The 70,841-nt window shown below is 43.1% G+C and overlaps 4 protein-coding genes, 1 non-coding gene and 1 pseudogene across 5 annotated transcripts in view; 2 read left to right on the forward strand and 4 right to left on the reverse strand.

Moving 5' to 3' along the window:
* Nucleotides 1-564, reverse strand: part of OLR1 (oxidized low density lipoprotein receptor 1) — a 12,840-nt gene extending 12,276 nt beyond the window's left edge. Inside the window, exon 1 of the mRNA XM_004621754.3 lies at nt 411-564. Within this exon, the coding sequence (XP_004621811.2) occupies nt 411-486 (76 nt within the window). The 5' untranslated portion in view covers nt 487-564. The remainder of the gene's footprint in view (nt 1-410) is intronic.
* An 8,890-nt stretch (nt 565-9,454) lies between these two features.
* Nucleotides 9,455-15,311, forward strand: TMEM52B (transmembrane protein 52B). The gene is made up of 5 exons (XM_004621744.2): nt 9,455-9,508; nt 11,911-11,954; nt 12,487-12,525; nt 13,090-13,256; nt 15,067-15,311. The coding sequence occupies exons 1-5, from the start codon at nt 9,455-9,457 to the stop codon at nt 15,309-15,311; spliced, it is 549 nt and encodes a 182-aa protein (XP_004621801.2).
* Nucleotides 15,312-27,384: 12,073 nt separating this feature from the next.
* LOC129399235 (small Cajal body-specific RNA 1) lies at nt 27,385-27,550 on the reverse strand. Its single transcript, XR_008627009.1, has one exon. It is a non-coding gene; the product is annotated as a small Cajal body-specific RNA 1 (non-coding RNA).
* Nucleotides 27,551-34,019: 6,469 nt separating this feature from the next.
* Nucleotides 34,020-44,210, forward strand: GABARAPL1 (GABA type A receptor associated protein like 1). The gene is made up of 4 exons (XM_004621753.2): nt 34,020-34,409; nt 40,304-40,382; nt 41,657-41,775; nt 42,798-44,210. The coding sequence occupies exons 1-4, from the start codon at nt 34,320-34,322 to the stop codon at nt 42,861-42,863; spliced, it is 354 nt and encodes a 117-aa protein (XP_004621810.1). The 5' UTR covers nt 34,020-34,319; the 3' UTR covers nt 42,864-44,210.
* Nucleotides 44,211-59,307: 15,097 nt separating this feature from the next.
* On the reverse strand, nt 59,308-70,475 carry LOC129399157 (uncharacterized). The gene is made up of 5 exons (XM_055118450.1): nt 70,394-70,475; nt 69,468-69,563; nt 68,568-68,651; nt 64,931-65,012; nt 59,308-60,728 (listed from the first exon to the last, which is right to left on the reverse strand). Exons 1-4 carry the CDS (start codon nt 70,473-70,475, stop codon nt 64,939-64,941), a joined length of 336 nt encoding a protein of 111 aa, XP_054974425.1. The 3' UTR covers nt 59,308-60,728; nt 64,931-64,938.
* On the reverse strand, nt 66,780-66,860 carry LOC129399259 (U2 spliceosomal RNA; annotated as a pseudogene).
* Nucleotides 70,476-70,841: the final 366 nt, after the last annotated feature.

A 70,841-nucleotide genomic window follows, 5' to 3' on the forward strand; every position in this document is an offset into this window, starting at 1 on the left:
GGGCTTTGTGATACAATTCTAGCACTGACACTTATTATGGCATAAAACTGGGTAACCATTTTCCTGATTCTTAGCAATTCCTCTATGACACAGAGATAATAGTAGTCCATATTGTAAGGTGCAAAGACCCAAAGATATAATGCAAGTAAAGTGAATATCATAAAACATGGCCTCTAATAAATACTTAATGAAAATTATTACCGCTGTCTTCTACATCATCATTCATGACAAGTTCATTCATTCACCATCATTTCCATTGTGACTTGTTTTTCTTTAAGTAAGTGCTATTAATTCCATAATATTTCCCATGCTCAGGTGTTGGGCTTCCTAGTTCTACATTGTTAAATTATAATTTTAGGCTAATGAGGAGAACTCTATTCTTATATATGAGGACCCACTGCTCCTATTACCTTTAGCTTTTTCTTCATGTGATTCCTGATCAGGCTGACTCCTCATAGTCTTACTCTGGAGGTCATCAGAGGTCATTTCCAAGTTTGTTCCAACTTGAGAGAGTGAAGCAGTCACTGACTTCAGCAAAGCGGGAATATGTGAGCTCTCGCTGGAGAGTCTAAATAGCTACTGCTATCAAATAGAAGAATGACTCAACCAGGGGAGGAGGAAGGTGGGGCTTTGCCTCATAATGGGAAGTTGGTTGACGCAAATCCTTCGGTTGTGTCTGTGGTGGGTGGGGAAAGTGGTGCTTCTGATTGTGTTTCAGGAAATTTCACTAATTTATGAAAGGGAAAGCTGTATTTCTCTTGAGCATTAGAGGAGAGGTATTTATGCACCCTTTTTAGATCATAATACTGAAATTCTAAATGGTAGTGTGTAGGATAATATAGCCTCAAGTATCTTAGGTTATTGGGTTACAGTGTTCACAGTGCTCCATTCCTCTGTGTTTATTTGTAACTTTTTTCTTTGTGTTCTGTTGACCTGTAACTATTGTTTTTCTCTTCTTCTTGAGTCTTTTGTATAGTTTATTCAGAGCCATGTCCTTTTGTATGGACACAGAAAGACTGTAGCAAATGCTATGCTCTCATAAACTGGGAGCCATTTGACTCTACACTATATTTTCCTCCTGGGCATCTTTTCTCTCAACCTAAGCCTCTGCTGCCCTTACTTCCTAGCATCCCCAAAAGCAGGATCCCGACGAGGGATGGGACGGACCCGGGGCAAGCGGTGAGTTGTGTGCTACTCTGGTATCGAGATGGGCCTGGCCAAAGTGCCTAATGCTTGACTATAAGTTAAGAGCTTGGTCATGGACAAATGCTGTCATGATCCAGGAAGTAATAACTAGATTTGGACCCTCCTAGGGTTAGGAATGATTAATCTGGCCTGAGTGGTGTAGTCTGAGTCTGTGGCAAGATATTGCCAGGAGAGCTGCCTTGCAAGCCTCAATGTATCTCTTGCTATGTCCATACAAAAATGACTAGTATTAAGATGTTAATGAGTGTTTGGACTAAGGAGAGGAGAAAAACCCCTTAAGAGGTATCTTGCCAACTCTAGTTAGGAAGGGCTTTGGAATGCCCCTAGGTTGTGTTCCCTTTGAACCTGGCAAGGGCTTTCTTATGTTGATTTTGCTACCTGGCTGTGTGTAGCCTAGGGGTAAGGGGGGGAGAGAGAAAAAGAGGGGAGAGAGAGGAGAGAAGGGGCTTCGGTAGATCCAGAGAGAGGACAGAGCTAGGAGTGCGGGAGACGAGAAAGATGGAAGATTGAATAAATGGTTACTGATCAGCAACCAGCTTGGTCCTCATTCTTCCTTCGCCTGTCCTTGTCCTTGGCCAACCACCGTCCCAATCAAGCCCATACACAGCAGTTCCAGAGCACCGAACACAGGCAGTGAGACAGAGTCGCCTGGAGAGCCCGCGAGTGCACACGCCTTTCAGCGTGCATAGTTTTTTACAGTAGTGCACACAAAATTTGAGGACGAAAGTACATTTAGACACATCAGTATTCATATTGGATTATCTATTTCACTCTAGAAGACTACACAACTTTCATAAGTCTCATATCTCCATTTTAATTTTAGTTGTTTTTATGGATAATTGACTTAATATTTGGAAGTTAATCATGTATGAATCTCCATCTATGATGCAATGGATAATTTTAGAACTTAGGAGTATTTTATCATAGAATGACAGAAAGTTATAGCTATCTAGAGCACTTTGAAGCTCTATTGCACTCGTTTCAAATCTTTCCTTTTAACATTTTCTCAGTTTATAATCTTGGTGAATTAGTTAATACTCTGAACCTGTGTTTTTAGCCCCAAATCAGGACATTATAGTACAGTCTTGATAATATTGCTATTGTTATTTAAAAGAAATGAGATATTGAACAAAGATGCTGCTGTGTACATTTAAAACTAATAGATGATATTTATTAAGATTAGCTACAATAGTATTCATCATGATTGATCAGCCGATCATGGAATACACTGTAAATATGACTGGCATAGTTACAAAAATGCTACACTCGGTTCCCTATAAGGCCCATGAACAGTCACTAGAATTCTCACTTATTTTCCTATTATCTCCTAACCAAAAAAGAAATGTCTTGTTTCATATGTGCAAGTTTAAAAATTTTCTCCCTGTTTTGGGAAGGGGGATAATTAGTACCATTTCCACTGATGCTTTGTGATTCTTCCTAACTCTGTGTTCAGAAAAGACTCCTGGCAATGCCCAGATTAAATGCAGGGTCTTTTGCATGCAAAGCAAACATCTTAACCCTCAGCAATCTCTCTGACTCTAAAACATTTCTTATTTGAGGTATCACTGGAAATATTTGAAGGAAAAATACTCTATTGTGATGTTCTTCAAATAACTGGGTGGGAAAACTAAAAATAAAAGATACATGAGAAAAAGAGTAGAAAAAAAATCCCAAACAGACTACCTAGACAATTATTTTAAAAATTATCAGTATCAACTGCCTAATAATGATTCCAATTCCCTCCTCTCCACCCAATTCTTCCAGGTTTTCTTTTAGTCTTCAGTGTATATTAAACCCATACAAGACATTTAAAGGTTTATTCTCTGAGGTAATTCTTCTTATTTTATTTTTGCATTTTGGGTCACACCTGGCGACTCACAGAGGTTACTCCTGGTTCTGCACACAGGAATCACCCCTGGCAGTGCTCAGACCATATGGGATGCTGGGAATCAAACCCAGGTCAGCCGCGTGCAAGGCAAATGCCCTACCCTCTGTGCTATTGCTCCAGCCCCTGAGGTAATTCTTAAAACAACACCACTTATGCATGTAGCAAACAAGCCTTAGTCAAATGATTAATGTCACTTATCCAAATAAAAATGTCATTTATTACCCAGGCTTCATCATACCTCCCTTGGCTGTTATTTAAAAACTGCATACATTTCTTCGGTTCTCCTAAATTGAAATCTGAAGAGCTATGCTTGGAGTATCACGTTTCACTCAAGTGAGAGGAGGAATCCAGAATTTGGAACTTTGTCGATGATTGAGAATTAGGGACGCTGTTTCGTTTGCCAAGTCATCGAAAATCAGATGGGCTGGACATGTAATGAGATTTGGAGATGACTGCTGGACTAGAGCTGTTACTGACTCGACTCCACGGGACATCAAAAGAATGCCTGGCCCCCTACAAGGAGATGGTCAGACTTCTTCATCAAGACCCTAAACGAACCGTTTGAGACTATTCGTATTCCTGGAGCGAGCAGAAACCGTTGGGCTACATGACAGGGATGAATGGAGACATTATTGGTGCCCACTCGAGCAAATTGATGAGCAATGGAATGACAAGTGATACAAGTGATACATTTCTGCATTTTCCATGGTGAATAAATATGAATAGAGTTTTCAAAGATCAATTTTAATAATAAATTAGTATCAGGATATACCTAAATTACAATAAAATTATGTGTTAAATGAATTAATGCTGTGAAATGATATCACAATGAGAAGGATGCTAACATTCCCCACAGTGATTTTATGTTGTATCTGATGCCACCAAAATTTTAGTACAGTAAGGTGAGACATAGATGTACACTTTGGGATGAAATGGATATGAAAATATGTGACTGCCTCATGGACTAGTTACCTTGCATGGATTCTGGCACAGAAGTATCTGTAGAGTTTCAAATTTTAAAATTTTCATGGGCATAATTTCCACAATATTAATATAACAAATATCAGGACAATCCTAACAGACTTCAACGGGCTCTCACTATGCCTGAGTCCTGATGACCACTGTCACTGTCACTGTCACTGTCACTGTCATCCTGTTGCTCATCAATTTGCTCGAGTGGGTACCAGTAATATCTCCATTGTGAGACTTGTTGTTACTGTTTTTGGCATATCAAATATGACACAGGTAGCTTGCCAGGCTCTGCCGTGGGGGCAAGATACTCTCGGTAGCTTGGATGACCACGATCTTCTTAGATCTCTTCTATTGAGCATTGGTGGAATCTGTACCTTAGAGTATGTGACGCACAGTACAGACAATGGGTTGTATGTGATAATATATATGTACATATATGTATATGTATATGTATATACATATATATATATATTGCTAGATCTTTCCTCTCTTCTACTCTCCTTAATTCTCCTTTCCTCTCCACCACTTTTATCTTTTTTCTCTCTCTTCCTCTCTATGTATCTGGATTTAAAGAAGCAATTTTACATGAATCCTACAACCACAAAGAAATTTATTCTTCCAGAAGGAATTTGGAAATCAGTCTTTCTTAGTTGAACCTTCAGATGAGAATACCACCCAGCAGATTATAAACTTATGAGACCCAAAGCAACCAACTAAACTGTGTTTATGCTTTTGCAATGTAAATTCTATAATAAATGTACTTGGTTTTACATTACTTTCCCCATAACTTGGAAATATATTTGATAATGTATTACATGACATTTAAAAATAACTGCCCACTGATATGTATTATATTGATTGCTAAATTTCCTTGAACTGAAGCCTACAGCTTAGAATGCCTTTATTACTTAAGCAGCAATTTTGACTCAAAGGCCAGAAACACTTTCTTGTGGAATTCCTAGCAGTTAAAATAGAGAAGTGATTTCTACCATATTTTCAATTTTTAAGCTATGACTGTGGTCCACACTAATTTTTTAGCCTATCTATTTATAACTTGCTCTTAATGTCTCAGGGGTATTAATAGTTCTGGTTCTGTTTCACTGAAGCATGAAATTTACAGTGGGTAACCTAATTTAGGTAAGGTCAAAGGGAAAAAAGTCAAAGGAACCTTAAGAAAAGTAATTCTTTTCCGTACGCAACAACAAAAATATTTTTTTTTACTTAGGAAATATGAGAAAGAGGATAGAGAAGAACTCCATGAGTGAATGAAAAGAATCACATACCTAAGAAGGAATATGGATGATTCCAAAATGGAATGCACCAGAAATAAGCAATTATTTCACCCACTTGTTCCAGTTATTGTATAACAACTCCCTGAAGCATAGGTGAAAAGACTGTGTCCATTTGCCTTCCATTGGTTCCACTCCAAGTCCTTAACAATTTAGGTAGAGCTAATGATTCACAAGTTTAATAGAACCACAAAATTGTGTAGGGTTGTAATGAGCTCGTTCCCCTCCACCTCAGCCACCTACCTTTCCCAGGTGTAACCTTTCAGCATTCCCATCCAAATCCTTTCTTCTTACACAGAGGCTTTGAAAAGGATTGAACTAAAAGTGAAAACTGCCATAAGTCATAGTCCCTTATTAGGAAAAGCAAGAAGTTGGATTTCTTCAGGAAATAGACCAGTGAGTAAAAACGGCAGGAGCAATTCAAAGAAACAAAAGTAACAAGGCGGTCAGGAACAAAATTAGTCTGATTAAGCCTGCTAGGAACCTGGAGGGCAAAAAGATGATGATGGTCACATGATAGAACAGCGCAACGGGGTAGAACAGAAGTCTAGCAAGTGCCAAACCTGTTCATGCGGGCGCAGGCCTGTAAGACTGGGAGAAACGATGGTCAGAATAGCAAGGGGGAATATTCAAGAGCTGGAATCCAGAAAAGCTAGAACCTGTTGCCAGAGGACATTTCTTATCCTGCTAGTCATTACAGGTGAAGGTCACTGATAAAAATGCCTGGAAATCAAGATAATCTTAGTTAACAGTTAACTTTGTTGTTGTATGACTAGTATATACATTTCATGCATATCAACTTATCTATTCAGTGTAAGTACATAAAAATTTAATTTTTATATTTATATGCCAAAAACAGTAACAATAAGTCTCTCAGTGAGAGACGTTACTGGTGCCCGCTCGAACAAATCGATGTGCAACGGGATGACAGTGACAGTGATAGTATATAAACCTATAAATAAATATAAAAATAAGTTATTATTACCACCTTTGTATTATAGGATTCAACTGAGGCAGCAAAAAGTTGCATTAACTTGGTTGACTATACACAGCAAGTTAAAATGCAAATATTTCATTCTAGATAACCTAGCGGGCTCCTTAGCCATGATGCTCAATTCTGACAAGTGAGAGAGAAGGGAAAAGGTAATGAAGATGTTCACTTGGTGGAATTGTGGATAGAAATACTCTAATCAAAATGCCTTCATATCATTGATTTCATTTCTCTCTGAAACAGCATCTAGGTTCAGACAAGTGGGCATTTGAGTCCAATTTTCTCAATGATGAAATAGGCCTGAAGAACCTATATGGTGATTTAATAATCATAATTAAATAACTGAATTTTGAGTAGTTTGATTTATTTAGTATATGTGCTGCCGAAGACTGGAGCAATAGCACAGCGGGTAGACTGGAGTGATAGCACAGTGGGTAAGGCATTTGCCTTGCATGCGGCTGACCTAGGTTTGATTCCTCCATCCCTCTCAGAGAGCTCGGCAAGCTACCAAGAGTATCCCACCCACATGGCAGAGCCTGGCAAGCTAACCGTGGCACATTCAATATGCCAAAAACAGTAACAACAAGTTTCACAATGGAGACGTTACTGGTGCCTGCTCGAGCAAATCGATGAATAACAGGACAACAGTGCTACTGTGCCTGATTTATTTAAAACGTATTAGATAGAAAACTGCATAATAACTTAACAATGTTAGAACTCTACTCTCCTTATCTTAAAAGATGCCCCCTCCTTTGCTAAATTTTCTGCTGACATTCAGAAAATATTCCTGCTCTAATTCCTTCCTTGTCTTTTAAAAAGTAGTGCAAGGCCAGAGTGCTAATACAGCCATTGAGCACTTGCCTTGCAAGAGATCCAATATGGTCCTCCAAGTCGTGCCAGAGTAACACTGTGTGCATATCCCTGAGCACGGCCGTGTGTGACCCAAAAGACAAACAGAAGAATAATGATACAGACCATCCAGCTACCTCAATCAGTAGAGCATGAGACCCTTAAACATATTGCAGTAACTGGAGAGATAACATAGGAGATGAGGACTTGCATATGGCCACTTCATCAGACCTGGTTCAGTGCTCAGTATCTCATTTGGTCCCCTAGCACTGCCAGGCGTCACTCCTGAGCAAAGAGGCAGGACTAGTTCCTGAGCACCATGGGGTGTGACCTGTTTCCCCCAAAGTAAAATTTCATTAAAAAATAATAATGCTGTGGTCATTCAGTTGAGGACTGGAATATTTAGAATCACAAGTGTCATGTCCGACAATTCCCTCACCATTTGATTTTCCTAACTAAAAACAGGTTAAGTTTATACTCCTTATTTCAAATGGCATCTTAATATTGTGTGAGGGTTCTTAGTGTCAGTGTCTCCCAAGACTTCACTGTATCACTGTCATCCCGTTGATTGTTGATTTGCTCGAACAGGACAGTAACGTCTCCATTCATCCTAGTCCTGAGATTTTAGCAGCCTCTCATTACTCATCTTTCCCAATGGTGCTGCATTAGAGGCTCTTTCACAGTCAGGGGAATGAGAACCATCATCGTTACTGTATTTGACATATGAATATGCCACGGAGCTTGCCAGGCTCTCCTGTGTGTGCAGGAAACTCTTGGTAGCTTGACAGGTTCTACCAAGAGTTACCCCTCAACAATCACTCATCAAAATCTCAGTCAGAAAGGTGTTTTGAATGAATTTTTCCATGGAGCCGGAGTGATGGTACAGCAGGGAGAGCATTTGCCTTACACTCTGTCTACCCAGGTTTGGTCCCCGGCATCCCAAATAGTCCACCAAGCACCACCAGCAGTAAGCCCTGAGCATCTCTTGGTGTGGCTCAAAAAGCCAAAAAAAAAAAAAAGAGCAATTAATTTCTTTGACATGCACTTGTGCATGTATACATATAAACAAATTACTTACTATTCTAATTTTCTTATTATTTTCTAGTTTTAAAAAGTTATTGAGGGGCCAGAGTGGTAGTACATCAGGTAGGGTGATTACCTTGCATAACCTGGGTTTTAGCCCCAGAACTCCATGTGATCCCTTGAGCCCTGCCTAAAGAGATCCCTGAGCATCGCCTGGTATGGCCCTCCAAAATAAGCAAATAAATTTTTTAAAAGTTATTGAAATATGTTATATTAAATAATGTTACTGAGAAACATACATAATTTATATAAGTCGATTGTTCTTATTGATGTGCTTGTTTAAAAATCTTCTGCATTCTTTCTATGAATGCTTATATTTACCCTGATCTTAAATTTTATGAGAGAAAGCCAAAGAGCACTACAAGATCTTGGAACCCATTTTTCTAAAATTTGTTTTAAAATATCCATCTGACTTCATGTTGCATTGGGACCTGAAGAGTAGGTGAAAGGGGAAATCAGGGACTCACCTATAAATTCTGATCTCCAAACCAGCTTTCTCCAAAACGTGATGGCTCACTGGTTCCTTTGGCAACCTCTCAGTCCTCCAACAGTTAAGAGTAAATGACCCAGAAACAAGAAAGTTGATTATCACGGAGTCAAGGCAAGGTTTCAAGGCAAGAGCAGAGGGCTGATCTCACAGAAATGGGGACTGCCTGGAGATTGGAAGGGAGACCTACCACCTTCCACCGCCACCCTTGAGCGCCAGGAATACTCCCGCCATCCCCATGGAGAGGAGAACTTGGCTCACCAGGAATCTGCCTTTGGTCCTTCTCAAGTGTCTCAACGCAGCCTAGGAAACAACCTCATTCAGAGGACTGATGTGTCCTCCCTCATCTTCTTCCTTGGCCGGGGTGGCGGTGAGAGAAAGTTAAAGAGGTTGAGAAAAAAAGGGTAACTCTAGAAAGAAAGAACAGAAGGCGAAGGGCAGCGCATGTGGAGAGGATAAAAGCAAAAGTAGAAACAGAGAAAGAAGCCAGGATGGAAAAGAGGGAGAGAAAGACCCCTGGAAAGAACAGCCCAAAGGAGTGAAAGGAAGAGGAAGAGAGCACAGGACCACTGATTTATGGCTGAGGAAGTTTCTCCCCTTCAGTCCTCCAGGTCAGAGTGAGACATGGCGCAGAGCACTGGAAGAGGAGAACGGGAGCCCAGTGTCTGATCCACCCAACTGCTGGGCCCATGGCGGCGCCTGCCCACACCCCGATGGCCTTGGCCCTGGTGTATTTCGTCCAGGTGAGTTGTGGAAACGCAGGAAAATGCCTTTGTTTATTGCTACCCACCCTCCCTTTTGTTTTCTGCTTTTGAATTCTCAGCCAAATGAACCCTTTGAAGAGTCTGGGGGAAATAAATGGGAAAAATAAATGGCACATACAGAACTAAAGACTAGATATGAATAACTTGAATGTTACTTAGTATTTAGTATGTGTAGAAGTCATGGCAATGTCAGGGGCAAAGGATGGAGATATGAGTAACCATAGATACTACTGGGATGGCTGGGTGCTCTCGAACTGTCATTTTTATATTTCTCTCTCTAAGCAGTTCAACATCCGCCAGCACTCAAAGTCCCAATGAAATGATCACAACCTCATAATTATATAAATTCACTCATGACACATCATTCTCCAGGCCAGTCCTAATATTATCCTAGCAGTTTTGGTATCTGGATAGGAAGTAAATTCAGAGGAAGAACTCTGCTTGAAATACCTTCCGGGGCTCACAGAGATAGTACAGGGGGCAAGACTTTGCTTGCCTTTCCAAGGCTGACCTGGATTGGACTCCTGGCTGGCATCGTGGGTGGACCCCTGAGCACTGCCAGGAGTAATTTCTGAGCCCAGAGTTAGGAATAAGCCCTGAACACAACTGGATGTGGCCTGAAAATAAATAACTAAACAAATAGGAATTTAAATAAATAAATAAATAAATAAATAAATAAATAAATAAATAAAATACCTTGCTGTTTATTCCTCCCCAGTGTGTGTGTGGGGGGGGGGGGGGAATCAGAAACTGATGAACAACTCAATTACTAAGAAAAGGACATAGGAGAGTTCTGGGTCATCGGCAGCAGAAAGTTTATAGAGTTTTGAGATTGGGTAAGAGGGAGAACTGATGAAGAAACATTTCAGGGTTACTTTCCTGTACAACTTTTTGTAGGGAGTGGTCTGTCTGTTTGGCTTCCTGTCTATCTGTTAAATTTCTTCTGAAAATACAGGCTTTAACTGTCTCTTGTATTTTCTTATTGTTTCCTCATTTTCTTTTTTCTCTTTGGTTTCCCCTTTTTTGCAAGAGGTCCAAAAAAAGACTTTTTTAAAAGAAATCTGCTGAATTCCCTAGGCTTTTCTTATATTTAGAATGTAGAAAGGAAACTGAATTTTCCAGGCTGGGTTGAGGAAGCACATACACAAACAGTCTTAAAGTCCAGTTATTTAAAATCGAAACCAAAAAGCAGGCATTTCTCAAATATTATCTATGAAGGAATCTAGTTAATCTATTTACAAATTCTTTTCAACTGATATATCATGAGTGTGAGGGTTCCTAGGACTCCCGACAAAGGCAAATTACTATCCGTTTTTCTAAGGTCTGTGTTGCTGATTTCTTGAAACACTGTCATTCAAGTTCTTTGAACAGAGAAGTTTCTAGAATTAAAGTTTACTTAGAGAATTTTTGAGCGAGAAAGTCAACTGAAATATCAGGTAGGACAAGTAGAAGGATTCTTTATTAGGAGTAGAAGGGACTAGATCGAATGTCAAAAAGTCATTAGAAGAGATTTGTCCTTGATTCTATTAGTCCTTTGAACACTTAATTCTGATTAAATTGACTTTGAATTCTGGCTTCGACCACAGGTGTGTGCCGTTATCATCTGACTCAAACCCTTATACTTTGGCTACTTAAACATTCAAAGTACAGGTAATTCTACCTACCTACCTCAGGGCTTTTAAAACGAAGTGCTGGAAAATATTAAAAATCTGGGCCTGAGCAATAATACAAGGAGAGCACTGGTCTTGCATGTGGCTAACCCAGGTTCACTCCCTAGCACCCCGTATGTGTGCCCACCCCCACCAAGAGCTCTGGTAGAAGTGCTCCCTGAGCACAGTGTAAGGAGTAAGCCCTGATTACCGCTGTGTGTGACCTCAAAACCAAAATAAAAAAAATCCATAGTAGTACAATGGCATAGAGTAATAAATACATTTTTCTTCAATAAGCAAATCTTTCTCTTCCCTCTTTTCTCTTCCCTCTTTTCTCTTTATTCCTGAGGGAATGGTAAAGGAAATCTAGTCTTGAGGTAGAATTCAATATACATGTGAAAATAATTCCAGCGAGAAAAACACTTTCCTGAGGAACAGACCAGAAAATGTCTAGGACAAATTAATGTGGGATGATATCTCTGCCTGTCACAAAGATGTTGATATCCCAGACACAAATGGGTATTTAGTCTTCAAAGTTCTTCTACTTCAGTCATAATCTTCAGTAAGCGCCGGAGCGAAAATGAGCGCTAGCAACCTGGCTGACGCTGTGACCAGCTTCTCATAGTTACCACCCTCCCACCAAGAGATCTAACACAGTCACAAGAGACAACTGATAGGCTATTGAGCAGAACAAATGAGACAATTTGCCTGAGACTCTTTCTTTTTCCACAGCTTCCTCAGACCAGATGTGAGGAGAATTGTACTAGCTCTGAACAGTAAGTAACTGAGAGTCCAAACTCGGGAATAAGGGAACGCAGACAAAAAAGCATGGAAACCTGGAACAGGGCCAAGATGGTGTTCGATATCCCTTCATTTCCACTCAGGAGGACATCAATAGTCTCATTTCACAGATGGGTTATCTCCAAATAATGACATGCCCTCCCATCATCCAAAGCACTCATCGTAGTTCTGCTGATTGACTTTTTCCAAAGTAAGTTTCCCATCAGCAGAATTGGTCTCGATGTACATAGTCATAGGGATTTGTAAGACTTTCTTATCTATACCTCTCACAGACAGCATGCTTCATCTAGACACACTGGCTTCTGTATCTATCCTAGGCAGGTCTGCTTGATATTTATAGATTCTTCAGTTTACAATTTGCTTTTATCTCTACAACTAATAGGTTGTCATATCCTCCAGAAACACACGGAGGGCAGGCATCAGACTCTACTGTAACTCATATTTCTATTTATGGAGTAATAGACACCGACGATTTTTATTGCAAAAGACTTTATTCTTTCTCCATAGTTGCCTGACCACAGATTGGGTACATCTCTGGTACATATGGTAAGTTTTAGCTATAATATCCAGGAAGACTTTTCAAGGGACTTAATTTTTTTTCTCAGAAGATATCTTAGTCTTTAGTTTAAAAAGTGTTTTTAATACAGTAACAGATGGTGGGAGCTGGAGAGATGTAGGAGAAATCCAGTCTACAATCCTAACACCTCTTGGAATGAAGTTACTTTATCCCATCACAAATCCCTGTGACCATATGATGCCAGGATTTCTGATTTCTGTACCAGCTCCTCAGCCAGCATCAGCCGATAACCGTGTACTTTCTCAGGGCTGGTCTAGAACTGTCCTAGCCAAGAAGGTTACTTCAGTCAAGTGAAAAGCAACTCCCTCCCAAGCCTATTAAATCTCTTAGCCGTGGCTCTAATAAGCTGACTTAACCTTCGTGATAGCATAAGGCAGTAGAAAGTAAAAGGAATATAGAGAAGTAAAATCTTATAACCATTGTACAAAGCATCCCAACAAGCAATCAAAACACACGTGGAAGACCCACGTGGCACTCTAGGGCAACCAAACCCAGGTTCCAAGAGCGTTCACTCTCCAGGGCGCCCCCTGCAGGTTGCTGGTGGTAATTGGCGCGCTGGTTCTTCTGTGTGGCCTGACCTCAGTGTGCTTCCGCTGCTGTCTGAGTCGCCAGCAGAACGGGGAGGAGGAGGGCCAGCCGCCCTACGAGGTGACCGTCATCGCCTTTGATCATGACAGCACTCTCCAGAGCACCATGACTTGTGAGTATACGCTGGCAGAACCCGGGAAGGGCCCCGAGGTTTAAGGAAACGCTTTGGGTAAAGGACCCTTGTGCTGGGTAGATTGTGGATCAGCCCTGTTTGCGTTGCTTTGGGCGGGGGTCTCAGGGCCAGGAGTCGTGATCTCAAAGCAAGAGACTGGGACATGCTTGTGTGTACAAAGTAAGAGCGTTGTGAACGTTGTGTACAAAGGCACCGACGTTGTGACACCTGGTGGGAAACCAACGCTCTTGGGAATCACAGGTGTGATTCCTGCTAAATTCAAAAGAACCTTCCTGCTGCTAAGATCATTGAACTCAGAGCCAGTGTCACGGTGCAGGCCTTGATAATTTAAACTCATTCGAAGTAAATAAACTGTAGGTGTTTTTTAAGTTAACTTAATAAAAACCGAAGAATGATGAAGGCTGGTAAAGCAGTGATCGGAACATGAACTGAAAAATATGCCAGACCTCAGGGCTAGACTGGGGTCTCGAAGGGGCTCTGTTCTCAGCAATTGATCTCAGAGATTCTAGAAGGAAGTTAGAGGTGCCATGTCGAAGATCATTCTAGAAATGTCCCATAGAGGGGGCTGGAGCGATAGCACAGCGGGTAGGGCGTTTGCCTTGCACCCGGCCAACCCGGGTTCGAATCCCAGCATCCCATATGGTCCCCTGAGCACTGCCAAGGGTAATTCCTGAGTGCAGAGCCAGGAGTAACCCCTGTGCATCACCGGGTGTGACCCAAAAAGAAAAAAAAAAAAGAAATGTCCCATAGAAAGAATCGCTCAGTTCACAGTCTTTTAAACAAAAACAAAACAAATTTAAGATTGAATATCCCTTTTTTCAAAAATGTCTCAGCTTTTGTTTTTGAAAACCTACATTTTCTACCATCTAATCTATTTTCCCTCCTCAGAGGAACCAGTTATGTGCATTTTCTTTGTTCTCCCAGCTGTCGCATGCTAAATCTTAGCCCTACTAGACCCTTGCTGATCATAAAACACTTTGTAGGGCTCTTCTTCCTGTCACCTTCCTCCTGGAAATGGGAGAACACCTTGGAGAACAACAGGTGGCATGACACCATGATTTTTTTCCCTTTCCTTTCTTTTTCTTTTCTTTTTTTCTGCAAAAAGAGACCAACATCATATGTTGTTCCCCTCTCCCATTTTCTTTCTTTCTTTTCCTTCCTTCCTTCCTTCCTTCCTTCCTTCCTTCCTTCCTTCCTTCCTTCCTTCTTTCTCTCTTTCTCTCTTTCTCTCTTCTTCTCTCTCTTTCTCCTCTCTTCTCTCTTTCTCTCTTTCTCTCTCTTCTCTCTTTCTCTCTTTCTCCTTCTTTCTCTCTTCTTCTTCTCTCTTTCTCTCTTTCTCTCTTTCTTTCTTTCTTTCTTTCTTTCTTTCTTTCTTTCTTTCTTTCTTTCTTTCTTTCTTTCTTTCTTTCTTTCTTTCTTTCTTTCTTTCTTTCTTTCTTTCTTTCTTTCTTTCTTTCTTTCTTTCTTTCTTTCTTTCTTTCTTTCTTTCTTTCTTCTTTCTTTCTTTCTTCTCTTCACTGCCAACTCTGGAGGAAAGATAAGTAAACCCGGAGCCCCTGAGTTTGTGTGAGAAGCCCCAGATCTTTAAAGGGAAGAGGCCCAGGACGGAGAGAAGAGAAACACAGTGGAAATGATTTGAGGGTGATGCCGAGGGCGATCTGGCTTTCGCAGGGCTCTGGGGCGTTTCCTCGCAGCTGGGAGGGTTGTGAGCTGGGGGAGGGCGGGCCGTGGCTGGCCAGGCTGGGGGTTCGAGGGTGGTCCTCGAGGTCTGCGCCTTCCTTGCCCGCAGCCCTGCAGTCGGTGTTCGGGCCCGCCGCCCGCCGGATCCTGGCCGTGGCCCACTCGCACGGCTCCCTGGGCCAGCTGCCCGCCTCGCTGGACACGCTCCCGGGCTACGAGGAGGCGCTGCACATGAGCCGCTTCACCGTGGCCAGGAGCGGGCAGAAGGCGCCAGACCTGCCCCCGGTGCCCGAAGAGAAGCAGCTGCCTGCCACGGAGGGGTCTCCTGGCCCCCAGCGCGCTTCCTCCAGCTGATACCGACTCCGGGTTTGAACCGGGGAGAGCGCTGAGATAGCCCAGTCACTGAAGGGTCACCGGCAGCTGGAAACCATTCCCCAAGCCCCAGTTTGCAGAAGATTTATTGGGACGATGAGAAACGTCATTCGGTGGAACAGAGGGGTTCTTGAGCGTTCTTTCCAGACATGTATTTTTAAATATTCTAGTCAGGAATTCACACTCTCTTATCAAAAGGCTAAAGTATATAACTATCCTCCAGCAATGCTGGTCACTGCCTTAACCAGGAAAGTCTCAACAGTGTCTTGAATTTTTGCAGTTGTCTCATGCGGTAGCAAATGACTTTCTTTCCCTCGGCCAGCTAATAGATTGTCAGACCCTAGAGGAGAAAGAAGAGGATGGGTACAGCAGTGGATCTGGAGGCAAGTGAATCCCCACTTTTATAGTGAAAGACAAGGATAACTGTGCACCTTAGGAAATACCAGACTGGACCACCAAAACCCAGGGTGGAATCACAAGTACAGGCCGAGAGAACGCAGAGTATTGGAGGGCCAGACATCAAATCTTTCACTCTGGTTGTACTGTGTAGACAAACTGCGTAGAAAATCGCTGTATTTCTACTGTTTTTTATTCTTCTACCTGAAAATGTACACACAAACACACATTCCAGAGGCTGGAGCAATAGCACACCTTTTAGGGTCCTTGCCTTGCACATGGCTGACCTGGGTTCGAGTCCCAGCATCCCATATAGTCCCCCGAACACCACAAAGAGTAATTCCTGAGCGCATGAGCCAGGAGTAACCCCTGAGCATTGCTGGGTGTGACCCAGAAAGAAAAGAAAAGAAAAAAAAAAAAACACATTCCAAACTTTCCTGCGTGGAAGCGTCCATATTCACCCATACATTGCTTTGCTTCTTTCCTTCTTTTTGCTTCACCACTTAAAAGTTTCCAGCCTTCCATGTGGCCCACAAAGCACCACCAGGAGCAATTCCTCAATACCGAGAAAGGAGTATTCCCTGACCACTGCCAGGTGGGCCCCCCAAAACAAAATGTAGGAAATAATCTGTAGGAAATAATCTCAGGCTCTAGAGGGACCTTTACTGCCACCTAGTGGAGCCTTGATGAAAAAATCATTTTACCCTTGGAGCCCCTGTACTTGTTCTTCCCAGTTCTTGGAGCACTAACTAAAGCATGACTAGATGGAGTGCGTCCTATGGTGCCATCTTGTTTTGCAGAGCTAAACTGCCCACATGTCATTCTACCTCCAAAATTTTTCTTGAAAGCAGAGGAGGTGATTCAGGGGGTTGGAATGCTTGTTTTGATGAGGGTTTGATTGCCAGCAAAATGGGTGGCCCTTGTCAAATGTATTGTATTGGGGCATAATGAAGTGTATTGGGGGGAAAAGCTACTTGCCAGTGACCCTAGTCACTGAAATCTTTAAAGCACAGTGCTCTCATTTTGTACAGAAGGGGATAATGATAATAATAAACCTTCAAGGTTTATTTTGAGGATCAAGTAAGTTGAGTGCTTAAGACTTATAAAGTATTAATCACATGTATTTGTTATTCTTACTACTGACATCTAATTTTTGCCTGTCATCTATGATCTTCGGAGAACTATGCTCTCATTTGTCCTTTTGACAGTCAGTTTTATTTTATCAATAAATATTTGTCGATTGAGGTAAACAGCAAAATTTATATGATTCATCTCAAGATTTAAGAACATTTAATATTCTTCAATTAACTCCAGTATTCATAGAGATAATACAGACCCAGGGAGTGGCTGTTTAGCACAGTACCTCATGAAGTACTTCTTAATGTGTTCACTCAACCAAGAGAGAAAGCTTTCTGAGAATAACCTGCCGCTGATATGAATATCTGAGTCATTTATCAAGTTGCTGCTGGAAAAACTCAAGAAGCATAAATTATTAACAGCATATAAGGTGACTTTGGGTTGCCACAGCTAGATGAATCCATTCATCATTGGACATACCGCGAAATATACTAGAAAACATTTTGGTCATAAGAGATATTTGAAGACAGTCCATCAATTAGGTTGAATTCTAAAGAGATATCTCTTTAGAAATACCTTCCCTTTGTATCCTATGCCCCATTCTTCAGAGGTTCCCATTTCTGTGACCTTACCTCCATTGGACCAGTACTAGCATCAATGCAATTTCACTTTATGCTCTATCAGACCATGAGTCCTCTACCAGTCTATGACATCTGAGAGTAAACTCAGACTTTCTCACCACTTTACTCAATTTGATAGAAGGAAAGGTGAACGGGTTTCTCTCTAAAGTTCAGATCAGGGGGCTTTGACCAACATGTTTAATATGTACTGGGGACCACCATGGCTACATCAGGTGGTACTAGGGTGTAGGCCATGTGATTCAGGGAATCAAGTTCAGATTCTTGAGCATGCAAGGCGTGAGCCCTGACCCCAGAGCTATACCCAAAACCCATGACCCTTTTTCATTTTCCTCACCTTTGTCAGTCAGACTTGACATATTGGTTCAATGATGCTGATTTCCCTCTGAAGCTTTCTGTTTAGAAGTGTTGCAGAAAATCTCAGCTCTACTGACTAACGTCAGAACAATCAATAGTGGACAATTTTTCATTGTTTCTAGATTTTCTTGAGTAATTTTTCATTTTCTTTCAGTAATTTTTTTTCAAATTTTAGTGGCTTTTCAAAAAACCCACACTTCAACCCATTGCTAATGGAATAGGGGTGGTGGGAGGGATACTGGGTTCATTGGTGGCGGAGAATGGGCACGGGTGGAAGGATGGGTATTCGAGCATTGTATGACTGAAACACAAGCACGAAAGTTTGTAAGTCTGTAACTGCACCTCACGGTGATTCACTAATTAAAAATTTAAAAAAATAAAAGATAAGTGCATTTAAAGTGAAAGTAAAGTGAAAAAATACATATTGTATGTTAAAAAAAAAAAAAAAACAACACACTCCAACCCATTACTAACTCATAAATTCTAGGCAAAGAGCTCTTTCTAGTTCAGAAAGAAATAAAGAAAGAAAAGTGCCTGGCATAGAGGCAGCGTGGGGGGTGGAGGGTGACAGGAGGGAAACTGGGGACACCGGTGCTGGGAAATGTACACTGGTGGAGGGATGGGTGTTGGAACACTGCATGACTGAAACCTGATCATGAACAGCTTTGTAAGGGTCTATCTCACTTGATTCAATAAAAATATTTTTAAAAAAACTTTGTACATGTTGAAAAAAATATGATAAAGTTCAGGGTTGCAAGATAGAAGGTATATAATGTTGCTGTACATTTGCAAAAATGTTTATTTTTAAAAGTTATACTAAATAATAATCCTACACATGCATTGAAAAATTTTATAAACTGTTTTATTTGCAATTTATTATTAACATGGACAGTTTCCTTTGAATATATTTTATAAATAAATTTTAAATATGAAAAATAAAATAAAGAAAAATACTCAATTATTAAAGACCAAATTGGACCTTTATAATTTGCAAAATTTGTGAAATAATCTACTGGTAACAACACACAGACCATTGATTATGCCTATCTGGGTCTGAGGGTTGGGCAGAATCTGTAAGTTTGGGAACTATCAGTGAAAGTTTATATTTTAATAGCTATAGCGTCCTTATCTTTAGCATTCTCTATCTTTTTTCTCTTGCCTGTTCTTTAATTGTTCACTTTCTACCAGCTTCTTCCTTTTAGAATATATGAAACTATGAATAATTTTGTAAAATGCAGGGGAAGCCCAAGGCTGAAAAAGAAAATTCTCACATTTTTAAACCTGTACTAAAAAAATTTGAACAATGAACTTGAAGACCACAAGGAGCTACTTGGCATTCTGTTATCTGCAGAGTTAATTAATTGACGGACTTAGAAAACTGCTCTCTAAGATGAGTTTAAAGTTTTAGCTAAGGTTCAAAGAAGGCAGGCTTATATTTCAATTTCACTAAAAACCTAAAAATAAAAGTAAATAAAAGAAATCAGGTGATGAAATAGACAAAGAGAGAAATAACTACCTTTAAATTCAGCTGGAAATTAAACAATGAGTAATGCTATATTATAGAATTAAGACTTTTATAATGTTAGGGTCTGCGATTAGAACTCAAGGAACCCTTGAGGAGTTCAAGGATTTTATTAGAGATTTGCTACAGACAGACAGAGGGAGGGAGGGCGGTATGGGGAGAGAGAGAGAGAGAGAGAGAGAGAGAGAGAGAGAGAGAGAGAGAGAGAGAGAGGAGAGAGGAGAGAGGGAGGAGGGAGAGAGGGAGGGAGGGAGAGAGAGAGTTGTTACAGTCTGACCTACCAGGGCCGCAACTCATAGAGAAACAGTCGGGGAAGGACCCTCACCAACTATGGGGAAGGCTTTAAGTACCCTAAAACCACATTCTTCTTTCTCCCTAACTCATCTGTAAGCTGATTGGTTAGTGCCATCTCTGGCTGCCCCTTTGTTCTATCCTTTCCATGCCTGGCTGACCATTAGATTCCTTCTTCTTACTGACTGGCTGCCACTATCTGCAAGCATTGCAAATTTTGTTCGCTCTATTCCCTTTCCCAAGATGTGGTCTCAGGTTCATGTTCAATTCAGCTGTCAGTTTCAGAATAGCAAAATGTCTACTGACGACTGAAATGGCTGCACTTTGGTTCAGGCTGGAAATGGCTGTACTTTGGTTCTAACAATACCATTGTTGTCTAAATCTTTACTGGAGTTGTTAGCAATAGAGACACTCTACCACTTCTTTCTCCGCATAAATGTTACAAATATGTACTAGCCTACAATAATTTTGGCGGTGAAGCTTCTCTATCCATCTTCATAGATGAATTTGGGCTTCCCATGTCTTAGAGCTGAGCAAAATACCCATTTTCCATCACCTTTTTCACTTGCCCAAACTGAAAATCCTTTGAACCCCCTAGACCGTGTCTAGTATATGTAAGTGTCTTAAGGGAGGTGTCTTATCTACACAGTATGAAAGAGATGATTGACAGCACAGTGCTCCTATGAGACAGACTAGGGCATGCGGGAGTTTATCTAAGGACATAAGCTTTATTTTCTGGGAGAAGCTGGGTCTAAAAGAAGATTGAAAGGTGATGATTTCACCCCGGATTCAGGTTCAGAACAGGGTACCCTGCAGTCACCTACTTCCAGTTCAGGTCTAGACCAAGAACTCCAGCAGATAATTTCATTCAGTTGTTCCTGAGAGAGGGAGCTAAATGACCCTTATTCCAAGGTCTGATGTGGATGTAAAGATATACCGCAAGGTGGCAACAAAAGGTCAAAGGCAATACAACAGAAGAACTGACGCACACAACGGAGTTTGGGGGTAGCAGGGTGAAAGGAGGGGCATTGGGGTCCCCTGGGGAGGAAGGTGAGTACACTGGCAATGGTGTGGGGTTGGAATTATGTATATGAGAAGCCATCATTCACAGTGTTGTACACCAGAGAACTTAGTCATTTGAAAAATAAAAAAGGACGAGAGCAATAGTACAGTAAGTACTCTTGCTTGCTAAACTGGGTTCAATCCCCTGGTACTGTATATGTTCCCCCGAGTCTGCCAGCTGTAATCCCTGCATGCAGAGCCAGCAATAAACCCTGAGCACAGTGGGGTGTGGTCCAAAGCCCAAATGAATAAATAAATTAAATAATTAAAAGAAAGAGTTTACTTGCACATACATGGGTGGAGATAAGACAAAAAAATAAAAATAAAGTGTATGTAACAAATTTAAGAGGTAAGATAGAAATTGTAAAGGCTTGCAACGGTGAAATTTTCTGGGGATTCAGCAACTGGCTGGAGGCACGGAAGAAGCCAGGAGAAGTCTGCCCTTGAGCCCGGCCGGCGGAGAAAACAGCTTGTGATTTATGGACCAAGATGCCTTGAGAACTCGATAAAGGAAAATAGCTTCAGTGCTGTCTTTGAGTGATATTCCCAGGGTCCTTGTTTCGACACCTCCACCTTGCTTGACCCACAATTGCTTGAGTTCATCATAAGTTTGAGTTTGGAAAAAGTATCCTGAAAAGTGGTAATATTTGAGTGGAAGTCTGCCAGGGTTTTCAAGATCAAATAAACACTCTTGGAGCATCTTCTGTCAGTGGGCGTAGGCAGAAGGGTGAGGAGGTGAGTTATGGAGAGCGTTAAGAAGATGAGAGATTTTATAGGAGTAAATCTACAAAGAAAGGGGCCAGTCCTAGCCCAGGGCTCAGGGGACTCGGCTCTGTGTTCTAGCGGTGTACAAGGAACCATTTACAGTCCTGGGGATCAAGCCAGGATCTTCTACATCAGGCAAGTGTCTGAGACCTTTTTCATAGCGGGCATGACATTAGCACTTCAGCAGTTACTTCCTTATCCTGCCTCCTGTAAAGGCCACGATTGAGGGGCTGGAGCTATAGCACAGCGGGTAGGGCATTTGCCTTGAGTGCCCGCTACCCAGGTTCAATTCCCAGCATCCCATATGGTCCCCCAAGCACCAAAGGAGTAACCCCTGTTCATTGCCGAGTGTGACCCAAAAAACAAACAAACAAACAGACAAAAGCTACTATGGAGTCCTTAGAGGGAAAAGAGATGAGGTAATACATCACGAACAAAATCACAAAATCCCCGTTAATCATTGATTTCTCGAGCGGGCTCAGTAACCTCTCCATTCGTCCTTTCCCTGGGATCTTAAAAGTCTCTCTCGGCTCAGCCCTCTCAACAAAGTCACACTGGAGGCTCTTTCAGGGTCAGGGGAATGAGATCCAGCTTGTTACTGGATTTAGCATATGAATATACCATGGGAAGCTTGCAAGGCTGTCCCAGGTGGGCAGGAAACTCTCAGGAGCTTGCCAGTTTCTCCCAGAAGGAGAAGTAGGCTACAAGATACAAGCTTCTGGGAGCTTGCTTTTAAGTCTCTGGGTACTGACCGTTGATGGAATTACACACACCTGGGCTCCTCTGCCAGTACCTTCATGCGTGAGGCCCATCTGAACGTGTGGAGAAGCCCTTGAGCATGGCTGTAGCTAGGTTCCGGTGGTCTTCGGCCGCCAGGAGCTCTGCACGGGGTGGGGAGGGAAGCTGGAGTCCATCCCCCCTGAGGGGCCCCGGGGGAAGATAGCCAGGCATGGGGGCAAGAGGTAATACATAAGATGCTTGAATGTCCCTGGAGGCTTTAGAAAAGAAGTGAGATGCAGAAGGTAGAAAGACTGTTTTGATGATCGAAATACCCTAGAGATAATACATCTTCAATTTCTTTCATCAAAGCTTGTCTAAGTTCAGATACGCTTTGATAAAATAAGGCAGACCAAGTACATCGTGGGTTTCCTGGCATTCATCCTTTAATCGTTTATCTTGTCCTTGGGTTATTGCTCTCGTTGTTTGATTGATGCTCCAGATCTTTCTGGAGTTCCAGTTTGTATATCAAACTTGCCTAGACAGGAACTCTTGTGATCATGTCTGTTGTACTTCCCTCTCAGAGAAGTGCTCAGGCACTCAAACATGCTCTCTTGTGACAGTGATGTGATCTGAGCTAGTCTCTTCATTGCCATGTAAAGATTCAGAGGCAAAAATTGAAAATTAAGCAGCCTAGCTCAGCCATTCGGTGAAAATAAGAAGTAGGAGAGCATCTGCAGATTATTGACAAAGTCCCTCCAAACCCCCATTCCCACTGTAACTTCTGTTCAAAGATCTGTGTCCACCACTCACAGGCAAATGGACTTTAAAGTCAATTAAAAGTTCTCCACAGTGGCCTGACATTGTGCCACCCCCACCCCCCCACCCCCGATCTGGAGCTTAGAATTTTTTTGGGCCTGGATGAAGCATCGCCCGTAAAGCAGCCCCGTGTCCAAAGCATGGGTCATGATTCTAACTTTCAAACTTTCAACATTTTATTTATTTTTATTTTTTATTTTTTGCTTTTTGGGTAACCCCTGCAATGCACAGGGGTTACTCCTGGCTCTGCACTCAGGAATCACTCCTGGCGGTGCTCAGGGGACCAACCATATGGGATGCTGGGAATCAAACCCAAATCGGCCGGCCGTGTGCAAGGCAAACGCCCTACCCGCTGTGCTATCACTCCAGCCCCAGCTTTCAGCTTTTTATTATAGTATAGCCGGATCATTTCTCAGTAGTAAAATCCTCCCTCCTCCCCCAAATACTATAAATCCCAAATGTGGAAAAGCCAAAGTAGATAAATGCGAATCCAATGAAAGGGGATAGAAATTCACCAACAAACAACTGATCTGCCAGCACAGCCTTTCAAACGCCTGCTGGGTGCCACTCCGTTCTCCAGATGGTGAGTCCCCTATGATCTCTGAAGGTGGAATTGTCCAGAAGTGCCCTGCAGAGAGGCGGCTGAGAGAGCTGGTTGGTATTCTAGCTGCCTCTCTTTTTGCAAAACAACCTTTTACTTCCTTTTACTTCCTTGAATCAAATGTGTACCTTCACGGAAACAAACAGCTCTCTAGGACTTGTTAAAGAACATCATCTCTCTTTACCTGCCAGTATTACACACAAAATGCAAATTTTGTGCTTTTGAAAAAAATCACTGCCCTCTTTAGCTTTGCTGCCAGGACACATCTAAACATTTCTTATGACCCTCTTATTGTTACGATGCTGAGGTTCTTTGTATGGCTAGAAGGTGCTACCTTTAGTGCCAATCCAAACTATTACTTATGGGTGAGGTTGCTGCTACATTCAAGTTCTTTGATTTGTAAGAAATTGAAATTTAGGGACTGGAGTGATAGCACAGTGGGTAGGGCGTTTGCCTTGCACGCGCCGAACCGGGTTTGATTCCCAGCATCCCAAATGGTCCCCCGAGCACCGCCAGGGGTGTTTCATGAGTGCATGAGCTGGGAGTAATCCCTGTGCATCGCCAGGTGTGACCCAAAAAGCAAAAAAAAAAAAAAAAAAGAAATTTAAATTTATAGGGATGGGGGGAGGGTTGTGATCTCATAGCTATATAGGGCAAGGGCAGTAACCTGAGGGTTGAAAGGAGTTTGGGGGCTAGAAGGATAGTACTGGGGGCAGGATGCTTGCCATGCATGAGGCCAACCCGGGTTAGATCCCTTTGTGCCTGAGATGTTTTCCCAAGCCCCCACCATGAGTGATATCTAAGCTTAGAGCCGGGAGGAAGCCCTGAGCACTGTCTGCCCTGAGCACTGTTTGGTGTGGTCCCAAAACAAAAACAAACAGGAGTCTGAGTGTAAGTGCTGTATTACAACGCCAGCTCCTTGAGATGGTCCCTATTTCCAGTGCTGGATTCTCTTTCTCAAATCTATTGTCCGTTTCCTTTTAGGTCTCCAATATTAATGTTTGTGATTTTTTTTTTCCTGTTAATGTTTTCTTTCTTTCTTTTTTTTTTTTTTTTTGGTTTTGTTTTGTCTCTCGCAGGTGTGTTTGTCTTGGAAGGCTGTCAGAATCTGACACCAATGCTGACGTGTGGGGCTTTTCCCTGTACCAAGCAATTCTCTGCCACCAGCTGAGTGTCATATGATCCAACCCTACCTTTATCTACTTGAGAAAAAGAACTAAGTCTTTAATTTTTTTTTTATTTTAGAAAAAGAGACATGGAGCTAGATATTGGGGGTAGGGTGGAACCTCTAGATCTTCACCCCATGCCTCATTCTTTTGGTTCCCCCTCTATATAGTCACTCACCAGGACACTCTCCAAACGTCTCCTGGAGAGAATTGTTTAGGCCTTTAATTACACAAACAAGGAGGATTACATCACTGGCCAGTGGTGATTGAACTCACTCCCCAGCTCCTCTCCTCTCCCAGGAGGTTAAGATAGAGACAGAAAGATCCAAACCTCTAATCCGAGATTTGGCTCTTCTGACGATATGACATGGGCGTTCTCAAAACCACCTCATTACTACCACAAAAGAAGCATTAAGTGGCCTTCTCAGTTAGGAAACTCTCAATGTCCTAGGAATCCTATGCCAGGAATGGAATGGAGGACCAAATAGTTACACTTAGTCCCTTCTCATCCACTGTTTCGGTTTCCATGGTTATACTACTCGTGGTCAACCAACAGTCCCCACATATCACATATAAAAGATATTTTGAGAGAGACACCTTCACATAACACTTATTCTACACTACAGTGCTAAAATTTTTCCTATTTACTATTATTGCTATTAATCTCTTTTTATTCTAGTTTTTAAATTTAATTTATCATAGGTGAGTATGTGCAGGGAAAAAATAGTCTGCATTGAATTCAATAATCTGCAGTTTCATGGGGTGGGGGTGGGGGGGTCTGGAAACATATTCCATGAGCCTACTATATTTGTCACAATAGAGCAGAACTTCCCAAGCTGCCATAACTAAGCCTAAACCAAATGATTTTAAGGAGAGAAGTGTATTATTTCATGATCAAGAGACTAGAAGTCTGAACAAGATGAAGTAGGGATGGAACCTCTTGAGGGCTCAGAGGATGTTCCAAATACATCTGCTTTTGTGTTCCTCGGCTTACAGAGGGCCCTCATCTTTGGTGTCTACCTGAGCTTTCCGTGATATATTTCTGACTGTGTGTAAAGTTGTCAAACTGGATTAGGGTCTATCCTAATGATTTCTTATGAGTTGGCTAATGATTTTTTACGAGTTGGAAAAAACCCTATTTCCCAACAAAGTCACAGCCACAGAAACTAAAGTTGTTACCCCAACAACTGCACTGCTGTTGAGGTAATAACTCAACCCATGACAGTTACTTCAGTGGAATTTTATTATTTATCATTAGTGGAAATAGTAACATAAAAAAAAGAAGAAATTTAAGTTAGTAAGTCTGGAATATAGATTGTAGAGTGGAAAATAGCTCCAAGTGAAGTTAGATAAATAAATAGGTGTCAGTTCATAAGCACTGTACTCTAGTTCTCTTCATAAAGAATTTTAATTTCTTGGGCTGGACTGATAGCACAGTGGGCACGGCATTTGCCTTGCATGCGGCCAACCTGGGTTCGATTCCTAGCATCCCATATGGTCTCCTGAGCACTGCCAGTGGTAATTCCTGAGTGCAGAGCCAGGAGTCACCCTGTGCAATGCTGGGTGTGACCTAAAAAGCAAAAAATAAAAATAAATAAATAATAAAAAGAGGGATGTTTGGAAAAAAAATTTTAGTTTCTCCCACTGACTGTAGATAATATCTATCCTCCAAATTATAAGAGAAGAAAGACAACAAAAGACTATTTTATTACATATTTTCTGGAACTGATGAGTACTGTCTCTTTCCTTCCATAAATGACAATGACATGATTAAAAGAGAATTAATATAGATTTCAGTGACAATAATCATTTAAAAACATTCATGAGTTCAACAGCTAATTCTACCATTAGGAGAGGGGTGTGGGCTGGGGTCTTTGGTTCCCTTCCCTTGACTTTCTGACTGGACTTGACTGCCTTCCAGGAAAAGACAGGGTTAAAATGTTCCCACAGAGCTGAAAGGATTGGGTTACCAAAGGTTGCTTTCTGCTGATTTCTCAAAGAGCCTTCAGCAGCCTGCGAATTATCCTGCTTAGCCTGCAGTCCTTACAGAGGACGGATGGTGAAGTTTCACAGAAAGGAAAAAGAAGATGACACCCCCTTTTTTATATATAGATTTTTCCCTTCCCGATCCTCAGAAGGAAGAGTGAAGAAGTCTTCACATGGGATCCTGTCCCCAGCCACCTTCTGGTGAACATCAAGTAAGAACCCAAGAGGAGTTGCAGAGCTGAACCCCATCATCTCTGGTAGTGAGCAGAAGAGGTGGTCTGCGATGTTTCTACACAGCACTATTTATCAGAACTTGGAGCAATTAAAAACCATTGGGGACTATGCTAAGATCAGACTAAGATAGCACCTGTCTGTCGAGATCAAGCAGCGTGAGGACATTGAATTTAGTAAGGAGGAAAATTCACCCAGGCACAGTCCTCAGGGCAAAAAGTCGCCCTCTGCCAGAACCAAGCAGTCTCATCCAGACGGTAAATAGCCCTTGCTTTGCAGAGGGCAAACCACAGACTATGTTAAAGTTCAAACGAAACGACTGACTCACTGGTTTCAATCTCCAACTTAGCAATCGCTTAGTAAATGAATTATGAGGGGTTGGAGCTCTCTAGGTCTTATATCTTATGGTTTTGGTTTTTCTATTCCTATTTGTGCAGATGAGTTGTGAACTCACAGCGTGTCTTGGCAAGCCTGGTTTCAAAAAGTCATGGCTTTTGTTTTAATATCACACTTCTTGAACTCAGCTCTCACACGCTACCACAAACCTGTCATCAAGGCTGGAATACAGAGAGCTCAGCTAGCATTAAGGGCTATAGGTCTTATATTGTGCACAGGAGATTAGCATATTGAAATTCTGGCTCTACATGTCTGTTAAATATGATATATTTTTAAATTATGAATAAAAACACATCAGTCTTACATATAGGATCTGTTCTACCTGTCCTAATGCTATACTAGAAAAGTAGTATATCTTAGGGCCAATGATGATAATAAGAATAGAAACTCGATCAAATAATGATTGGTAGTGTGGATAATTTTAAGTAAAACAGCAATAGTATAATTTTGTAAATGTGTGTTCTTACTTTGGGAATAAAATATTAAGTATTTTTGGGTGGAGAGTCATGATGTTTAACTAGCAAATTTAAAAAAGCAAGGTGGTGAGGCTATGGGTCAACATCAAACATTTTTTAGAAAATTCTCCCCAAGTCAGAAAATAATCATTAAACTTTCAACTAGTTTCTAACTCTTGAGGACATACAAGTTAGATTATATCCTGGAGACACAGCGCAGGAGTTAAGGCACTTGCCCTGTGTTTCGCCAAGCCTGGCTTGAGTCTCCCGCATATGATTTCCCCTGGTACAGCCTAGCTTGGCTCTTGAGCTAATATCCAGAAATAGCGCCTGAGCACAGATGGGTCTGACTCAAAAGCTAAACTAAACCAAAAGATCATTAGACAACTTTGAAACGGGTATTGGTGGAAATTTGATCGATTTTCCCCTGACCACCAATTTTTTTTAAAAACAAATTATTTATTTTTAAATTTTTAATCAGAGAATCACTGTGATGTGCAGTTACAAACTTGTGAACTTTTGTGTTTGCATTTCACTCATACAGTGATCGTTTACCCATCCCTCCACCAGTGCCCATTCACCTCCACCAATGATCCCAGTATCCCTCTCACCACCCCCATCCCATCCCCCACACCCCACCCTGCCTCTGTGGCAGGGCATTCCCTTTTGTTCTCTCTTCCTTTGGGTGTTGTGGTTTGCAATAGAGGTATTGAGTGGCCTTCATGTTCGGTCTGTAGTCCACTTTTATGAACACCAATTTTTTTATGAGCACTTTTAGGTTCATAACAGAATTAGGCGTGTCATCCTTTGAAGATCCAGGAATGACCAAGTGGAAAAGCGAGGAGATCGTTGGGAAGGTGAGCACCAGCAGCGGTTGGAGAGTAGCTTCAAGGAGAGAGGGGACAGGTCTGGCTTTATGCCCAAGAGAGATAGAGCGTCCTACAGTATACAAATTCTATACTTGCATAGGAATTTCATACATATTCCTGTGGTAGAACTGTGAACACAGTCAGCTGAGGAACAAACAATGAACATGTGTCTCTTAGACTGAAAATGATGGAGAATCACCAGGTAACAGGTGTTACCAGAAGGAGGCAGAGAAGGGGTCTGTTCTGTCCCCTGCCTGCTGGGACTGTCGGGCCAGGGCTGGGTCTTTATCACTGCAGAGTGTTCTTCAAGTTCTGCTTTGGCCCAATTAAGCCCCTAAGAACGCAAAGGTGGGGATGAGGGCAGCTCCTTTCCATGAGAGGTTGTCACCCACTCCAAACCACAACTCCACTCAGGTCAGTTCATTTCCTCTTTTTCTAACCCCAGAGAGTCTTAACTTGGAAGCAGGGACTGGGGAGGGCAAAGAAGAGGCAAAGTTGCAAAAACATTTGAGTGGCTGAGGTGTGGCAATTTTTCATCTATTCCCCCGTTCTCAATTGCGCACAGTAACCCACTCCCTAGCCCTATCCTCAACCATCTTCCATGACTGGTAAATGTGTTGCAGTCAAGGAAACTGCATAGACATATCATAGTCACCCCCAATTCTGCCGTTGAAATCAGGGTCCAGTCTTGGTATTGAATATACCAAGGGCATACAGTCAGTGGGAGTGGGAGGGTGGAGCTCTAGGTAAACTAGTTAACCTAATGTTTTTTTTTTTTTTTTTTTTTGCTTTTTTGGGTCACACCTGGCGATGCACAGGGGTTACTCCTGGCTCTGCACTCAGGAATTACTCCTGGCGGTGCTCAGGGGACTATATGGGATGCTGGGAATTGAACCCAGGTTGACCGCGTGCAAGGCAAACACCCCACTCGCTGTGCTATCGCTCCAGCCCCCCTAATGGTTCTTTTTATCCCATCAAAATTAGTACTGGGTAGCTGGGGGGTAGAAGATGGAGCGGAAGGGGAGCACCAGGCCAGGCAGTGGAAGTTCTTTGGCCCATCACATGTCCAGGCAGATGGTCAGATCTGGGATCCCATTCACAGCACGTGGCCGGAGCTGGCGAAGGGAAGCCGAGGGGTCAGAAAGCTGAGAGTTTGGTCCTAGAGAGACCCAGAGACAGACCCCAGAGTAGCAGGCCCCAGCAAAGGGACACGGGACAGGGCTCCGGCTGCAGATTCCACGTCTAGTGTGTTACCCTAGTAGAGTCGAGTAAGGAAAGACCTGGCTCATCTCATAGAGAGACAAGCAGAGGGCAAGAGACAGGACGAAAGACTGTGCACGAGGCGTCCACACCCACGTACTTGAACTGTACGATACACTTTCGCTTCTGACACAGCTGAGTTTCCTATGAAAATCTGTCATGCAATTCTCAAGCACCCACGAGCTCAGGAAGAAGCCCACTTTCAGGCAAACGTGTCATGACCTGGACCCAGCACTCTGTCATCAGAGAGAGTGTTTTACTGTTCTAAAAGTCCTCATGTCCATGCAAACGCAACATACTTGGTAACCCTGAAATACCGCGGTGGCCATAGTTTGCTTTTTCCAAAATGTCCTATTATTGGAATCACACTGGGTCGTCTTTTCAGATTGACACCTTCAGTTAGTAATATACATTTCAGTTCTTCTCATAACCTGTGTCTCATTTCTTCCATCGAAGTGAAGTCCGTGGGCCCCCACGGGTGGCTTATGTGAGACGGGAAGGAGAGAGATGGTCACTTTCTCCCACCTCCCTCTGCCCCGCTGGGATCCAGGATTAGCTGGTTCTTGCCTTGCCTTGCAGAAAAGAATTTCAGGAGTAGATGAGCAGTGAAGTAAAACAGGTTTTATTTAGAGGGTTTTGGAAGGAGAATAAGTGAGAGAGAGAGACAGACAGACAGAGACAGAGAGGCAGAGAGACAGAGAGACAGAGACAGAGACAGAGAGAGAAAAACACACTCGAGAGAGAACACGGGCTTCTAGAACCGGGGGCAGAGAGAGCCCCGACACACATGTGCTCGGGCACATGGGCACAAGCAGCTCATGGGCTCAGGCAGCATACGCGCACCCTTCTTTGTTCAAGGTGGCTTTCATAGGGTTTTTCCAAGCTGCTCCCACATGGGGCTTTCTAGCTAGGTAAGAGTCCTTCGTTAGGGTAGCGGTAAAGGGGAGGCCTTAGGAGTGATTGATGATCCTTCTTGAAAACTCTTTTTGCTGACCTTTGTTCCTGCTGGATCTTCTCTCTGAGGGTGGGTTCAGCCTTCTCTGGTCTGGGCTAGCTGAGGGTTAATCAGATTAAAGGCAGGACTGGAGTTTCTCCAGGAATTTCCTTCAGGCCTTTATGTAGGGAGGGGTCCAGTCTCCTGAGGGTCTGCTGTTGGGAAGGTCTTACAAGGTCTTGCTTTCTGTATCCACAGATTTAGGACTGGTGGCTTCATCACTTCCCAGAAGTTTCATTGTCGTGATGTGTGTGTATGGGGGAGAGGGGGATTCCCTAATCTACCAGCCTACATCGTTAGCACTGGGTAGCACTGCACTGTAGCACTGTCGTCCAGTTGTTCATTGATTTGCTCGAGCAGGCACCAGTAACGTCTCCATTGTAAGACTTGTTGTTACTATTTTTGGCATATAGAGTACGCCAGGAGTAGCTTGCCATGTGGGCGGGATACTCTTGGTAGCCTGCCAGGCTCTCTAAGAGGGACGAAGGAATCGAACCCGGGTCAGCAAACGCCCTACCCGCTGTGTTATCGCACCAGCCCAGCTGGAGCAAGCTCCCCGTGGCGTATTTGATATGCCAAATACAGTAACAATAACAGGGCTCATTCCCCTGATTCTGAAAAGAGCCTCTAATCGTTGGGAAAAACGAGTAAGGAGAGGCTGCTAAAATCTCAGGGTGGGGACGAATGGAGACATTACTGGCGCCTGCTCGAGCCAATCAATGAACAACGGGATGACAGTGTTAGAGTGATAGAGTGATCTGAATGTGGTAGCTTATAAAATTAGCTTTTGTGTAGTTTTTCAAGTGTTAAGTTGAGGAAAACAGGTTTACAGTGTGAAAATAGGCAGTATTCTAAGATATAGTACTAATATTTAGAAAAAAGAAACTGGGGATAGAAATATTAACCAAGATTTCATATCCAATTTATGTTTCATATATAGATTGTCCTAGTGCCAAGATGTTTTAAAAGCTAAAAGCAGCATTTTCATTAGCTGTGGTCACTCTCAAGGGCATTTGGTTAGAAAATAAAGCACTGAAAGTATTAATCTTCCTGTAACTTCCTGTTCTCAACGGATTGCAAAGAGCTCCCTGGACCACTTTTGGTTCAAACTTAAAATGAGTGAAACTGAATTAGTTAAGCCATTTTCATTCTGAAAATAAGGCCAGGAAATAAAAAATAAACAACATGATTTAAAAAACAATTCTTGGGTTTTCATATATAAAAATTGAAAGATGCCCAGAAGAAAAATCTTAAACCCAGGAAGCAGGACTAGACAATTCAAGTCCCTTGTTTTAAAAATCAATCTTAGGAGGCTGGAGGGAGGTACTGACTGTCCAGCTTTGCTTCTGCATCCCCTGACTGTGTTGGATCCCTGCTACCCAATCAGCTTCCCAAAGTCAGCCAGGAAGTGATTCCTGGTCACAGTCAGGAGTAATACCTGAGCACAGTTGGGTGTACCCCCAGCCCCCACCCACCAACCCCAACTGAAAACAACAACAAAAGGAAACTAGATTCTTTTATATTTTATGGGTTATGTCTTTATCATTAGAGACGCTGAGCTTTTACAAAAGAAAATGGAGTGGTTATCTCAGACATTTTTCAAAATTCCCGGGACCCCTATGGAGTGCCAAGGAACCCTTTCCCTTTCCCATCTTTCATTTTTTCTTTTATTCTCCCCAGTGGTCTTTGGAATTTCTTCCAAGAGTTAGAGGCAGGACAGGCCTTTGATTCTTAAGTGGAAGGCTGGGATGTGTGAGGTGGGATAGAGAGGGGACAGTATTACCTAGATCAACCTTCTGCCCGCTTTGCAGGTGATAATTTTTATGTGGTTATTGTTTAGCTACCCTAAACCATAATTTTTCTTTTTTATTTTCTCTTTAATGTACTTCTTTTAAATTTAATTTTATTATTTCGGGGGGGGTCACACCCGGCGATGCTCAGGGGTTACTCCTGGCTCTGCACTCAGGAATTACTCCTGGCGGTGCTGGGGGAACCATATGGGATGCGGGGGTTTGAACCCAGGCAGGCAAACGCCCTGCCCTACCCGTTGTGCTATCGCTCCGGCCCTTCTTTTTATTTTCATTGGATCTCCTTGAATTAGAAGTTACTAAATTATCCCTGACCGAGACTCCTACATAGTGTTGCAACATCCATCCCTTCACCAGTGGACATAATATTCTTTACAGACACTTCACCAAACTAGCTCTATACATCTTTTTCTTTTTACCCTTAAAAAAAAAAACCTATATATTTTAAAAGGCTGTTTGGGAACGACTGAATCAGTCACGTAAATACAGTTACTTTGTCTTTGCCCGACGCCAAGTCCACCTTAGGAGTTTTGCAGGGGAAAGTGGATCATGTCTGAATTCGGACACGGGTCAAGTCCCTGGCAGGCTGGCAGGTCTCACCCCCCCCTGCGACCCCGGACCGCACACCGCGTGCCCTGCGCCTTCGACACCGTCCAAATTCCTGAGTCACGCTCCGTGGAGGTCGCTGCTCGGGGAGCAAAGGGTGCAGCGCGCACCCAAACACGGTGACGCCAACGCGGTGCAGGAGAGGTCAGGCTCCTAGGGAGCCGGCCGGGGACTCGAGGTTCCCGGGGCGGGCGCCCCAGCGGGAGCAAAGGGCGTCACGCAAGCACGGGGCCAGGCTGCGGGGGCCAGGGGAATCCCAAGACGCCCGTTCTCTCTTTTCCCCCGCCACCAAAAAAAAAAAAAAAAAAAAAAAAACGCTCACCAGCTGGAGAAAAAGATGGATTTTGTTTCGTCCTTGTGTTTGTTTTTTTGGGGCGCTACCAAAGGACAGTGAAAGAGGGGGAAGATCCCTTTGAAAATATTTGTGTTTCTGGCGTTTAACCTCATTTTCTGGCCCAGTAAGAATACAAAGACAAGCCATACGGGTCTGTGCCTGCATGGATTGTGGGAGCGGGTGGATCTTTATTTTAGAAAAGCGCTTAGTTAGGGTCACCCCGAGGCCGCCTCTCCCCCTCTCCGCCGCGGTGCAGCGCTCCGGGGGCGGGGCGTGGGCGGGGCGTGGGCGGGGCCTGTCGACGTCACGGCACCTACGCGCCTCCAGGCTTGTTTTTGTGTTTCCAGCGCTCGGGGACGCCGCTGGGATTTCTCCACCTGCCCGTCCCCGGTGTTCTCTCTCTCTCTCTCTCTCTCTCTCTCTCTCTCTCTCTCGACCTGCCGCCCCGAGACAGCCTTTCTGCGTGCGAGCTCTGCCCTGCAGCCTCGCGCCGGGAGCCGACCCTCTTCCTTCTGCCCGCGATCGTGCAGCCGCTTGCACATTTGCAGGTCGGGAGCGAGACGGGAGCGGCGCGCGCGTTGCTGCGAGCCAGGCAGGCCCCGCCGGTGGGGGGAGAATCTCAGAAATCCTGCGCTCCACCATGAAGTTCCAGTACAAGGAGGATCATCCTTTTGAGTATCGGAAAAAGGAAGGCGAGAAGATCCGGAAGAAATATCCGGACAGGGTCCCTGTGAGTGCCGTGGGCGCGGGGAAGGGGACCCTGGCGGGAGTGGGGAGGGGTGGGGGTGGGGTGGGGTCCCGGGCATCAGAGGTTGGGCGGGGGGGCCCTCTGAGCCCGTGCAAGAGGGGAAAACCCTCGACAGTGTTGGAATCGCCCACGCCCTGGCCCCCGCGAGAGCCGGACTGGGATGTGACCGTGGGTCTTTGGAGAGCCGCTTCCCCGGGGCCCGGGCCCCCCTCTCGGAGCCGGCCGCATCCCTGGAGCCTACGTGCTGGGGTGACTCAGCGGAATTCGGCAGCTGTGTGGGTTGGGATGTGCTCTGGATGTGGTCCTTCTGCGCGGGGATGATTCAGTGGGGAGCACGCATGAGTCTGCAGGCTCGAGGATCGCAGGGGAAATTCTTGGCGGGGCTTAGGTGGGAAGAAAGGGGACCACCGCCCCCCCCCCCCCCCCCACTGAGATCACTGAGATCCCGGCCTGCAGCTTCTGCTTCCTTCATCTAGGGAGTTGACTTTGGCTCCTCCTGCGCAGGAGGTCGGAGGAAGCTCGGAAGCTAGTAAATTCTTGCAGTATTTGGGATTAGGAAGGGCGCGCGGGGCGCCACGTCGGGCCTGGCCTGGCCCAGAAAACAAGGTCACATTCTCTGCGCAACAGCCCGATTGCCTCATTCTGGGCTCCGGGGGGCGCGTGGGGCGGGGGGGGGGGGGGGTTGGGGAAGGGAGGGCAACCGGCCTTGCTCTGCTACTTAATTCTGCTGCCCAGCCTGAACCTGGACACAGTCTGGGAGGGTCGAGGTGGTCTCTCTCGCTTAGACCCTGGATGATGCATGTAAAACTAGTGTGCGCGGTGCAGGGGCGCAGGAGAGAAGGAGTAAGAGGGCTTTCTGCATCCGGGTGTTTGACCAGCTGCCCCAACCCCCTCCCTGCCCCTTGCACGTTTATTTATTTATTTTTTTCTCCTCTGATATAGACCAGTTGGAAAGGCTGAAGATTTCCAGGGATGGAGAAAATCGCCACCATTGGGTGTGGGAAATGGAGCAGAGACTTTTATATTATTATTAATTTTTTAATTTTTATTTTTTAATTTTTTGTGTGATCTTTTCTCTTCAGGCAGGCACTTGAGTATAAATCGTCCCTTTAATTGACAGGTAAAGGAATTGCAACTAAGCTCTCTGGGCTCTTCTCCAGTGCTCGGTTAACAGAGCAACCCTGGATTTCAGCCAGCAGTAGAAACCTTACAGTCCTTTTCCTGTGAGGAAGAGGAGGCCCTAAATTCGGTCTGTTTTATTCCCCAAGGGTTGCACCCTAACTAGAGTCGTGGTCCCCAGGAGAGCTAACTGCTCTACCCTCTGGGGAAGCGGGCACAAGTTCCTTCCCTGCTCTCCAGAGAGAGGGGCCTGAACATCGCCCCTCCCTCCCCAGCCCTCCTTTTTATTTTTTTTTAATCTCAGATAAAAGATAAAATAATAATCATAATCAGCTCTCAACTTTGATTGTTTCCATATCCTGCACTTCATTCTTGCACCGTTACAATGCCCACCCCACAGACTGGAAGCCCGGAGAACTGAAGTAATTTTAAAGATTTTAAGTTGCTATTATTATATTGCCCAGAGAGGATTCAGGCCCTGGCATTTGGGCCCTTCAGGCCTTACTCGAAGGTTCTCCATTTCTCACACCGTTTCCTTGAATAGAATGAATGAATTAAAAGTGGACTGTGTGTTGGGGGCCTGAGTGATAGCACAGCGGGTAGGGCATTTGCCTTGCACGCAGCCAACCTGGGTTCGATCCCCGGCATCCCATATGGTCCCCCAAGCACTGCCAGGAGTAATTCCTGAGTGCAAAGCCAGGAGTAACCCCTGAGCATCGCTGGGTGTGACCCAAAAAGCAAAAAAAAAAAAAGTGGACTGTGTGCCTTGCCCTGTTAGGTGTTGTCACCCTTGAATTCCAGGTAGCATGGCTGTAGAGAGAGACCCAGCAAGCTGTCATCTGCTCATCTGCTCAGAATTTGTGACTCAGCCTCAAGCTTTGCTCTCTTAGCTCTGCGTGTTCCCAAATTGTGTTACGACTCCCATGTTTCTCTTTAAAAGCCTTTCTCATTTCCACGGTTCCTGCACATGGACCCAGAATATTGCCTTATATTCCCCCTCCCTAGTCTATTCCTGCTTCTTGTTTGCTGTTAAGTTTTTGAGTTCTGTGGTTAATTTGAAGCCATTATGACCAGCACTCCCGTGTCCAGGTTCCTCCTGATGTTGATTTTTTAAAAAATACTTTTAGTGGCTGCAGCAGTAGTACAGGACGTAGGGCGTTTGCCCTGCATGCAAATGACTGACCTGGGTTCGATTTCCAGCATCCCGTATGGTCCCCCGAGCACCGCCAGGAGTAATTCCTGAGTGCAGAGCCAGGAGTAACCCCTGTGCATCACTGGGAGTAACCCCAAAAGCCAAAAAGAAAAAAAAAAACCCACAAAAAAATACTTTTAACTCTAAAAGTCTTCCAAGAGCTTCTTAATGTGCTCAGACTATGATTTTATTTTATTTTTTAAATCGTGATGGGAAGAAGAGCTTGCTTCTGTTGTCTGAGATTTACTTCCAGCTCTGGCAGGGACTTTTAATCTTCCTGGGCTAATGTGCCCTCTGCAGAAAAAGTTCCAGTCGGTGGCCTCACAAGGCCTTTCCAGCTGGACCCCAGTGTCCATTCAGCAGGAGTGGGCGCTGGAAGGATTTCCTGATTGCTCACCACTTTGCAGAAGCCTCGCTGAGCGGCCACATGTCATGATTCAGGAGAATGGGATCTGGGAGTCCAGAGCGCCCGTGTCTTGAAGCCCTGCCACACAGCAGGAAACTTTGAGGAATCGATTGGCCCTTTCTCAGGTTCTGTGAGCACCCCCTGGAGCGATTGGCCACATTTCACAGATGAGGAAAACTGAGAACCAACCGAACAGGCAGAGTCCTGGCCGAGGCCCAGCGTAAGGGAGGGCTGGCGCTGAGAGCCTTGGAACCACCTAAGGATAAAGCGAAGGGGGTGGATTCCCCCTGCCCCCCCCTTGATTCTTTCCACATCCTTCCTTGGTCTTATTTTTGCAGTCAGCTTCACTCTGTGCTGCTTTTCCGTTTCCACCCTTTGTGCTCCTCTGTATTAGCCGCCTTATGTGAAGTCCCTGTAACCTTCTTTAGGTCTTATCAACCTGCCACTTCCTGTTGCTCCTGAATGTTGGGCCCTTCTTAATTGTGCCTTTTTTCATTTCTGATTTTAATATGTTTCTGCCTTGAGGGGCGTATACTGTCTTTTAGCCTAGCATTTATTTTGGAGGAAAAAAAAAAGTTTTTGTTTGTATAAAAAAATTTTGTTGGGGGCTGGTGCAATAGCACAGCGGGGAGGGTGTTTGTTTGCCTTGCATGCGGCTGACCCGGGTTGATTCCCAGCATCCCATATGGTCCCCTGAGCACCGCCAGGGGTAATTCCTGAATGCAGAGCCAGGAGTAACCCCTGTGCATCGCCGGGTGTGACCCAAAAAGCAAAAAATAATAAAATGTTGTTGTTCTGGGTTTGGTTTTAAGCCCCAGCAGTACTCAGGGCCTGCTCCTGGCCCTGTGCTCAGGGATCCTCCTGACAGGGCTGGAGGGGGTATATGTGGTGCCGCCAATCAAACATGGGTCGGGGCAAACCTGTGTGAGGCAAGCGCCTTACCCACTGTGTTGTCTCTCCGGCCCCCGTTTTAAAATTTTGAGTGTGGCCATGTCCCTCCGGTTTCCGTATGCAGAATCCTTTGTCTCCACACGTGTAAGATGAGCTTTTCAAGATCTGCCCCCCATCACTTGGAAAGCCTCAAACCTTTCCCTCTCAGAGTCATGCCTTCCTGTTCAGAGATGTCTTTAGAGTTGACGCATCTTCACAGAGATGTTTCATGCCTGACTCCCGTTGGCCAGGCCTGTACCATGGCTTCCTGAAAGAAGAGTTGGGATCAGCTTCCTTTGACTCACTGGAATGCTGAAGTTCAGAGAGGGTCTGTGACCAGTTGAAGTCACACAGCTCTGGAGGAGGGATACTTGGGCATGTTTTATTTAGCTCTGCTTCCTTAACTTTTCCCTACTTGCCATTTATTTCTTCTGCCTAGAGCGATTGTATTTTCTTTTATTTGGCAACTTGTATTTTATTTCCGAGTGTTAACTGCAATATTTTAATGGATGATTATTATAGCTGAGGTCACATGGTTACAGGAGTGTTAACATGTGGTCTTGATAAATGTTAAAATTGATCTAAGGCAGGCAAACTGTCCTGGTAGATTCAGTTTCTGCAGCTTAACATCAACAAAGTGACTAGGAGGCCCAGCGACTGTCCTTATGTCACTGCTCAATCCCCCTTTCACACAACAGCCCCTTCTCCCAGTACCATCTGGTACAGAGAGATAGAAAACATGGGCATAGGTAGTATCAGATGGTGAGGTCGTTGGTACTTACCCTTCTCTCTCACCTTACTTTCTGACTGTGATAACCTCTGGCTCCATCCAAGTTGTCCTGAATTGTAAAATATCACAATAATTGTAGCGCTGTAGTCCCGTTGTTCTTTGATTTGCTCGAGCGGCACCAGTAATGTCTCCATTGTGAGACTTGTTACTGTTTTTGGCATATCAAATAAGCCACGGGTAGCTTGCCAGGCTCTGCCGTGTGGCGGGATACTCAGTAGCTTGCCGGGCTCTCCCAGAGGGATGGAGGAATCGAACCTGAGTCTGCCACATGCAAGGCAAACACCCTACTCACTGTGCTATCGTTCCAGCCATAAATGTATGCTAATACCGATATTTTGGTAATAACTTGACTTTATTTAAATTGAGTTTAAGAGGCCGGAGTGATAGTAGATAGGGTATTTGCCCTGCACGTGGCCGACATGGGTTGGATTCTCTACATCCCATATGGTTCTCCTGAGCACTGCCAGGAGTGATTCCTGAGTGCAGAGCCAGGAGTAATCACTGAGCATCGCTAGGTATGACCCAAAAAACCAAAAATAAATAAAATTGAGTTTAAAATTCGAGTAGTTTTTAAATATATATGTATAATAAAGATCTTGACTTTCTACATCTTCAGTTTTTTTATTACAGGAATATTTGATTAATATGAAACTTTTAAGTATTAAATATTTAATGTATGCATTGGAAATCTTAAAATTCTGACAGATGATTATTATTGACTTATGATAGTAGCATGCACTTTGGTCGCTTAGTGAAAACAGCTCCTTGAACAAACATTTTGCAGTGACTTGAAAATTTTGACCAAATGTAAAATTTACGCCGTACTCTCCTCAATAAATGACATAAAAGGAAGGAATAAATAATACCAAAACGTTCTCACATCATCTGTGAAAAGTTTTATTATGCTCTAGATAAATACCAAAAAGTAACTGCCTTTTGTGAATCTACATGAGATAATATATAATAACTTAAAATCTAGGTTCTCTTTATTTTTCATCCAATGCCTTCTCATTTATCTTTTAATTAGCACTGCACTATAGCACTGTAATCCCATTGTTCATCAATTTGCTCGAGCGGGCACCAGTAACGTCTCCATTGTGAGACTTGTTGTTACTATTTTTGGCATATGGAATACGCCACGGGTAGCTTGCCAGGCTCTGCCGTACGGGCGGGATACTCTGGGTAGCTTGCCCGGCTCTCTGAGAGGGATGGAGGAATCGAACTAGGGTCGGCCGCATGCAATTAAAATAAAAAAAAAAAATCATTCCCTTTCTAGGAAAGCCCATGGCCCATGTATTTTGGTAAGGAAAAAAAGGGAATTAAAAAGTAGAAAAGATTTGGGGGCAAGTCTAGACAACTTCAGTAGGGTAACTATAGGGTATGGAAGGAAACTAATGCTGGTGGATTCTACAGTTTTCATTTCTGTTCTCCCTCCCCAGGTGATCGTGGAAAAGGCCCCGAAAGCCAGGGTGCCTGATCTGGACAAGAGGAAGTACCTGGTGCCCTCTGACCTCACTGGTAAGGCACTTTTCCTACTCGGCCTTTCCATGGCTGACCCTTCCTGCTTGTGTTGGATTGGGAGAGAGGCAATAGAATTGAAGAGTATGATTCTCCAGAAAGTTCCATGATTAAAAGGTGGTGACATGCTCATTTTTTTTCCATCACTGGGTTTCTTAAGGATTTTTTTTTTTTTTCTTTTTGGGTCACACCCGGCGATGCACAGGGGTTACTTCTGGCTCTGCACTCAGGAATTACTCCTGGTGGTGCTCAGGGGACCATATGGGATGCCGGGAATCGAACCTGGGTCGGCCGCGTGCAAGGCAAACGCCCTACCCGCTGTGCTATCGCTCCAGCCCCACTTAAGGATTTTTTAATCAGTATTTTTTCTTGAGTTTAGAAAGGCAAGGTACCAGACATGGAAAGGGGGATCTGATAATCCGTCACAGAAAGCAGTTCAAGTTCAGCTTTGTGATTGTGACATACATTTATTCCAAAGGGAAATCCAAGCTAATTTCTTGGGACAATCACATTTTAGAGAGTCGTGGCTCAATGCCTTGTTCCCTTAAGTGCTAGATTTGGGGTAATGCATTTTGCAGCTCTTTTTTGGCATGACAGAGAACATGTCCGTGTCCCACCCTGCTCCTTTCTGGAATAATCGCAGTATCCAGGTGCCACTGGACAGACACTAAGAGTTACATTTGTTCCAGAATTCCTAGATTTGAATATCAGCCTCAAGAACTTTTTTCCAGAAAGTTCTGTAAAAGGCAGACCATTGACCCCCACTCATTGCTGAAACGCTGAAATGAGTGAGCTGCTAAGATGACCAGGGTCTAGATGACCTTGCCCTACACATCCATCACTGGTTTGTCCCTGGGTGAGAAGCAGGAGGGAAGTGCATTCCAGACACACAGACAGTGACGGGAATGTTTTGGTCTGGTACATCTGGGACCAACTATGTGGTCTGAATATGCAAATTATGTTCCCTTAAAGCTGTCTCAGGCTTTTAAGTGGCTAGCATGAGGTCCAAGAGTAAGGTAGGGGAATGATTGAGGGATCAAGCCCTCGGGCCCGTCGCTGGGGCTATGGGGATATCCCGGCTTCTTTGGGTGTTCACATTATGGATGAAAACCTTTCCGGCATTGTTGGCACAGTCCTGCTGCTAAATACAGCTGGGAACTTTCAAGGGAACAGGTGCTGCAGGATTTTTTTTTTTTTCCGTGCTAATCCTCCTGTTAATCCTTTGTTTTCCTCATTTTTGCCTGCCTTTTCTCCAATCTTTCTCCTCTATCCAGTTGGCCAGTTCTACTTTTTAATCCGGAAGAGGATCCACCTGAGACCGGAGGACGCCCTCTTCTTCTTTGTCAACAACACTATCCCTCCCACGAGCGCGACCATGGGCCAGCTGTATGAGGTAATGGCCCAGCCCCGACAATCCCGGCCCGGCCCGTCTGGCCTTCTCTGGCTTTTGTTCCAGGCCTGTTGATAAGACACCTGGGAAGTGGGGCAGAAGGTGTTGTTTTCTGAGGCTCTCTGACTTGCGGCTGAGTGAAGCTCTCTCAGATTAGATATCACTTGTCCTTTCAGGGTTCAGCGGACCTTTGGGTGCTATGTATGTGAATTCATTCTCAGACCTCCCGCAGTGCTTTAATACTGGATCCTCTGCTTTGAAACAGCCTGAAATGGTTCCTGATGGGAAAAAAAATCCAAGTGAAATGAATTGTTCAGTTGAGGCAGATATTTGAAATCGATCCATTTAAAACAATTTTAAAATTTTTTTTTTTTTATTTTTTGCTTTTTGGGTCACACCTGGCGATGCACAGGGGTTACTCCTGGCTCATGCACTCAGGAATCACTCCTGGTGGTGCTCAGGGGACCATATGGGATGCTGGGAATCGAACCCGGGTTGACCACGTGCAAGGCAAACGCCCTACCCTCTGTGCTATCGCTCCAGCCCCCATAAAACAATTTTTTTTTTAAGAGATAAGTTTCTGTTGAAGAGAATCGTTTTTTGGTTTAGATAGTTAGCTCTCGAAATCTAATGAGAAAGTACAGTAAAGGATTGTGTCTTTTTTATCACCCAAGATTGCAAATATATTACTCCGTGATGTCACTTCTGGAACTGCTTCTGATTATGCCTTGGGAATGAATTGTGCGATCTTTCCTTCCGTAACATATATTCCCCCGTTAGTATATATATTCCAGTGTGTATGTACGTTTTCCTTTTGCCTGAAAGAGCTTCTTTAGAGCTAGACCCAAACTGTAGCCACATTCCCGCCCTTCAGACTATGACGTTTTTCCATGAAAGATTGTGCGTTTTCTGGGAACGTGCGTCAACTTCGATACCCAAAACTTTGCAAGACCCGGTGAGGTTTAGAATCTAGAGCCCACCACTGACTGTGTCCTCCCAACCCTTGCTCTCGTCTCTCTCCGTAGGACAACCACGAGGAAGACTATTTTCTGTACGTGGCCTACAGTGATGAGAGCGTCTACGGGAAGTGAGTGGCAGAAGCCCGGCAGATTGGGAGCACCTGGACTCGGGGGGAGAGAAGGGGGGTGTGTGGGACTTGGGGGACGAGAGGGGGGCTCCCACCATGGAGGAGACAGAAGGTGAAGACATCTGGAAACACTACACCGCACACACGTCATCATATTTTTACATGCTCCATTGATAGATTTCCCTGCTTCCTCGGCCCAGGGAGAAGGCGGGTCACGACAGAGCTGTGAGGTTGGCGTTGCCAGGCGGGAGGGCGGCTCAGACTCTCAGTGTGGCTGGGATTTCGTGGAAGAGGCAGGCGGAGGGCAGGTTGGGGCCAGAGATAATTGCGGACCACCAATCGTTTCCCCTTTCTCCGTCTAATTGGCACACGCCCGGTAGAGAAAAGGGGTTGGGAGTGTTTTAGGACTCCAGAGAGGGGACCATACTCGGGGACCAACTGGACGCGTCGCTAAGGCATTCTGAGCCCTGATCTCTCCCATCCGTACACTCACTCCCCCTCGTCTCATTCAAAAAAATAAAAATAAAAAACTCCCACACGAACATCATGGTACCGCGCTGGCGTGGGGAGGGGGCATTGGAGACCGTCGTGTTTCCACGGCGCTCTCTGAGCCCTGGGGAAACCCGGGACCAGGCCCGAGGGATGTTTATGGTTAGGAAGATGGTTTTGGGCAGCTTTCGACTGGAGTCCACTCAGTATTGAGCACCTCTGTCTAGCCTGCTGGCTCCCTGCAGGCCTTTCCCTCCGCACCCACCTGGGCCCGGAAGGAGCCTCAACCACGACCCAGCCCAGGCTGCGGCCACTGCTCCAGCCTCGTCCAAACGTCCCTGGAGAGGGACAAACATCTCCTCGGTAGGAGAGGGCAGGTATGGGGTCCAGCTGATTTAGTCTGGGCCCCACCTCCCCCCAACCCAGAATTTTCGCTGCTTCCCCCCCTCCCAACCCCCCCTCGATGTTTTCCCTTCTGTCTCATACGCACAGAAACGCTAATTGATGGCCAGCTGCTTCCCTCTTGTGATTTTTTTCTTTTACCGCAGCTGCTAGTTAGGCAAGTTGAAGAGGAATGCCTTCCCCCAACCCCCCGACCACACCCCAGTAATTCAGGGGATTCTGATGATTTTGATCATTTTTTTCACTTGATGTGGGGGGTATGGCAGGGGCGGGGGTGGGGCGCAGGAATCGCACACGGGCGCGACATTTCCATTCATCTCTGCTCAAGGAAAAAGGGGTTCACACAGAGGGGGGCGGGGGGGACGCTGTGTGTCCGTTGCGTCCGCGGCAGGTTCCTGTATAATGAAGTCAATGCTGTCAGGCCAAGGAAAATAAAATTATTGCATACTTGGAAAACCCAGCCCGGGTCCTGCGGCGTTGCCTTTTTTTTTTTTTTTAATTTAGCGGCCCCTGCGATCCATGGCAGATGGAGCTGGAGCAGAAAACCCAAGCGTGGGGGTGGGGGTGGCTGGGAGGAAAGAACGCTCGCAGATGGTCAGACAGACACGCTGCCTCTACGCGTTATTTATTGATTTCGTGGCGCTGGGATGGAGCCCACCCCACCCCCCCCCCCCCCGGCACAAAGTCGGGGGGGAGGAAGGGGGTGGAGGTGTCTTACTACCAAGCCTCCGCCCTGAAGTGCTCAGGACTCAGCATCCCCCCGGCGAATGTGGAGGTGTGCAGTGCCGCGTTTCCCGGCGGTGGGTCCGTGAGATCTGCTCCTTGGCAGATCCCGCCCTTGCTGCTACCTCCTGCGTTTCTCTATGCTGCAGACGGGAGTGCTCACTTCTTCATGCGAGGGTGGGGGCTTGGCGTGCTTACTAGAGACGCAGATGTCTGGATCTCCCCCGTTTAGTCCAGGCTGGGCCTCGGAGTAGGTGTCTGTGCTTTGACAGGTGTAGGTGCCTCCTGCTGGCTCTGCCGCCCACGGGAGTCTGAAGCTTAGATCTGGGGCCTGGGTTTGCTGTGGGACCCGACCTGTTCTGTTTGCTCCTGCGTGTCTGGGTCAGAGACCCTCTGTGAGGCAGCACAGGGAACTGAGATCCAGCTCTGGGGTCAGAACAAACTGCTTCATCTTCTGAAGACGAGGGCCTGCCCTCCATTTGAGCGCTCCGCTGGTGTGCACTAGGAGAGGAGACGCAGCGGCTTCAGGAAAACTCTTCTTGCCTTTCCCCCCATCTTGAACTACTGAATCTCTTGCAGTGATATCCCCAAGCCTGCTTCTGGGGTTCGTGTGTGAGAAAGGAAACAGATCACAGACAGGCAGTAGCCGGTCCTTGCTGGCCTGTGGCAGGAACCTGTCCACCACCAAGGGCCCATCAGCTCAGCGAGGAAGGTAACTGAGGATGAACAGGGAAGGAAGCTCAAGTTCAGCAATATACAGGAAAAGACAGATGGGGTGGGAGAGAGAGTATAGCAGGTAGAGCGTTTGCCTTGCAAGTGACCGACCCAGGTTCGATCCCCGGCACCCCATGTGGTTCCCCAAGCATTGCCAGAAGTGATTCCTAAGTGCCAAGCCAGGATTAACCCCTGAGCACTGCCAGGGGTGGCCCAAACACCAAAAAAAGAAAAAAAATAGAAAATGATGGAAACCCCCAGGGATTCTTCATATGACGTCAAAACATTGACTGGATACCCGTTCCCCGAGCACCACTGCGGGGTGTACCACCCTCCAAACAAGTACTTTGTGCCCTCCAGGTACACCGTGTCCAAGGCCGCCGCTTACCCAGTTCCAGCGGAGACTAGGAAAGCAATGCCGTTCCCAACCAGCTGATTGATTGGCTCTCTCTTTTTGCTCCCAACGCAAATTTGTTTTGTGGACACATTAAAAAAAAAAAAAGTTTGTTCTTTATTGCGAAATCAGAGATGGAGATTGCCAAAGAGCAAAACAAACAGCGGTTCAGTTCTGACCAGAGGGAACTGGGTGGACAGGTGTGCCTCCGGCTGCAGGTCCAGGTGCTGCGCTGCCCCCACGCTCCCCGTGCCATGGACACCATGGCCGGTTCCTGCCAGTTACACTGAATCTGCCGTTGATTAGGCACACAGCTCTGTGCGCTGTCTGCTGTCACCTAAATTAGCTGGGCTGTGAGCTCTCGTATCGGGGCTAGGGGTGCGGGTGTGTACTGGGTAGAGCGAGTCACTTGTACAAATGAACAGATGCAATCCTTCCTTCCTTCCTTCCTTCCTTCCTTCCTTCCTTCCTTCCTTCCTTCCTTCCTTCCTTCCTTCCTTCCTTCCTTCCTTCCTTCCTTCCTTCCTTCCTTCCTTCCTTCCTTCCTCCCTCCCTCCCTCCCTCTCCCCTTCCTCTCCCCCTCTGTCCCTCCCTTCCTCCCTTTCTACGTTTCTCCTTCCCTCCCTCCCTCCCTCCCTCCCTCCCTCTCTCTCTCCCTTCCTTCTGTGAAGCAAGAAAAGTTGAAACATTTAGAAAGCTGTGAAGGGAGAGAAAGAGAGAAGTTGGAGAGAGAACACAGGCTTCTCAGAGTGGAAATAAGAAAAAAAAAAAATCACAGCCACAAGCTTTAGACAGACGTGCTCCAGCGAGAACACGGCGTGAGGAGCAATCTGCAGATGCAGCCATTTCTGCAGAAAAGCCACTGGGATCGATTCCATCTGGGTCTGAGACGCTGCAGAGCTGTCCTTGACCTCTTCAGTGTCCCCTGACACGTTTCTGTGCTTTTACTCTCATAGGACATGGCCGTGTCTTTCCCGTTTTTCTTTTTTTCCTTTTGACTACCAGAGACCACCAGTTTTATTTCAGAAAAGGACCCATCTTCTGTCAGACTCAAGGGACTCTGCATCCCGTACCCCCGAGCGTCACGCTGAGCGTTTGCTCCCTTCCTTGCCCACCATGCGACTCCCCGCCTGAACTTGGCAGTGCTGGTGTGCAGTTCAGTCAGCTCAGTTTGTGGCACAAATCCTGGGCATGACTCAGGGTTCCACCACTTCCTTTCCTTGGCCGCTCTGATGCCTTATTTTAAAATTAAAGCAGCCCCTTCCAATGTTCCCTCATCGAAAACTGGAGACAGAGAGACTGCTGGTGTCAGCGTTAAGTGTCCTGGCGCAAGAGTCCGTGTTTGTTTTTCTTGCGCCTAGTTATGGCCAGCTGGGGAGGCTGGGAAGACGTATGCCCAGGTGGTTGGCAGGGTTGGAGTAACAGGAAGTGAGCGTGCCCGCTGGCCAAGTGCCCTGTCAGCCTGCCTGCCTTCAGGGTGAGTAACCCGAGTCTCCATCCTGGTGTTTTCCGTCGTGGGGACCATCTGCTTGGACAGCTCTGGCTCCGGCACAGCCACGGAGCTGAGAGCCTGAGGAATTCTGTGTCGAGGGACAGAGCACCGCACATTTGCACCGGCTGATCCTGAACTCTTCAGGAGAGGAAGGAGCCAAAATACGTTTCCTGCTGCTTGCACTTCTCTTAGGCTCTAGGTTGCTGTGCATCATTCAGGAAAAAAACAAAATGATCAAGAACAACAGAAACTTGGGATGTTTGCCTGTTGCTGTTTTGTGAATAAAACAAACAAACAAAGAAGTAAAGCTGCCACATTTTGTGTGCTAACCTGCTGCCTCCTCCCAATCTTGGCTCAGTCTGCCCTGAGCACCCTCTTGGTGTGTTTTTTTTTTTTTTTCCTTTTTTGGGTCATGCCCGGCGATGCACAGGGGTTACTCCTGGCTCTGCACTCAGGAATTACCCCTGGCGGTACTCAGGGGACCTTATGGGATGCTGGGGATCGAAGCCAGGTCGGCCGCGTGCAAGGCAAACGCCCTCCCCGCTGTGCTACCGCTCCAGCCCCACACCCTCTTGGATATTTCAAAACCCTCCACCTTCTGTAGCTCTGCACCCACTGTTCCTTGCCCCTTCCTACGTTGCTCTTTGCCCGTCTCAAAGACTGATCACCTTCTGACACCATTTTCCTCCATGCGTAGTCTGTGTGCTCTCATTGGATCGCCGGTTCCCCAAAGACGGGCAAATCACACATTTAGTCCAAACAAAACACTGGTTTCCAGCTGATGCCCCCCAAGTAATGAAAGAATGATACCTTTGATAGATGTGAAGTTTTTATTTCCAGGACCGGGCAGTGAAAAAACTGGATTTCCCATTAAAGCACAGATTAGAAAAGGGCCAATCAAGGAATTTGGGGACACCTTGGAGCTTATTAGGGAGATCTAGAGCAAGGGAATAGTCCTTGCATCCCAGGTCTGGCACTGAGCTGGAGCGCTTTCTTCACAAATGAAATTGAGGTCCTTTCTGTTAGATATAATATTAGATTGTAGATGGTTGTGGGCTGGAGCGATAGCACAGCAGGTAGGGCGTTTGCCTTGCATGCAGCCGATCCAGGTTCGATTTCTCCACCCCTCTCGGAGAGCCTGGCAAGCTACCGAGAGTATCTCACCTGCACGGCAGAGCCTGGCAAGCTACCCATGGTGTATTCGATATGCCAAAAACAGTAACAAGTCTCACAATTGGAGACGTTACTGGAGCCCGCTCGATCAATGAGCTACGAAATGACAGTGATATAGATGGCTGTGGGGATTATGTTCTTTGCAATTTGTTGGGCTGGAGCGATAGCACAGCAGTTAGGGTGTTTGCCTTGTACGAGGCTGACCCGGGTTCGACTCCTCAATCCCTCTCAGAGACCCTGGCAAGCTACCGAGAGTATCCCACCCACACAGCAGAGCCTGGCAAGCTACCCATGGCGTATTTGATATGCCAAAAACAGTAACGTCTCACAATGGAGACGTTACTGGGGCCCACTCGAGCACTTTGTTAGCTAACACAAGTACACATTAAGAATATTATATTAAGCTAGACTGTTGATGTCTGAGGCTAGTTGGCAGGGTGAGTCTTGAGATTTTGTTGTTTGTTTGTTTTTTTAAATTGGTTGTAAATGTTATGGGACATTTCTTGGTCAATGCAGGAAATGGGATACGTCAGGAAATGATGCAGGATGTGTGGAGCTGAGCTGTCTTCTCTCCAGCCCTGTCTTAGAGTTGGTGGGGAAAGTAGCAGATGAGGTAATGAGCAAGGCGGCCTGACTCTGCCTCACCAGCCGGGAGCCTGTGTTTCTGGAACAGTTGCTCGTCATGCTGAACAGTTGCCACCAGGTGGCAGCCACGGCCACTTCCTACAAGGCTGAGTCATTTTCCCCCGTCACATTTAGAGGGACTCTCTGTAACAAAGAGCTGAACGCTCGGGCTAGATGAAAACAGGAGCCATCATTGTATTCATTGATTCTGAACTTTGTATCTTTTCACAACGGTGGCAGATGCAGCGTACATTTTATATCGCCATTCTGACTCCTCAGACACTAGGAGATAATTCTATTTAAAAAAAAATTACAGAATTCCTTCCTTCCTTCCTTCCTTCCTTCCTTCCTTCCTTCCTTCCTTCCTTCCTTCCTTCCTTCCTTCCTTCCTTCCTCCCTCCCTCCCTCCCTCCCTCCCTCCCCCCCTCCCTCCCCCCCTCCCTCCCTTCCTTCCTTCCTTCCTTCCTTCCTTCCTTCCTTCCTTCCTTCCTTCCTTCCTTCCTTCCTTCCTTCCTTCCTTCCTTCCTTCCTTCCTTTTCCCTCCTTCTTCCCTCCCTCCCTCCTCCCTCCCTCCTCCCTCCTCCTCCCTTCCTTCCCTCCCTCCTTTCCCTCCCTTCCTTCCCCCCTCTCTCTTTCTTTCCTCCTCCTTCTCTCTCTCTCTCCTCTTCTTTCTCACTTCCTCCCTCCCTCTCCTTCCCTCCCTCCCTCCCTCCCTCCCTCCCTTCCTTCCTTCCTTGGTAAATGCAGGAAATGGAATAGAAGCACTTTTTAAACCAGCCTTGAGAAGAATAAATACAATATGTTTTTCAAATACCATGGTTTCATTTTATGCCTGAAAATCATGAATAATTGATAGTTTATTGCCTACATTGGGACTAATACAGATGTTGGCGCTTTCTCTTGAGCTTCAAAGAACTTACCTGCTGCCCAAAACTGCTATGTGGTAAGCTCTGGTGAACATCAGCCTTTTTCTACTGAAATAACATAGAGGGAGTTAAATACGTCATTTCTGGTCGACCTCAGGATAGGTAAAATGGTTCTGAGCGTCTCTAACAAAGGGATTTGGGAGAAAATACCTGTTTCAGAAAACTTTGTAGTCCGTGATCTTGCTGTACAAATGTAAGCTTCAGAGACAACAGGAAAAGGGAGCCAAATGTCTTAGAGATTGGGTAACTTCTGCCTGGGGAACGAGAAATCAATGATCCAATTCTTAACTACCCATTAGGTTCAAGGATTTATAAATTACCATTTGTAGGTTAATAACTCCGTTTAGGAAAAGCAGAAATCAATGATAAGGGAAGGCAATCATCATCCAGAGGAGTTAGGCACAATATCTTATTATTGATACAATTATTGATACAATAAGGCTTGTATATTTAACAGTCTTGGTGAAATTTATAAATGATATGATTTGTGACTTGAAATTTGAGTATATTCTCATGATAGAGCATAGAGCATGTCAGTGCACAGGAAAAGAGAAAAAGAAAGAAAAAGAAAGGAAATTACCTCTATCCTGAACTTTCTCTGGCTCTTTGGCAGATATTTTATTTGCATATAAAAGCAAATATTGGATATTTTTCAAACATAATCTACCTTAACAACTAGACTAGTCGACTTATTATTATTTCTTTAACCTTAGGATTGTATATACCAACTACATTTTTTATTTTGAGACTTTTGGGGGGGCTTTTTCTGAGTATTCTTTTCTGCTTGTATGACAGGATTCATATTAAAAATATCAGCATACCAGTAATATATGTTAGCATGAAAATCATTCAGAAGATCAATCAATAAATTACATATGCATTTAATGTAAATGTTCTTTCCAATATTGAAGAATATAAATTTGACCTGTCAGATAGTATATAAATAATCGCTTTGTTTCCTGGTTTGGGGACACACCTGGTGGCATTCAGGGTGTTCTCCTGGCTCTGTGCTCAACGTTCACTCCTGGCGGTGCTCAGGGCACATATAGAATCAATTTGTTGCATGCCAGGCAAGCTCCCTACCTGCTGGACTATCTCTTCAGCCCAAATATAAGTAATTGTTGCGTGAACGTTCGTGCAATCGGAGGCGCTGAGATAGGAACGCGGAAGAAATGCATTGATTGGAGGACTAAGGCTCGCTCTGGCTCTTAGCAAAGGCAGAGGGCCTCCTGGACCTCCTTTTATTGATCATGGTACCCCTAAAGGGCGCAGTACAGTGACGTCACCAAAGGCATCAAAAGATGTTACAGGAAGAACATTGAGGCAACATTATTTCCCTGTATCCGCAGGCCAGTAATCTAGGGCTCCAGAAGAAACATGCAAAACCAAAACTGAAACCTTCCTTGGGCTAAAAGCACTTGGATTTACATCCCAAAGACAAAGCTGGGCCTGCGCCTGAAATCTACAATTTACAATATCAAAGGTCAGGCCTGGCTAACACCATCTGCATGTCAAAGACCAGCCAGGCTTCTGTGAGAGAAGGAAAACTGCTCTTTTCAGTATGCTGAAATTATTTTTCTGAAGGCAGCTTGAAGGGGGAAAATGTTCAGCTTCATCCAAACCAGTTAGGACACATGAGAAGTCTCACCCATTTTTAATGGATCCCTATGTTCCTGTCCGTAGTACAGTACAGTATACATGGGCTCGCCCTGGTAGCTCAGTCCAGCCCCAACAAGTAATTTTCTTAAAAGAAAATGTTGAGGTCTTTTTATTTTTGCTGTCTAGCCATATTTTATGTGACTGGCTGAAATGAAGAATGGCATAGAAGTCTAACTTCAGTAGTCTCATTAAATTGAGCCTCATTGGCAGCTTTATGGTTCTAATGAATGAATTTATTTCTATAAATTATATTTTCCATATGCTTCATTGCTTCTGCAGAACAATCTAATTTGTGTAGCCCTTATACTGAGAATTCTATATTTGTAGTGGCATTTAAGTCATGGCAACAATTTACTGGAATGCCAATATGCTCTTTATAATTCTTTCAAGATTCTTATCCAGGTAGGTTTGCAAGCTTCATCTTGCCTGATTTCATAATTCAGTTAGTTTTTGAAAACTTGATCATGTTTGTCATTAAAAGAATCTTACACAGGGCTGGAGTGATAGCACAGCGGGTAGAGCGTTTGCCTTGCGTGCGGCCCACCCAGGTTCGATTCCCAGCATCCCATATGGTCCCCTGAGCACCACCAGGGGTATTTCCTGAGTGCAGAGCCAGGAGTGACCCTTGTGCATCATTGGGTGTGACCCAAAAAGCAAAGAAAAAAAAAAGGTAGAGCTAAGTAGTTGAACCAGAGAGTCCGCAGGACTGCAATCATGTGATCCAAACTTTAATAACAAACTTTACAAATGTACCTATCAAGATGGCAGGCTGGGGGGTGAGGAGTTGGAGAGGGAGCTTGAGAACATTGGTGGAGAGACGTGGACACTGGTGGTGGGATGGGTGCTGAACATCATATGTCTAAAACACAAGTATGAATCACTTTATAAATCATGATGCTTTAAGAAAATACTGTCTGCACTGTAGCACTGTCATCCCCTTGTTCATCAATTTGCTCGAGTGGGCACCAGTAACATCTCCATTGTGAGACTTGTTACTGTTTTTGCCATATTGAATACGCCAAGGGTAGCTTGCCAGGCTCTGCTGTGTGGGCGGGATACTCGAGGTAGCTTGCTGAGCTCTCTGAGAGGGACAGATGAATCGAACCCGGGTCAGCTGCACGCAAGGCAAATGCCCTACCCGCGCTGCTATTGCTCCAGTCCTAAGAAAATACAATTTAGAAAAATATATATAGCATCTTTCAGTCATGGATGGCGAGGAGGCTGGTGGCTGTAATTGACCTTGACAGTTACTGTGATTTTTCAACTGATTGATGTACATTGTCAGTTCTGCATGGGTTGGTCCACAGACCAGATTTTTGGCTGATAACATTAGAGCCTGGAATACAACATCTTATTTTCCTACCAAGGTCTGACAGACAGCTGCTACAGGACTTCTACAGATCATATATTTTACAAGCCCACATCTGAAAAATGGACTTCAGAAGCTAAGAAGAAAACTGAGAGAAAACAGAGTCAGTCCTTTAAGAATGATGAAGAACCATTATTGTTTAGGGCACTGAAGACAATATTGTGTTGAAATTATTCTGATGATAATAGATGCAGTTCATTTATTGACAGAAATAGGCTCTTTCAAGATTCTATATGGTATGTGAAGTCAGATTTTATATGGTACATGCAAACAGGATGAGAAAGCTATTCAGGTATCCCAAAGAGGAATTGAAAGAGCTATGCTAGGAGTATCACGTTTCACTCAAGTGAGAGAAGGAATCCGGAGTTCCGACCTCCATTGACGGTCAAGAATCAGGGATGGTGTCTCGTTTGCCAAGACATCAAAAATCAGATGGGCTGGACACATAATGCGATTCAGAGACGACAGCTGTACTAGAACTGTTACTGACTGCATTCCACGGGACATCAAAAGACAGAGTGGCCGCCCACCAACACGGTGGTCAGACTTCTTTGTCAAAACCCTGAATGAATGATTTGAGGCTCTTCCTGTTCCTGGAGTGAGCAGATATCATTGGGCTGCACTAGCATGCGACAGGGACAGATGGAGACATTACTGGCACCCGCTCAAGCAAATTGAAGATCAACGGGATGACAAGTGATACAAGTGTGAAATCAGCTATAATATTGATATAATATTGATAATATAATGTGATCATATTCATAATGAAGATTTCTTCTATTTCACCCTAAACTTTTACAGAATATCACTCTATTCAAAGACTTTTGCATTTTTACATATGAAAATACAAATTTTGAATTCCATCTGTATAACTATCGGCTATAAATTCATGTAATAGTAAAGTATGTATGCTGAGAAAGTGCCATGGGCTAACCGAGGCTGAGAGTAAACATGTCTCTCTGGTTTTTTTTTTTTTTTTGCTTTTTTGGGGGTCACACCCGGCAATGCAGAGGGGTTACTCCCAGCTTTGCACTCAGGAATTACTCCTGGCGGTGCTCAGGGGACCATATGGGATGCTGGGAATCAAACCTGGGTCGGCCGCGTGCAAAGCAAATGCCCTACCCGCTGTGCTATCACTTCAGCTCCTCTCTTTAAGTAAGAGGTCATTCATGTCAGAAACAGTTGAGAAACTTCTAAATTAGGCAAAAAAGAGATTAAGGAGAGTTACTGACATCCCTTCTATGGGACAATACAGGAAGTCCTTGACACTGCCAAGTTCTGGGGCCTTTACTGCATAAAACAACGAAGAAACAGAATTTATTGAAGCTCTACATAGGGGAAAAAATGAATTGAATTTAAAAAGCAATTTGCAGTAATTAGTGCCTTTTTATTTAGTCTCTAGGTCAATGTTGTTTCCCAAAATGGGAAATATTGTGTTCCATGCAGTGGGGGCGTTGGAACAATCCAGATTTGGAGATTGTTAGGGGAATGCCTTAAAGAATCTGTCTTTAAGATAGCTTTAAGCCACGTTTCTGGTGGATAGCTGAGTGATTTCTGAAAAGCGGGGAGGAGGCCATATGTAGGTACCTCTGCCCTAGAACCTTAATGAAGGTGCTGCTTTATTCATTTTGCACCTCTGAGAATAGCACTCGGGTGGAAACTGGACCAGGAGGGTAAAGTTAATATATGCACGAATAGGGTTAATGTATGGTTTCACCTGATGTGATTCAACTCTGGTTTTTATCATGATATCAATATATTTCTGATAAAATAAAAACTCTTAGAGTAAGTATGGAAAATCTTAGAAGAAAATTTGTGTGTGTGTGTGTGTGTGTTTAATGGAGAAATAATCTCAGAAAAGTTTGAAAATAAAAAAGACATTTTATACTTCATTTCTCCCAAAAGCAGTAAGTCTCCACTTGTAAGGCACAAAACAAGGTGAGAAGGTGTTCTGGGGGCTGCGCCAACGCCTTTGACACAGGACAGGTGAGTGATTTCTCTGGAACTCTGATGGGCAGGGTGGCAAAGCTGAGTGAGCCCTGGTGTTTGTAGATTTTTGGGGGGGCCCAAAGGCCTTCTCGGTGGTGTCATCTATTGCTACCATTGTCGCGATGGGTCAACTCTGAAGACGTGAAGGAGAGTGACAGTCCTGTGTTTTCTGGAGGCCAGATGCTGGGATTCTTCATTGCAGAGTTCTTGTCCACGCTGGTTAGATTTCCCGTGAGTTAACTTCTGTTTGGAGTCTTGTATTTAGTTCTTTTCTTACATGTCACTTACAGTATCCAATAGAAACAGATCTTTGGATTTTGATCAAAAGCTGAGGTTGCCAAGTGGGCAGGGTAGGAGCTGGACAAGTGGTGACTAGATGTCACTTAAGGACAGTTGTGGAGGATCTTTGGGACTTTGGTGGCAGTGGAAGTGAAGGCACTTTGTAAATCAGAACCACAAATATCGGCATTATTGTAACCATGTTACCTTAAAAACAACAAAATATTTTAAGTCAGTTTATAAGAAAACATTATTTCTCACTTCTCTCTTGTGAGTCTATATCAAGTGCTAGGGTTTTATGAATTCCCACTTTCTTCACTGGACGGTCTTTTATTTTAGTTTTCCTGAATGTTTCTAGAAGATAAGAGATGATAAACAAGGGGAAAAGCTTCCCTGGATTGTTTTTGCCCCAACATTTAACAAACAAATTACCCAAAATCTTCTGGTAAATTAATTTTTTCTTCCTTCCTTCCTTCCTTCCTTCCTTCCATCCTTTCTCCCTTCCTCCCTTCCTTCCTCCCTCCCTCCCTTCCTTCCTTCCTTCCTTCCTTCCTTCCTTCCTTCCTTCCATCCTTTCTCCCTTCCTCCCTTCCTCCCTCCCTCCCTCCCTCCCTCCCTCCCTCCCTCCCTTCCTTCCTTCCTTCCTTCCTTCCTTCCTTCCTTCCTTCCTTCCTTCCTTCCTTCCTTCCTTCCTTCCTTCCTTCCTTCCTTCCTTCCTTTCTCTCTTTTTTCTTTTTGGATCACACCCGGAGATGCACAGGGGTTACTCCTGGCTCACGCACTCAGGAATCACTCCTTCACTCCTGGTGGTGCTCGGGACCATATGGGATGCTGGGAATTGAACCCGGGCTGGCTGTGTGCAAAGCACACACCCTACCCACTGTGCTATCGCTCCAGCCCCAGCTAAGCACCTTTTTAGTGGAAATATATATATACAAATATATGCATATATTTGTTATATATGTACATATGTAACAAATGTGATATTCTAAAGTTATTGTAAAAAAATAAAGTTATTGTGACCATAAGATCTAATTTTGCATTATCCTTAATTTTGTAGAGGTAATGTAGCAGTTCCTTAGAGGATGCAATGAACTTCTAACAATTGCATCAAATTACTGTTTGGTAGTGTTTTGAACCGAGTAATCTTACCATTATTCTCATTACTCAAAAAAAAAATCCCAAAACAACTCAAAACCACCCAATTCCCCAATGGCAATTAATTTTTCTACCTTCCTGTTATTTTCTGAGAGTCAGATTTATAATTGTACAGAATTCCCAGTAGCCTTGAAGTAGCAAAGAAACAGGATGAATAGTCATTCCAAAGCAAAGAAGAGGGTGCACTCCAGGAAAGAAAACAGCTCCCAAGTGTATGAATTTGCAATTCTTCATCTGTGGGGAGGAGAAATATTTCCAGAGCAGGTTGATTTAAGTCAAAGTGTTACTGGGAATAAGTGGTGGCATGGTCTGGAATAAAAACACTCCAGTTGCTTTGTGCAAGAGGAAATTAATTTGCATTGCAGTGACACTGTTATGACTTGAACTTGGGAAGCTTGGCTGGACATAGCTTTGGATTTCACTCTTCTGAGTCATGGATAAAAAAATATGACAACTAATTTAGCACTCAGTAAACATGGCATTGAAATTCTAGAATACCTTTTACTTTTTAATTTTTTGCCTTTACTGATTGAAACGCTGTGATTTACAATACTGTTATTGACAGTTTCATGTGTAGACAATTCCACCAACACATCCATCGCCAGAGTCCCCACCTCCCTCTCCCAAGCTTAATCTGTCTCTTACTGTGTCCATACAAAACGTCTAGAAATATTATGAAGAAGTAAATTTCAGATGGCTGTTTCAATGGACATGAGCTAAGTAAAAGAGAAAGTAGTACACCCTTAGGTGGAATTCCATCCTCGAGCGGATCTCCTAGCACCCAGATCAGATTTTGTCCTTAAGTTAATCCCCCTGAAGAAAGGGCTTTACATCATCTGTTCATTGTTTATGATAATGTTCAACCACGCCTATGAGTAGTTGTTACCCCCCCCAACCCTTCATGATTTCTCTATAGCTAACACTGTGAGACTTGAATAAATGACCACTGACTACCAACCAGCTTGGTGCCCCCCTGCCCCCACCCCCATTCCCTCCTCCTTTTGGCTGTTGCCTTGGGTGGAGAGACAGTGATTTGGCCAGAACACAATGTGTTGTGCACCCACAGTTTGAACTCACAACCCCACTTCTGAGAGAAGTTCCAAAAGAAATAAAGGCCAGGAAAGGAACTTCAAAAAAAAAAGAAGACCATCAACTGCTCCCAACTCTACCCACTTGGCAACCTCCCTAGCAATGGACCTAGGGAGAGAGAAACCGTAAATGAAATGTGCGCATAGGCTGCTCAAACTCATGTGCTGCCAAGTGCATGTGGTGCCAGAGTACATGTGTTGCCGCATCTCCCTGCTTGAGATTGAGATGTGTCCTTTCCTACTTTCAGATGTACACTGGGGCTCCTTCTCCACTCTGGAGAAGCCTCTCTCTCTCTCTCTCTCTCTCTCTCTCTCCCTCTCTCTCTCTCCCTCTCTCTCTCTCCCTCTCTCTCTCTCCCTCTTCTCTATCTCCTCCTCTCTCTCCCATCTCTCTCTCTCTCTCTCTCTCTCTCTCTCTCTCTCTCTCTCTCTCTCTCTCTCTCTCTCTCTCTCCCCCTTTCCTTCCTCCCTCCCCTTCCTCAAAACCTTCCAAATAAAACCTTTTTTTTTTTTTCTATTTTGGGTCACACCTGGCGATGCTCAGGGGTTACTCCTGGCTCTGCACTCAGGAATTACCCCTGGCCATGCTCAGGGGACCATATGGGATGCTGGGATTTGAACCCGGGTCGGCCGCGTGCAAGGAAAACGCCCTACCCACTGTGCTATCTCTCCAGCCCCATAAAACCTGTTTTTGATTTTTTGATTTGGGACATTTTGGAAGGGACATTAGGGACATACACTGACCGCTGTGAGCATGCGGACAGGTGCGCTGAGTGACAGAACTGCCCTGCACCGCAGGTTTCAAGTTCAGCAGGAAGTCAGTTGCCTATAGACTCCCTGACTTTCCCAGCGCAGTGCTTGTGCCCCAGAGTTTCGGAACAGGGAGGCACTGGGAAGCAAATTTCGCCACTTGCTCTGCACTTGGTTGACTGGGATGGGAGGCTGGAAGGTCCACCCACCCCAGACCCCAGACCCTGGGTTCAGGCTCAGCCACGACTCTGCATTTCCATCCTGCACCGCTAGAGGTCAGCGCCGCGCCGCGTTCTCACCCCCAACAAGCGGACAAGGCACCTGAACGTGGGTCAGGCTCCAAGCGCAGGCGGAGAGCTGGGGTGTGCGCTGCCCCCGGGTCTGAACACCAGAGGCGGGTGGGGGCGTCTCAACGCTCCGTTCCACAGTTCTCTGAGCCACACACGCAGGTCTAGGAAGGCGTCAATTCTAGGTGAGCCGGCAGGGAGGAGGGTTGTCCTGGAGTAAGGAGGAAGGAGAGCTCCCCTATGCTAACCCGGGTTCGACTACCTGGAACCGAATTATCACTTCCCCCAAAACGCTTGTGTTTGTCCCCTCGTGCTCAGGCTATAAATACCCCAACAGCAGCTAAAGGAAAGGGGGATCGGGGAGAAATCAGGGTTTGTCTGGGATAAGGGTCCTATGGAGGGGCTGGAGTTCTGGGTCCTAGGGTATCACTGTAGCACTGTCATCAGGTCGCTCATTGATTTGTTCGAGCGGGCACCAGTAATGTCTCCATCGTGAGACTTGTTACTGTTTTTGGCATATCAAATACGCCACGGGCAGCTTGCCAGGCTCTGCCACGCGGGGGAGATACTCTCAGTAGCTTGCCAGGCTCTCCGAGAGAGATAGAGGAATCGAACCCGGCTCAGCCACGTGCAAGGCAAACACCCTACCCGCTGTGCTATCACTCCAACCCATCCTTGGGTATTAGTCTCATATTACGGTTTTTAATATTCCACAAATGCGTGTGATCATTGTATGTCTGTCCCGCCTCCTTCTGACTCAGTGCCCCAAAGGGGGGAGAGACACACACGCACAGAGGGAGAGAGAGAGAGAGAGAGAGAGAGAGAGAGAGAGAGAGAGAGAGAGAGAGAGAGAGAGAGAGAGAGAGAGAGAGAGAGAGAGAGAGAGAGAGAGAGAGTAGAAAAGTTCCAGCCATACAGGCAGGTTGGTGGGTGGCCGGAGGGTAAGTGGGGACATTGGTGATGGAAAATGTACATTGGCTGAGGGATGGGTGTTGGAACATTGTATGACTGAAACCCAACCATGAGCAGCTTTGTAACAGTGTATCTTATGGTGATTCAATAAAAATAATTTCTTTTTAAAAGTATGCTATTCTTCCCCAAGCCCACGTTTGCTGCCTTTATTGTAAACTAAACTAGACTTGTTCTCCTCAGGGGACTATGCCATCCTGGAGGTTATTATTGAGTGGATGATTTTCACATTTAAAACCATTCAGTGTTGTAATGGAAATATGAGGGTATGCTATTCTACGTACCGAGAGACGCAAGGCTTCCGTCCCCCCCACAAAGCTTTATCTATCTCTAGATGAAAATGTTTTCATAGGTGCCAAAAGCCAAACCAAGCTAATTATGCAATTTGTGTTTTATTTTCTGCTTAAGAAACAATGTGTTTGATTTTCAAAGATTCCCCCCTAGCCATTAGTTTGTATGTGTTTATCCATATGGAACATTTGTAAATTAAAAAAAAAATCTGAATTTCAAAATACATCCCTCCCCAAGGAAAGAATATATTCCTTTATATAAGAGATAATTGACTTTGCACTTTTTACTTCATCTAACTGTTCTAAAGAAATGGAGAAAAAGAATTGCTCATAAAAGATCAGTGCTAGTTTTTTTTTTTTTTTTGCTGAATTTCTCTATTTTCTGAGTCTGATGGGTTCATACTGTGTGTCTCATACTGACAGTATCTGATGTCAACCTGGATTGAAATGGTATTTTCTTATGTAAAAGCTCGACATCTATTTGTAAAATAAATTCTTAAATTTAGGTTGTGTTCTTGTTAAAATTTGACATTTAACTATGGAATCTTGAAACTGGTTGCTAAGAATGGGATGACTCTTAATATATTCTATGAAATCATGACTGATTCACCTTTTACTTCAGGAATAATTTTTACCATATGCTAGCTCTCCTTTCTTTTGACGAGAGCTGCACTTATGCTTGTTCTAAAAACTTTCTGTTCTAACCCACTCACTTCCCTGCGGTGAAAAGGCTCAATAGGAACTCAGAGAAGGTGAAAATTATTTTCACTAAGAGTCAGTATTTCTTTTAAAAAATCATATTTATAGTAGCAATCAGCATAATTTCCCCGTGGCAACTTAATTATTCATGGTGTCTCTTTTCTTTTTCATTGTTTCCAGCTATAAAATATACTGCTTCTCTATGTTTTAACTAATATGTTTCCAGATTTCTAAAGGAACTCATATAAAATATGCTTATTTATTTGTCAATGCTTTGTGAACTTCGTGGTTTTCTTCTTTCTCGTTGACTCTTTCTTCTTCTTCTTCCCTCTTTCTTCATGGGTGGATGTTGTTATGATTCTGAATTTAACATTGCTTCCTGTGGTCATAGTTGCCTGAATGAAAATGGCTTGAAAAATGACAGTTAAAATGGCATTATCACTTACATCCAGAATTGTGTCCCTCAAGTTCTTTGACTAAGTACACTGCTTGATCCCCATTAACTTTTATAGTTGCTTTTTGTTCTTTTATCCAGAAATGTTGTTTCTTCTGCTCTTCTGTAAGCTTTATACCCAAGAGTGTAGGGTCATTTTAAGACTCATAGATTACATAAGGCCCAAAAGCAAAGTGGAAAGAGGATAGAGAGAGACAGAGAGACAGAGAGAGAGAGACAGAGAGGAGAGAAGGAAAGTATCTACCATAGTGGCAGGTATGGAGTGTTGGAACATTGTCTGACTGACACCCAATCATGAACAGCTTTGTAACTTTGTATCCCACTGTGATTCAATTTGAAAAATAAAAAAGACTCATAAGTTATTTCAAGCAACAAGAAGTCTGTGGCTGGCAATATTTTTCACTGTAAAGTGTTGTTTTAGCTTCCACATGACCCACTTACTGGACTGAACTGGTTGTACTAATATGCAAAACTTTTGAAAATTTACAATGCACTCATTTAATGCAAAGGACAACTTTAGTAGCACAACTTCAAATTTTAGTGGCGTCTCACACCAGAATCCAGGACATTCAGTTAAGTTTTATCTCTAAAATTACCATAACTAATAAACTCTGTCCTATGGGCTCATTATCTCTCCCTACCATACCCTATCATACCTGTGAAATATGATTACATATAAAACCAAGCTCCCAGACATCTTATAGCCTACTTCTCCCTCTCAGAGAACCTGGCAAGCTACCCAGAGCGTCCTGCCCACATGGGAGAGCCTCACAAGGTCCCCATGGTGTATTCATATGACAAAACCAGTAACAATGATGGGTCTCATTCCCCTGACCCTGAAAGAGCCTCCAATGTGGCACCGTTGGGAAGGATGAGTAAAGAGAGGCTGCTAAAATCTCAGGGCTAGGACGAATGGAGACATTATTGAGACCACTCAGAAATTCGATGATCAATGGGATGGTGATGATGATGATGATGATGATGATGATAACTTACCTATAAAACATTATTGTATAATCATATTTATAACATGTAATTAGAATCTTAGCTCCTGAAATAGAGATTTAATATATTAACTGTCTTTTAGTAAGGATAGGACTTTCATGTTTTCTTTCTATAACTTAATTGCCAATTAGTAGTTCCTCTGAAGATGAATTCTGTTAACCTCTGCCTACTTTTCAGATTTTTGTCTGATTTTAATTAATTATATTTGATATAATTTTATTTAAATTTCTCACCTCATTTGATTTTGTTTGTATATGTAGTTTGATGTCTTTGAACAATTTCACAACACTTACAGATACCCTTCCACGGTAAGTTAGGGGTAAAACTTTGATTATAAAAGCAAATTTTGAGATATTAGATACTTCGATTGTATTGCCTTAGCAAGCTCATTTATTTTTCATGTAAATTTTGTACCTGCTTTTTTCTAATAATATGCATGTATTTGTTCAACTTGAAGTATAGCATGTAGGTGAGATGAGAGCAATGAAACTGCGGAAGATTTTCAGGTGTACTCTGTTGACAATTACTTAAAGTGCTAAGACCCCTAAAATAAAATAATAAAACAAAATAAAATAAAAAAGTGTGAGAAAATGGAGAAAATAATATTTACATATATGTATATTGTCTACCTATGTATATCACTGTCATCCAATTGCTCATCGATTTGTTCTAGCGGGCACCAGTACTGTCTCTCATTGAGAGACTTATTGTTACTGTTTTTGGCATATACATATGTATATATGTACATATATAAACAAAGCGCTCAGTAGGGAAGAATACTGTAGTTTTGAGGATTACATTCGAAGAGTACCATTTGGAATTGTCAGCATACATGCCACAAATTTACTATTGCAGATACAGTTTTATGTATGTTTTAAGAGTAATAAAAGAAATTGACTGCAAGCCAAAGAAAACAATACAGAAATAATAAGTACCAGTGGAAGAGAGCTAAATGCAGAGGTAATCTTTTTATTTCGACTTGCCACAGTGAGTGGGGGGAGGAAGCACTTCTATTTATGTATCCCTGCACATTCCAAAGAATAATTAGTATAACAATAGTCACTACTTATGAATAATTATTACAGCATATGATTCCAAAAACATCTTTCTTCGTTTTTCCTTCACTGAAAGATATATCCAGGGTTATAGTTGCTTATTATGCATAGCCCTGAGTATTTTCAAAGAAGCAATATTCTTACAACCTGATTTGATGTGATTTATTTTTCTGGGCTCAGCATCGAATAATGGTCGTGCTTATGATCTCTAAATAAGACTTTCTTGGTTTAAGTCTTGATTCTTTGGGACTAGAGAGATAGTACTTGCACAGGCTGTCCAGGTTAATCCCTTGCACCCCACACAATGCTCTAAACCCACCACTAATGATCCCTGAGCTTAGGGCCAGGGGTAAACCTTGAGCACAGCTGAGTGTGGCTCCAAAAAAATAACCAACTTAAGTCTTGATTCATATTTTTACTAACCAATCTTAGAAATATTTCTTGTGCTCCATAGCTCTCTTTTATTACTATGACAACAATCATGATAGCGTTATTTTATGATATTGTTGGGAAGTACATGCTTTTACGTACATATATTATATATAATGATTGAAGTGATCTCAGTAATACTGCAGCACTGTAGCACTGTCATCCCATTGTTTATAGATTTTGTTCGAGCGGGCACCAGTAACGTCTCTATTGTGAGACTTGTTACTGTTTTTGGCTTATCTAATATACCATGGGTAGCTTGCCAGGCTCTGCTGTGCGGGTGGAATATTCTGGGTACATTCCCGGGCTCTCCGAGAGGGATGGAGGAATTGAACCCAGGTCAGCTTTGTGTAAGGCAAACGCCCTACCCGCTGTGCTATTGCTCCAGCCTTCAGTTATGCTAAAAACATTTAATAAGTGCTAGGAATTTCCTGGGAACTGTAGCCAGATCCACTTTACTTTATAAGCCTAGTGACTTGCCTCTCATTTACCAAGGTTTGAAAAGTTGATATATTAGTATTTACTTTTATATTCATATATACTCAGATTTAAAACGCCATGCCATGTTTTTATGTTGTGTTTAAGAGATCTACAGTTAGAATATGTTTTTAGTATGCTTGAATAAACCAAGATTCTTAAAGACTTTATCTTCTGTATAAGAGAAAAAAGAAATAAATTTCATATCATATACTTATAATTCTTCCTTGCTATTTGATAAGACTAGATCTCAGTGGTTCAGAATTTCAGTGCTTCAGAATAATTTCTTTTATACCAAGGTTTTATTTTCAGAATAAATAGAGACAGAGACAGAGATAAGGAAAGCCCCTGCCATAGAGGCAGGCTGGGAGATGGGGGGTGATGAAGGGACCCTGGGAACACTGGTGCTGGGAATGTACACTGGTGGAGGGATGGGTGTTGGAATACTGTATGACTGAAATCTAATGAACAGCTTTGTAAGGGTCACAGTGATTCAATAAAAAGTTAAAAAAATGAAAATTAATTAAAAAAATTAACTTTCCTCAAAGAAGGACCAGTTACCTTTGCAGACAAAAAAGGGCATTTATGAAATAAATTTCATTATCCACAATCCTCACTATATCACATTATATGTAGTGTAAAATATATGATAAAGTAATATTTCACCTTATTATTTGAAATTTTCCACCCAGCTTCAAGAGAAGTTGTTACACGAAAATTTTCTGGTAAGAACTCAATAGTTACATAACTTTGATCTTATATTTATTAAGTGCACATTTATATCTAAATTGATTTTTATATAACCTTAATATTTGAAATTTTAGTAGTATGGTTAAGATGGTGTTATACTTTATGGTTTTTTTTTTTGCTTTTTGGGTCACACCTGGCGATGCACAGGGGTTACTCCTGGCTCTGCACTCAGGAATCACTCCTGGCTGTGCTCAGGGGACCATATGGGATGCTGGGATTTGAACCTGGGTCGGCCGCATGCAAGGCAAATGTCCTACCCGCTGTGCTATCACTCCAGCCCCAAGATGGTGTTATACTTTATGGTAGGTATTAATATACAAAGTCCTTGCCTCATACCATCACCAAATGCGTATACCCGCCTCACTCACAATCCTTATTTAAACAATCTACATGAAATACCAAGATTCAGACTGCAATAAATACATACCTGTTTTGCTATATGATTTTGCAGTACTCAGCACCATTTTGATCATTCATCTTATTTTTCAGTATCTCTTCTAGGCAACGAACTAAAATTTTAAAAAGTTGCAAAAGAAATATAATCTGAGACTATTATTGCTTTAAAATACTACTACAAATAAAATACAAAGCCAAATTTTCTAAATGCTAATCTATTTTTATCATTAAATACTTGAATTGTAAGATTTTTTTACTAACTGATATAAAACTATGAACTTTTCCTTGTGGCATATATTTATGAGTTAATAACTTTAGTAATTTTAAATTTCACATAGAATTGCTGCCAATTCGCTAAGTAGTTACCAAAATTGGACACTCAGAATGGGATGACCTCAATCTAGATGCAAATATCTTTTTATATATAGCACACTTTCAACTAGTAATAAGTATAAAAAATATATAGGAAAAACAACACTTACGCCAATTAATAGATATTTGTGACCTTCTTAATATCACTGTTACAGGTTCTCAGTTTACATTATTTTCCTACAAATAGTTTTAGAGTTAAGAGCACCAATGTGCACCTTGAAAAATACTGCTCCTTCAATCATCTTCAGGCTAACAATTTATAGCCCTGACTCTCCATTCCTGTCATATTTATTCATTCTTGGTCCATTTATACTAGCACTTTACTATCCACTCAGGTCACTTTTCTAATTGCTAATTCACAGATAAGATTAGTTTACACGACACAAGAAAAGTACTTGCTAATTCATGTGCTTCTCCCCTTCCTCTTGCTTACTAATATACAGTTTGCTCATTGCAAAGCAAGAGAAAATGTTTTGGTTTATTAGGATAGGATAGCGCAACAATGAATTTCATTCATGAGTAAGAATTCTGCGCTTAAAGTCTTATTCTGTTGACTTTGCCAAGGTTCGCTAATGCAAGAAGTGCGATCAGTTGCTACCAGACACAGCTTGTCTTTCAGAGTGAAACAGTCTTTACACCGTAATGGTAAACTCTGGTAACAAAGCTTTGCAGAGTCTCATTAGCATCCCAGTTATGCTATGCTTCACTGTCTGTTATCCTCGACCTCACATATCCAAATACAGCCTTTTCCTCTCTAGACTATGACACTTTCATCTTTTACATACTTTCACTTTTGCAGAAGCAATACAAGAATTCATTCTACAGAAAAAAGCTAATGCAAATGTATATATTGGATATTTGTATAAATTGTACTACAAAACAGTCAGGAAAACTGTCTTTTGTGGTCCTCTCATACCACTTATTTCAGCCCAGGAAACTGCTGTTAATGGCTCTGATAAAATATATTTTTTGACTTTTAACAAATAGTGTCTATACTTGTATGTGTGATAGCACAGCAGGTAGGGCATTTGCCTTGCACGCGGCTGACCTGGGTTTGATTCTTTCATCCCTCTCAGAGAGCCGGCAAGCTACCGAGAGTATCCCGGCCGCACGGCAGAGCCTGGCAAGCTACCCGGGGCATATTAGATATGCTAAAAACAGTAACAACAAGTCTCACAATGGAGACGTTATTGGTGCCCGCTCAAGCAAATCGATGAACAAACGGGAGGACAGTGCTACAGTGCTATGTGGATGCTCTTTAATTCTCTCATAGTCCATATAGAACAGATTATTGTTTGCTTCCCTGTCAGCATTTGCTCCCAGTATTAATATGCTGTTGTGACTTTGTTTTAAACTTATTTCATTGAATTTATATATGTTTCTGTGTTTACATGTACACACATATACTTTTTAAAAATAGGCTTTGATAGGCACTTTCTACTGTGGAAAGACCCATGTTCTCTTTTGAACATGCCTCTCTCTCTTCTACTTCCTTCATGTTTCTCTAAATAAATTCTTTTCAGTAATACTTTTATTTAACTAAAAAAAAGATACTACACTTGATCTTAGCCAAAAGGCCGAGAAGCGATAACTAAAAAAAAGATAGACTTTAGAATTTCAAACATTAAATGTGTATAAATGTTCACTTCAAATTCATATGCGATTGCTATGTTTTATGTTTACCTTTATTTTCAGTTATATTTCATTTTGACTCTACTGTATTATGACTATACATATATCATGCTAAATACATATAATTTTTATTAACCTGTTTTCTCTTATTCTGCTGTATTTGTATATCAAAATAAGACATATATTTATATTTTACATACGTCACACTGTGACATATATTATAATTATATAATGTTAAATAACCTACGGCTTTATTTTGGTACCTGGAAAGACTAGACTCACTTGTTAATATCTATTGACATAAATTTTATTTATATCATAAATTTTTACTTATGTATAGGGTAAATAATTTATAAATTTACTATATTAGGATCATCTTAGGTTCATTTTACTAGACATCAAATGCCAAGAAAGACAATAACATTAAATATCTGGTTTCATTATTTTAAATCAGGTAAGAATCATTTTGAATCAGGTTAGAATAAGACTTGGAAAGATAACAATCTATTTGGATATGCAGTAAATTAAATGTTTTAAAAGATATATTTAAGAATCAATGTCAAGAAAGAGGCTTAAAATATCAAGCTGAATATATTGAATATTACCTCATTTAAGTATATAAAAAAATAAATTTACTTTGAAGTCGACTAAGTGTAGCTGTGTGTTCCTTTTTTTCTCCCTTCCAGAAAATGTTCTGAAATGTCTGAACAAGAAGGCATATCACATGCAGATAATTGTAATACTTAATTTTTGACATTTATATCTGTTTTTCTGCATAATACTTTCCTTAGGCCATGATACCCAAAGACTGTTGAGTAGTCATCATAATTCATCCTTTTCCTTCTAAGTCTCTTGAAAATAATTATATTTTTTCACTGTTGAAAATAATTATATATTTTCACTGTAAATAATGGCAATTGGTGAAAGGTCTTATAAATGCCCCAAGTTAATGTTTATTTTACTTTGTTTCTTATGTCCGCTGAATACTTTTGTATTTCATAAATCATGAGCTATTAGTTTCTGTGCTTTATAATCTGATATAATTCTGAAATATATGACTTTTAATATTTGAATGAACTTTTCCTCATTTTGATCCGATAATTATATTGTTGTGAATTTATTTTTAAAAATAATTTTACATTATGACATTGAGTTTAAGCAATGTGTAGACTTTGTCAATATGCTGATAATTGTTTCATTTATTAAATTTTCTTTCCAATTACTCACATGATACACTTAAAGTCAATTTTTATCTGGCACCAGTAAATTTTAGGAATATTTGCACATTTATTATGTCTCATTGGTGATTCCTATATCACTGATAAAAAAGCAAATAAGATGTCTTCACATTTATTTCAATAACTTATTTGTAAATAGAGTCTGTATTGGCAGTTTTTGAATGAAAATATAGGAAAAAATAATGGAGATTGAAATGACTGTCTATTTTTCTCAAAGCACTCATCTATCCACTGGCATCTTTGAAAAGACCAACTAGATCTATGCTATTGCTTAAAATCCAGGAGTTTAATTGGTGACATAACTGCTAATTTAGAGCACGAATGAGAAAAACGTTTTGAGGAGATTCTTAGAATCAATTTTAAGGAATTTTAAAATCATATACTAGCAATTTAAAACAAATTAAGGAAACAACTGAAAATACTTACCCTTAGCTGTCATTGCTGCAGCAGCTATGAGAACGATCAAATAAAGGAAGGCAAAACTTACTGCAGCAAGGCACCAGGGAGAGGCTGATCAGAGAGAGACAAAGAGATACTCTGAGCTCCAGGGAAACGCATTCAGGAGTTGGGATTAGAAAGAATTTTGGTCAAGAACACACAATACAGTTAAAGTAGACTGAGAACTAAGCTCATTTGGTACATGTTGTTTGGGAAAATTATATCCCAGTCTGGCAGGAAACAGGGGAAAACTGCTTTGAAAATATGGGTTCAGCCAAGGAAAATGTGAGTAATTTTTTATGTAGGAACTTCTTGTTTATGGACTAGCTTGTTAAAGTTTCCAAGGTAAGATTCTTTTAGAAGACTATAAAAAAACACTTCCGGTATCTTCCTTGAGAGGTAATTCAGCGTCTTCCCACCAATTTCCCCCCCCCCCCACCCCTTTTTGTAGCAGAACTTTGGTAAAAGAACAAAACTCCTTCAATCATTGGTACTGTTAGATAGTATCACGGTATCACTGTCATCCTGCTGCTCATCGATTTGCTCGAGCGGGCACCAGTAATGTCTCCATTGTGAGACTTGTTATTGTTTTTGGCATAGTGAATACACCACGGGTAGCTTTCCAGGCTCTGCCATGCGGGCGAGATATTCTCAATAGCTTGCCAGGCTTTCTGAGAGGGACGGAGGAATCGAACCTGGGTCAACCGTGTGCAAGGCAAATGCCCTACCCACTGTGCTATTGCTCCAGCCCACCACTATAGCTAATTAAAAACTAATTAAAAACATGACTTCAAAAATAACTGTTAGTCCAGGGACATTGCTTTTATTGTTAGTAAAGAAAAATATTTAAATTGGAAAAGAAATCTAGAATTTTAAATACTTTTTTACCTTCTAATTTCAAAATTCTATGTCCTCTTTTCTTCTGAGTATCTGAAAAACCCTTAACTTTGAGTTCAACATATGTCACATTTTCCTCTGGAAACTCTAAAAAAAAGTAAGAAAACATATGTGATAATTATAGCTTATATAAACCTTACTGTATAAAAACATAGATATTATCTATAGTCATACAATGAGAAAGACTTTGGATAATTTAAACAGAATTTGCCCCACTGAAAGAAAAATTTTGAATTGACTCAATTATACAGTTGCTTTATGAAGTAGGACAAGTTCTTTTTATTTTTCTAACTCTTTATGAAACAGTGCTAATAATAGTATTAGTTCAAGGCATTCAAAACCATATGCTTAAAATAACAAACATCTGTAATGTGATTATTGCAGTAATAATAAGAGTAATGTGGAATATAATTACATAAATGTTACATAATATATAAGTACATACTATAATATAATTAAATATAAAATGTTATATATAAAATGTTACATAATATAGTATCATTAGAGTAGCAATATCAAATTCAGAAGCTAGAAATAGAAAACTTTAAAGGCATTTAAAGTTTAGTAGTAGAATTTGGTTCTTAATCAGGAAAGATATTATCTAATTTTATTTAGCTAGATCAAGCTTTTACCCTTTGCAGTATGCAATTCTTTAGCACAGCAGAAGTAGCACTCACAGACCCCGGTCAGTAACATTTTCATAAATCACACCAAAACTGACATCACTGTAAATAGTTACATGTCATACTATAGCATTTTTATAGTTAAATCTTTTTCAATAAAAACTCAAATCCATTCGTAAAAGAAAACTACAAATCCTCCTCTAAAGCATCTGGCTCTGGTCTTAGTTACTTTTAGTGCTATTTTCTTTTCAAATGAAGGGCTCGCTTAGCAGTAACAGTTGCATCTGACTTTACCTGGACTTATTTCACGAACATCCTCCTGGGAATGGCAAAGATCGAGGCTGGGCCTGGAAAGAGCTGATGTCTCTGGCTCCATGGTTCAGGTGAAATGGCACGGGGCAGGGGACAGAGTGATACAAAGCGACAGGACCAATGACACGGCTGTTAGCAAGCAGCACCACACAGGATGTTTACTCCACATTTAATATATGCGTAAACTGTTTTTTCATTTAAGAAAACAAAAAACAGGGGCTGGAGCGATAGCACAGCGGGTAGGGCGTTTGCCTTGCACTCGGCCGACCCCGGGTTCGAATCCCAGCATCTCATATGGTCCCCTGAGCACCGCCAGGGGTAATTCCTGAGTGCAAAGCCAGGAGTAACCCCTGTGCATCGCTGGGTGAGACCCAAAAAGGAAAAAGAAAACAAAAAACAGGATAATCTATCCTTCAAGATTAAATTTATT

This window comes from Sorex araneus, chromosome 10, assembly GCF_027595985.1.
Source record: "Sorex araneus isolate mSorAra2 chromosome 10, mSorAra2.pri, whole genome shotgun sequence".
In the NCBI taxonomy this organism is placed as follows: domain Eukaryota; kingdom Metazoa; phylum Chordata; class Mammalia; order Eulipotyphla; family Soricidae; genus Sorex; species Sorex araneus.

Coding starts and splice junctions, on each gene's coding strand:
- TMEM52B (XM_004621744.2), top strand. CDS start 9,455: ATGGCGGCGCCTGCCCACACCCCGATGGCCTTGGCCCTGGTGTATTTC. Junction 9,509..11,910: donor CCCTGGTGTATTTCGTCCAG/GTGAGTTGTGGA, acceptor CTTTTTCCACAG/CTTCCTCAGACCAGATGTGA. Junction 11,955..12,486: donor AATTGTACTAGCTCTGAACA/GTAAGTAACTGA, acceptor CTTTCTCCATAG/TTGCCTGACCACAGATTGGG.
- GABARAPL1 (XM_004621753.2), top strand. CDS start 34,320: ATGAAGTTCCAGTACAAGGAGGATCATCCTTTTGAGTATCGGAAAAAG. Junction 34,410..40,303: donor AATATCCGGACAGGGTCCCT/GTGAGTGCCGTG, acceptor CTCCCTCCCCAG/GTGATCGTGGAAAAGGCCCC. Junction 41,776..42,797: donor CCATGGGCCAGCTGTATGAG/GTAATGGCCCAG, acceptor CTCTCTCCGTAG/GACAACCACGAGGAAGACTA.
- LOC129399157 (XM_055118450.1), bottom strand. CDS start 70,475: ATGGAGCCAGAGACATCAGCTCTTTCCAGGCCCAGCCTCGATCTTTGC. Junction 69,564..70,393: donor TGTTCGTGAAATAAGTCCAG/GTAAAGTCAGAT, acceptor ACTTTTTTTTAG/AGTTTCCAGAGGAAAATGTG. Junction 65,013..68,567: donor TGCAGCAATGACAGCTAAGG/GTAAGTATTTTC, acceptor TTAAAATTTTAG/TTCGTTGCCTAGAAGAGATA.